Source organism: Podarcis tiliguerta, assembly GCF_965153285.1.
Source record: "Podarcis tiliguerta genome assembly, chromosome: 3".
Lineage (NCBI taxonomy): Eukaryota > Metazoa > Chordata > Lepidosauria > Squamata > Lacertidae > Podarcis > Podarcis tiliguerta.
In genome coordinates, this window is record NC_139536.1 from 45329092 (window position 1) to 45401180 (window position 72089).

Below are 72089 nucleotides of genomic sequence, written 5' to 3' on the forward strand. Positions count from 1 at the left end.
CTTTCCAGTACAGCTATTTGTATAAGATTTTAGTCTCTAGTCCCAGGTTCACAGATTCCAGTGATCTTATCTGCCATTTCAAGTGTATTTGGACAATTCTGTGCTCTGCTTCTTGAATGGGTTGGATGGGGAGAAGTTCACCTAAGCTTTTGTAAATGCCTGCATCTGTGATAGTGATGCATCTGTGGTGTTATGAGTTTGGCTGTCATGATTGACAAGAAAGGGTTTTATCACTCTAGTTTTGCCTGACAAAGTAATGGGAGGTGGAGGTCTAACAAAAGACTTGGATTAATGGGCTGGAAAGCTCTCTTCCAGCCTTTGGAATATAACACCCATCCAAGCTGGCAAAAGGACAAAGACAGCTTATCCACAGCATAGGTGTAAAGTTTACAGAGCTACAATTCCCAGCATTGTTAACGAACGACAGTTCTGAGAATTCTTTGTGGTGGGGAATGTGGTTTAAATGTATTGTGTTGATGTGTCTATCTGTAGACTGGCATTCCGAAAACTGAGAAAAAGCTGAGAGGGTCATGTTTTTGCCGTTGCTGCTTGAATTATCTGGGCTTGGAGCAGTCTTTGGGGGACTTTGTTTAGTCATTTAGTCGTGTCCAACTCTTCGTGACCCCATGGACCAGAGCACACCAGGCACTTCTGTCTTCCACTGCCTTCCGCAGTTTGGTCAAACTCATGTTTGTAGCTTCAAGAACACTGTCCCACCATCTCATCCTCTGTCGTCCCCTTCTCCTTGTGCCCTCCATCTTTCCCAACATCAGGGTCTTTTCCAGGGTTCTCTTCCTGTGAGGTGGCCAAAGTATTGGAGCCTCAGCTTAAGGATCTGTCCTTCCAGTGAGCACTCAGGGCAGATTTCCTTAAGAATGGATAGCTTTGATCTTCTTGCAGTCCATGGGACTCTCAAGGGTCTCCTCCAGCACCATAATTCTGAGAAGCTGATGCAGCAGAATTGTCACCCTGTTGCCTACTTACAGATGCCCTCAGACTGTCAGTATTTTGCAGGAGGGATTCAAGTCTATCAGCGGCTAGTAGGCATAGTGGTCATGTTCTAGCTCTGCTGTCAGAGTCAGCATGCTTCTGAATACTAGTTGCTGGGAATCAGAGGGGGGCAGAGTGCTGTTGCACTTATGTGCCACTTGCAGGCTTCCTATAGGCATCAGGTTCATTTATTTATTGATTATTTAATTTATATACTGCCCTCCACCCGCAGGTCTTAGGGCAGTTTACAAAACAAAATAAAAATATAAAACCACAAAATCCATAATCAAAATAACAACAACCCAATAACTCACCCGCTCCCATTACAGCCATTCTGAGAACAGGATGCTGGACTAGATGGGCCATTGGCCTGGTTGATCCAGCGGGCTCTTCTTATGTCCTTAGGATAAGGAGTGTTTGTGAACAATGGAGACACTTGGAGATTTCAAGCCTGCTGACGTGGCCATCAAGATGACACGAATATAATGGGACAAGGGCAAATCGACCTGACCAGAGGGGGTGAATCATTGAAAAATGAAAGGGCCTTCTCAGTAGTGGTGCCCACCCTGTGGAATGCCCTCCCATCAGATGTCAAAGAAATAAACAACTATCTGACATTTAGAAGACATCTGAAGGCAACCCTGTTTAGGGCAGTTTTTAATGACTGATGTTTTAATGTATTTTTAATCTTTTGTTGGAAGCCATCCAGGGTGGCTGGGGAAGCCCAGCCAGATGGGTGGGGTATAAATAATAACTTATTATTATATTATTATTATATTATGAATATTTATAATGTTATCACCTGATCACCTTTTGCTTCCTATTGACATCTTTTGAATATCAGTGAAAGGAACTCTTGTCACTACATAGGCACATTCCAAGTTAGACCATTAGTGCACCTAGCTCTGGCTGGCAGCAGCTCTCCAGGGTGTCAGGCAAGAGTTCCTCTCAGTCCTATCTGGTGGTGCTGGGGATTGAACATGGGACCTTCTGCATGCAAAGCAGATGCTCTACCACTGAGCCACAGCCCTTCTGCATAGCTCAAGTGGGATAGCACAGTTGGTAGAGCAGGGCATGCTTAATCTCAGGGTCGTGGGTTTGAGTCCCAAGTTGGGCAAAAAGATTCCTGCATTGCGGAGGGTTAGACTAGATGATCCTTGTGGTCCCTTCCAACTCTACAGTTCTGTAATTTCTGCTTACCATCAGCAGAACTGATGACCAATGAAAGTGGCCAGTGTGTGTCCATCAGTTTCCCTGAAAAAAAGGCTGTCGTCTGATGTCCTTCAAGGAAGATCCTATCATGGCGGAGAAAACAGAAGTGGAAATGCAAGAAGTTGTAACAGTAATGCGGTGAGCTGTGTGCTTCTCCGGTGAAAGCTGTTCTGCAACTGCGTTGGTTTTACAAAATTACACAAGCACCCACAAAATTTTGCAATGGGGGCATAATCTACAAACCGAAAAAATTGAATTGCCTGTTCATCTTTGTGGCCTCTCTAAGGTTCTAACACATAGCACAATGGAAGAGAGGGGAAACTGGAGTTACATGGGTGAGGAATTTCACTTCTATGTGTGCTGTATGGTTAAATTCTCATGGCTCCCTTTGCTTTTTATAAGTAGAGTGTTTAAATGCCCAAAGAACTCCCAAGTGCATAGAGCCCTTAATGCCAGAGTTGTGTTAAGGATTGGGAGAGGTGGACCGAGCCACTAGTGGCTCTATATCTTCCAGTACTAGGAGTTACGGCTCAAATAGGGTCTGTTGCTCAGTGGCAGAGCATCTCCTTTGAATGCAGAAGGTCCCAGCTTCAGTCATCAGCATCTCTGGGCAGGGCTGGGAAGTCCCCTTTCTGAAACCCTGGAGAGCCATTGCCAGTCAGTTTAGCTGAGTTGGATGGGCCAAATGGTCGTACTCAATTTAAGGCAGCTTCCTGTGTTCACAATGTAGAATAAAGATGCAGTGCCCTCACATTCTGTTTGATAAATTCTGTCACTCAAGAGTATTTACATTTGGACCACAGCCATACGCTTATGTTGATGACACAGAACAGTTGATTACACAGAAGATTTGCGAAGTTCTTCCTTTGCAGACTCTGGTTCATAATAAGAACAGGGCAATTTCTGATTATAGATAGCTCTTTGATTTAGTATACCATATTATAATTGGACCGAACTGAAGGTCAGCTTCACACACACACACACACACACACACACACACACACCAAACACACCACTTTTTCATGGAAATTAAGGACAAATTAAGAGAGAGTACATATGTCCAGATTTCACAAATTTGTTGGCTTCTGATGACTCATATTATGGTATTCATTTGACCCAGTCACCATATAATTTTGTCTGCTTCTCCAACCTATCCCCATACACGGAAGTGGCTGTTCTTGTTCCACTTGTTCCCATCTGTAAATAAACTGTTTCCTTATCTATATAATAATTCTCCTACAATGAAGCCACACTTTTGCTGGGGGCCCCATTCTACACCATAGTTCTTTAAGGCAAAGTAATGGCTAACCTGGCCCATGTTAACTAGGTTCTCTTCCCCTCCAGTTTAGCCCATGATAACAAAACCTCTTGGAAGTTTAGACATTTGCAGTTACTGAAAATGTCATAGCATGCATGGAAGGCCTAGCTACAGCAATAAGCCTCACTCCTTCATGGGTTTAAAATGCATCAGTTTAGGTGGGCTTAAGGTACATTTCCAAAATGCAAAATTACCTTTCTTACTGGACATGTGGCCTACTAGGAGTGTGGTAGGGCTCCTTTGCTGTTGGAAAACCATTCCACATGCAAGAGAGCTCTGCTTGACACTCCAGCAAGACACCTTCCATTGCAAAATCTAGCAGAGCAGGTAGTGTACAGCAGCCTATAATAACCATGTACACATATCACAGACAAGCACAGATCATTCCATTCCCTCTTTATCAGATCAACCCAATTGTGGGTCTAGGTGGATAATAATAATAATAATAATAATAATAATAATAATAATAATAATGATAATTGTATACCGTGCTTCATCCCAGGGTGGTTCACAACGGAACACACAAAATGAGAATACAAAATACAAAACAAAACAAAAACAAACAAATAACCCCCCTCCCACAAACACATTTAAAATGCCATAGAATGTTCAACAGCCAAAAGCCTGGTTGAAAAGTAATATTTTTTACCAGGCGCCTAAAGATATGTAATGAAGATGCCATGCAAGCCTCCCTGGGGGAGAGCATTCCACAAGTGGGGAGCCACCACAGAAAAGGCCCGTTCTCATGTTGACACCCTCTGGGCCTCTTGTGAGGAAGCTACACAAATAAGGGCCCCAGATGGTGAACAAAAGGTCTAGGGTGGTTCATATGGGGAGAGGTGTTGCAGTCCTGAGCCGCTTAAGGCTTTATAGGTCAAAATCAGCACTTTGAATTGGGCCCAGAAACTAATTGGCAAACAGTGCAGTCGGGCTAGGATTGGTGTAATATGCTCAAACTGTCTTGTCTCTGTGAGCAACCTGACCACCAAATTCTGCACCACTTGAAGTTTCCAAACCATCTTGAGAGGCAGCCGGATGTATAATGCATTGCAGTGATCACAGTTGTCTCTAAGTGGTGTACAGGAGATCCTGCACAATAAGACTGAAAATGAGTTAAAAATAGAAAATTGGAATTCAGTTAAAAAGCCTGCTGAAATAAGAGCCAGCTTCGCTCACAGCTGAACCCAAAGAGAAGTCAAACTAAACAAATGTTTGAGTCCCTGATTCATTCACATAAATCTTCAACTGATCCCTAAAATGCAGTTGCATACCCATGCGACCACAGCTGATAGTTAACACACACACACACACACACACACACACACAGTGTGAACTATAGGAAGGCATATGAGGAAAGAAGCAGCCTTTGCCTTCAAATGAGGTTTTGTTTTCTGGCTCCAGATTCTTCCAATAATAACCCTTCTGATAATAAACTATAGCTGGAGCAATTTGCCCAGGAGTACTGTGGCAACATTGCAGTGCCTGAAGCCACCATATATCTCCCTGAGGAAAGAAAGATGTGGAGTTACCAGACTCTGAATCTGGAACTGGCAGCCCCTTTAAAAGTTCCCTAATTGAGACATTGGGCTTTGGGAGTCATCTCCAGGCCCTACATGGCTATGGACCTTGTTAAACCACCCGCTGCTGGCCCTGGGAACTCTTTCTCCTATGTCCTCTGGTGTCAGAATCTGGCCAGTAGCCTGCAAATTGGCTGTGCTAACTGAGATCTGCTCTCTGCTCCTAACGACCACACCCTGCCAGGGGCGAACGAAGGCGTTGTGACACCCGGGGCAGGGTGGGGCGTCGCTACGTAGGGCACATGTGTGGCATCGCTATGTATGATGCACGCACTGTACATAGTTTGCCAGTGCCACCGCTCCAGCGCTATATGGACGGTGCTGGGATCCTCCGCTTGCGGCTGCAGCCACGAACAGAGGATCCTCCACATGCCGCTGCAGCGGCGCGATGGCTGCTCACACCACTGTGGCAGGGTGAGCCCTGCAGGGTGCCTTCTTGTCACCCCCCCCCAGACATGGCGCCCGGGGCGCACCGCCCCCTCCTGCACCCCCGTTGCAACACAACTGCACCCTGCTACCTGTTGCTGGCCACCTTCTGCTCCAAGTTGGTTCCTGCCCATCTTGGTGGGCTCTCAGCCCAGTCAGAACATGCCAGGATGATAGTAATGTCAATGGGTTGTTAGTGATATATCTCATTTTCTCCCTTTCTCTCATAACAGAGGAATAGAGAAAAGCAGGGCAATTTGTGCTTACCTTTTGGATACTGCAAGTGCTGGGCTTGGGCCTAAGATGCACCACCAACATGGCACATTTTTAAACTGCTTTCAGTGTGTACTGCAGACATGCCTTTAGGATATACTGTAAAGTGAATCAAGAATAAGTTTTATATGAAATTGCTTTGAAAGCTTCTGTTAACTGCAGTGAGAATAACTGAAAACGAAGATTAAAGCTCAGATGTTCTGAAACGCTCTGCCACAAGTCGTTGCATGCCTCTCTTGTGAAAAGAAGAAGATCTGAGCTGCTTCCTCTTCTCCTCACAACGATCTTGTCCTTCACTCCTCCTGGAGGCTCTTTGGCAATCCAGGCGTGGAGATAAAAAGACATGACATTGCAGTATCTTTGGCGGCTCCCTTTACCAAGCAACAGATCCGCAGCAGGAGGGCAGCTCCCTTGTCATTGCACAGCTAACCATACCAAGCACGGAACACTTGGACTGAAACAAAGACACTAAATAGCAGCAATGAATTTGTATGCAGGAGAGTAACAATGTGATTTCGAAAACAGTTTTACAGCGTGGGGGGAAGTCGAGCGGTTTCCAAAGAGCTACTTACTCGTGTGTTGTGTCTCCAGTGACTTTGATAAGATTCAGAATACAATAATAGCAATCAGGAGTGTAGCCACAGAATGCAGTGCACCAGAGAAAATACAGCAAAGGGAATCTGTGTCAGTGGATTTCTTTCTGAGAAGGGCAAGCCCTTCCTCCTTGTCCAGAGATTCTTTGTGCAGCTCTTTGAACTAGGAAAGACCCACAGATTGGGTGCATGTTGCTTATATGCTGTTAAAGAGACAGCCTTCACAAGACGCTAATTCACGTTCTGCATTCAACATGCAAGCCATCTGTATATGGCATACACAAATATGTAATGTGCATTGGTGCCATTTAAGTGCAGCTGCCATGTGGGTGCCTGCCTGCTCTGTGCATCACACTATTCCTTATTTGGTGGTACCGTCTGTCTGGCAACATCTCCTAAGTCAGGCCCACAAAATCATTCACAGCAACCATGAGTCCTTAAGACATGCACTGTAGCAGCTTTCTTAAATCACTATATGCTTCGAGCAGTTTCCGCCGAGGCATCTGGTAGTCAATGGTCAATGAAAAGGTGTGTTGCAATCTTCTCTGCTTTTATCAGAACTGGACATGCAAATGGAAATGTTAAGACTCTGCAATAATAATAAGCTAATTGCTCTGGATAGACAATCTCCTCAAACTCTCTTTTTAAAAATATTTTTATTGGTTTTTGACATACAAAATTATAAAACATACCACACAATTTATCACAAATACATTCTTATTGGACTTCCATCAGCACCTCTGACAATCCGTCTTAATCACTTCTTATGCATTTCCTAATTTAATATTGCCTTTACATTCTTAACATATCACATCTCCTTCTCCAGTTTTGCAATATTTCTAATATTATTCCTCACAGAACTTCTTGCAAGCCTACAAACATTGTCTGGTCATCACAAATACTTTTCAAATAATCCGTAAATTTACTCCAGTCCTCTGTAAACTTCTGGTCCTGCCAGTTTCGGATCCTTCCTGTTAGTTTGTCAAGTTCCACATAGTCCATTAATTTCATCCTCCATTCTTCCATCGTCGGTAACAATCTCCTCAAACTCTCAATCCACAGAGCCCATTCTTGAATTCTTCAATGCTTACATTGCCTCTGTCTTAAAAAGGGGATTTGTGATCAGATTATCATCAAAACTGAGACAAATGGGGGAAAGAATGAGCACTGGAAGCTGCCTTGCGCCAAGCCAGACCACTGCTCCATCTTGCTAAATGCTGCCTACATTGTCTGGCAGCTGCTCCTGTCTGGAGAATTGAACCTGAGACGTGCTCTCCTACTGAGCTAGTCGGATAAGAAGCAGGTGAAAAATTATTGACGTAATCTAGGCTAATGCCTTCTTCTTGTGTGTACTAATGGCCTTGAAATGGCAGAATAGCATGATGTATGTCAGGACATAGCACAATTCCCCCAGCAGGGACCTGGGAATCTAGGAAGCAGGTTGATATGGTCCCATAACAGCTTCATTCAGGTTGCAGCCAGGTGAGCGGATCAAACTCCAGGAACACAGCTCACCAAAAAGTGGGCAAGGAAGGCTATGAGACATCCTTTTTATTGTGCATTCATCATTATATCGTGCTCATGATGATATTGGAGCAGTTATATGCAACTGCACTTTCAATACAACTTGCAGCTGGAAAAGTTTTGGGGTAGTTATACTGCTTCTATTGCAATAAGTGCCTGTCCTGTTGTTTCTTGTTAAAATCTCATAACTTTTTATATGGTAAATGATGTTCTCCCCCCGCCATTTTTAATGCACTATAGTGCAAGAGCTCCTTAGCAAAGTACCAGATTGTAACTGCTTTTTGTGATGTAGCCACTTCCAGATATTTCCTGTTGATGGTGGATACTGGCATTCCTTTGCTTTTTGTGTCTGGAGATGAGTGATGATTTAGCACAGCCATCATATAACCTGGACAGGGAACACTTAAAAAGCACCAAAACGAAAGTCCAGGAGCATGGCATCTTAGCACAACTAACTTACACCAGAAAAAAGGGGTGAATGGGGGAGCGCAGGAACAAAGACCCTTAAAATATGGGGTGGGGAGTTCACGTGTGGATGCAATAATGCAGGAACATTGGAGAGCATTGCAGAACAACTGATAAAGTGGGGTGGTGACTCCAGTATGAATTCAAGTGCACTACCAATGCATCAACAACATGTTGCTGCATACTTCCAAAATAAAATAGCCATCTGAATAGGCCCAGAGCTGAAGAAAGGTTAGGCAAATTGTGACAGAGAAGTCTAACTTGCTGGCTGCAGCCAGGTCTGAGAGCAGCGTGCCTTGGAAGGACTTATAAAGGATTCCCAGGCAGCCAGAAGGTAGTTTTCAAGTTGTTTGTATATCCCATTATATGAAACTGATGTTCCTAAAGTCTGGCCTTAAGTCAGTACAGTCTGATCAAAGGCATTCTAGAATAGGCAAGGAACTGTCTAACAAAATATTAAAGACGTTAGCATTTAACTTTGAGAAGAAGAGGAACACTGAACATTGCCCGATACAGCAAGATATAACTGAAAGCAGAACAGATTCCCATCTGCAGAACTGCTCGTTCCCAGTGCAAAAGGGAATACTACACACCCTGATAAAGAGATTATTGTCCATTCTACCAAGCTTGAGGTGGAGTGATTGAGATGGATACTAAATCTTGAATCTTTCCAGGCATTCTCTTTTGCTCTAGTATGTAATTGACATGCACTGGCTGAAAGTACTGAGCATCCTTTGGGAGGGGGGGCGGAAAGAGGAAGAATATGAGAACAGAAATTGCCTGCTGCTGCTCTCAAACATGCCTGAATTGGTTCTACTGTGGTTAAGGTGTTGGTAAGCGTACATTCAAATGGTAGAGTTGTCTATCAAAAGCCACACAAGAAAACATCTGCTCATGCAGAGGGGCTTCCAAAGCATTTTCTGGGAATGCAGGGCCACTTAGAAGTCTGGGGTGTTGTGCAGGAAGATGCAGCAGGAGCGGGTGAAAATCAGAGGCATAATGGTAGGGAGGAGGGGGCAGGAAACCCCTATTGCCAGAATGGCTTTCTGCTCACATAACTTGGGATGCAACCCATAACCATCATAATTTACACCACTCAGAGAATACTACCGCAGATAGTGCAGTACAGACACAACTAAAAATCACCAAGCCCTTCCTATAAACTTACAATCTCAAATCATAACAACCCATTCCACTTTATGGAATTAAAAATGGTATGTAAGCATGTATGGCATCGTGCTTGGAGCCCTAAGCACAAACTGATGGTTATTTGGAAGTAACCCTCTTTGAAATCAATGAGATCTACTTTCAAACGAATATGTTCAGGACTTTGGTCACAAGCCATTTGTCTGACTGACAACAATGTTTGTTTCATCTCGCCTCTCTAATGGATGCAGTTTTTTGTTTTGTTTTTTAATTCGTGTTGCTTCACGGGAATCCTTACTCTGAAACAGGCTGATTCATACTATCCTTTGAAGGTTTCTTTGTTATGCTTTACTGTATTGTTGCATTTAGGGCTGCTTTCTTGGCCAGCACTAATAATGGTCATTAAGGATAAAGCCGAGGCTTGTTTCTCAAAAAAATAAATAAATAAGGCCATGCCTTCTTGACAGGTATTAAATACATTGATATTTTGGGAAAATCTTGTGCCTTATCCAAAACCTCTATCTCAAAATTATGTTTGTGTCTACTGCACAGGGTCAATAAATGAAGCGTGACTGTAGACCTTAATTATTCAAGGGAGGCGATGGCATTGATTGTTGTTGCAAGTGTACAAAGAGGTCTTTGGCATCAAAAAGAACTACCTACAGTAAATGGAAATTATCTATAGATGTAAAGGGCACTGTTAATTTTTTCTTAAGGGGAAAAAAAAACAGCAGAGTAAATAAATGCCTGACGAAGAAGAAGAAGAAGAAAAAGAAGAAGAAGAAGACGACAAGTGAGCTGCTGGCAGTGAGAGCCAATAGGAGTTTTACAATAATATCTGACCAAGTTCTTCTTCGGTAGGTCATTCAGTCTCCTGCTGATTAAACCTTTCCATTACACTTCCCCCTCATGGCTTCTGTGTTTTGTGTATCTCTGCTATAAACATGAGCCAGCATTTACTGAAGAGGCAACATAAAGGTAATATAGATAAGTAATCCCCAGACTATGATTAAACAAGTTTGTTCATTTTCTGTGGGAGAACCGCTGCAGCTCAGAGGCAGAGAAACTGTTTTGAACGCAGAAGGTTCCTGGTTCAATTCTCCCCTCCCCAAAAATGTATTTGTTAAACATTTCTAAACAATAAATCATTTCCAACCCGACACTATTGCAGTGTGATTTAATGGCAGTGTACACACAAACGCGAAATCTATTTTCCTGTTGCAATGCAACTATCACTAAGCAACACAATCCGCAGGCAAATTCACAGGCAGGTAACCCTTCCTCATTATCCTGAGGTGTGCTGCAGGCAGATGAGGATCTATGAAGTTATTCCTGTAACTGGATCTTATCAGATCTGTCATGTTTTGCAGTGCCTGGTGATACACCAAATGCTCAGAGAGGGCGATGGTCCAAACAGTACTTATCTACCCCTTCCAAGAGGGCCCACTAGCTGACCTCCAACATTTAGCAATTTTTATTCTAACCACTGCCAGAAGTACCACAACCAGTTCTGCATGTTCAGGTTCAGTTCTTAGCATCTTGAGGCAAGGTTGGGAAAGACTCCTGCCTGAAGCCCTGAGTTGTAGCTGTCAGTCAGTGTAGACCAGGAGTTTCCAAACTGTGGTTCACAAGTTCCATTCTGGTGGTCTGTGATGTGCCAGTATTAAATATACATATTGATTTTAAATTGTATTTTTATCACTTCTTTTATTTTTTACATTGCATTTGATTGTATTATCAGTTGCATCCTATGAAATTCAAATTGTAATGCAAGGAAATATATAAGAAATAAAAGGAGCAATAAAAATACAGTTTAAAAGAACACAGCATCTAGCATAGCACATTACCAAGACCCTCAGCAATCTTCAAGGCATCCAGGAGAGAGAGAAAAAATGGGAACTACTGGTGTAAACAATACTGAGCTAGATGCATCAATCATCTGACCTGGCCACAGTCACATACATTAAAAGCAGTATCATACTACTATAAACAGTCATGGTTTCTACAAAGAATTCTGGGAGCCGTTGTTTGTTATGGGTGCTGAAACCTGTTGTTGTTGTTTAGTCGTTCAGTCGTGTCCGACTCTTTGTGACCCCATGGACCAGAGCACGCCAGGCACTCCTGTCTTCCACTGCCACCCGCAGTTTGGTCAGATTCATGTTTGTAGCTTCGAGAACGCTGTCTAACCATCTCGTCCTCTGTCGCCCCCTTCTCCTTGTGCCCTCCATCTTTCCCAACATCAGGGTCTTTTCCAGTGAGTCTTCTCTTCTCATGAGGTGGCCAAAGTATTGGAGCCTCAGCTTCACAATCTGTCCTTCCAGTGAGCACTCAGGGCTGATTTCCTTAAGAATGGATGTGTTTGATCTTCTTGCAGTCCATGGGACTCTCAAGAGTCTCCTCCAACACCATAATTCAAAAGCGTCAATTCTTCGGCGATCAGCCTTCTTTATGGTCCAGCTGTCACTTCCATACATCACTACTGGGAAAACCATAGCTTTTACTATACGGACCTTTGTTGGCAAGGTGATGTCTCTACTTTTTAAAATGCTGTCTAGGTTTGTCATTGCTTTCCTCCCAAGAAGCAGGCGTCTCTTAATTTCGTGGCTGCTGTCACCATCTGCAGTGATCGCTCCATGGACAAAGACAACAGGCTGAAACTTGTTAGGAGACCTCTATTCCCCTCCCAGAGCTACAATTCCCATAGTGGTTTAAGTGCTGAGAGATGTTAGGAGACACTTATTCCCCAGACCTACAGTTCTGAGATTGATTTAACATAGGGAACTATGGGAACTGTAGCTCTGGAAGGGGGAAATTTTCTTCTAAGAAGTCTCAGCAGCTATAACAAACCATGGCTCCCAGAGTTCTTTGAGTTGCTTCAAGTGATATCATGGTGCTTTAAATGTATGGTGTGAATGTGGCCTTGGTATAAGTAAGGCAGCTTCTAATGCTCCTATATTCTCTTCACCATTCCTTTCTGCGCTGACACGTTCCAGCCAAACAAAAGTGCTCAGCAAGGGCATAGGCTGGGGCACGGCCTAAGAAAAGTCCCTGGCATTTGTCCCCCCGCATGTGAGGTTCCCCAGTCCTTTGATAAGAGATAATATATCCTGTTAATTTCTTAGACACTATGACCTCAGACTTTGCCCAGGTATTTAACAACCACATCTGCTGTCTAGAAACCAGAGTTTCAAATTACACTACTGGAGCAAGCCTTGTTATTTTTCCAGGGCTAAGGCAATTTGTGGATGGGGCTGTGTGACAGCAATACGGTTCCTTTAATCATGTGGGTTGTCCGTTTAGCTTTGTAAACAAAACTGTAATAAGAGTAATAAAAAAAGGTTACAGCACAACAGTATTTCAGAGTTTACTGCCAGGTAGAAATGGAAAGAGATGGAAGATCATAAGAACATTTTCTGTTGGCTTTTTTTTTTATTATTGTCTTAAAACTAACAGAACTTTCTTTTTTAACTGAGGCGTTGCAGATCTTGCAGACCTTTCTGTGCAAACACTAGCTTCTATTAAATTAAATTAAATTAAATGGCAAAATGTTGCTTTCTTTTGTGTCTTAGTATCACTTCCAAGAGCAGTAAGTGAAGCGGGTGGGGGAGATGAACTGGCAACAAAACAGAATAAATAAAAATCCCTGTGCAAAGAGTGGGCATGATCCATGCACAGCTAAACATGATTGAATCCCACCCCATTGCTATCAGGGGGACAGATTTAAACATGTCCTGAAATCCAATTATACTTAAAAGTATTTCATGTAGACTGGATCATTTCACGCTCTGCCAGTTCAAACTCCATGGTAAATCCAGCATCTACATTGCTCCTGAAAATGGACCTTTGGCCATGCAATGAAAACAAATGTTTTGAAAGTCACACCCTTTCTGTTTCCCTTTATTTTAACTGCCTTCTTCTGTTTTATCTTTTTTTCTCAATTGCCTTCCTCTTTGATTTCCTTACTGATTTCAGTGGAAACTCGTCCTGTCTCCTGCTGCCGTTGCTGCAAGCTGGTGTTTTTCACCCAGGTGGCATTAAATCTGCAGGCAACGTACCGCTCCCACTGCCAGATTTCTGAGTCCCCATGTAAAATAAAGGCAAAGAACAAAAGAAGAAATGCTTCCATATTCATTTTTATTTTAATGTTAAAATGAATTGTTTCAATGTTAAAACGAACATGGGTGCATTGTTAACATGATTGTACACCCTACCACTGTGTCAAGATTTGATGCCTTACTTGCTTCTCATCCAAAACTCATCCATAAATCAAGAGGCAATAAATTGCAAATAACCTCCAGTCAATGTTTTCCTGTAAAACCCTGACTGCAGTTTGTATTCCGATGTATTTCTTCTGCTCTTAACTAAACAAAGAGATCAAGGCAGGTGGAAATTTGCCATTAGCTTCAAAGAGCAGAGTAAGGTGAAAAAGAAGTATCCGTGTTTACCTGTTATCTTCTCTACTACCTTGGCATTTGTTATCTCAGTGTGAGTCTGTGTGTTTATGCTGTAATTATGACTCATAAAAAGTCCCTCTGGGTTTATTTAGATGTGGAATCTACAAGAGTGTAGTAATGTGTGGGAAGGAAAGCCTGGCAGCCATGTTCAAAGCAGAAAACCGACCTGCCTCTCCCCAAGGAGATAGCCCCACCCTGTTTAAACACCACCTTTTCTTTCTCTTCTGCTTTTAACCCATGAAGAACCACAAAGAGAATGTATAAATGGGCTTTCTGCCTTCCTTCTCTATACTGAATTTATAAGGATGGTGTCTTGGTCAGACACAGTTGGCAAAACAGCTTAAGGTGGTGTAGTGGTTAAGAGCGGTAGTCACGTAATCTGGGTAACCGGGTTCGCGTCTCCGCTCCTCCACATGCAGCTGCTGGGTGACCTTGGGCCAGTCACAGTCTCTCAGCCCCACTCACCTCACAGAGTGTTTGTTGTGGGGGAGGAAGGGAAAGGAGAATGTTAGCCGCTTTGAGACTCCTTAAAGGGAGTGAAAGGCGGGATATCAAATCCAAACTCTTCTTCTTCTTCTTCTATCACCTGTGCATTCAACGGCCGAATCCAAGCGTGCCCCCAAACTGCAGACATTCTGCAAAGAGTATCCTAACAGGAGTTATTATTCCAGGGCCCATCACCTTTTTTTTACTAGGAGCACCTCCACTCAATCAATTGCCTTGATTAAGCTAGTGGTGCAGCAATGAAACTGCTAGCACCTTTGCAAAGCTAAGCAGGGTCCAGTATGGTTTCAAACTGGATGGGGGACCATGTGTTGAGATTCATGCATTGCAGGGAGTTGGACTAGATGACCCTCCAGATCACTTCCAGCTCTATGATTCTATGTATTGATTAGCTTATTTGCCCATTTACAGCACATCAACACTACCAGACACCAACTGAGAACATCATCGTCTAAAGCTGTACTGAAAAGGAACACTACATAGAGTGGAGCTTTATGCCAGCACCTATATAAGACTATGCTGCCTTTGTTGATCCAGGTAGACATCTCCCCAATTGGCTATTTGGCCTTGCAGTGACCAACACAGTCCCCATTGCACATGTGGGTGTTGAGTATGCTGCAGCAGGGTTCCTGCTTCTCAAACTTTGTCTGGATGTGCCCTTTGAAATTATGCATCCCTGTACGAAGAGTCCTTGTGTGTAGTGTGGGCTTGCATAAATCTCACATGAATCTCTGCTCTTTTTTCTTGGAGTTTCAAGAAGATCAGAAAGATCAACTTACGCAGAAGTTTAGCCTTGAACCAAAATTCAAATCAAAGAGAATTTTTAAGGATATGCATATTATGGAAGAACAAGAGGGAAAATCCATAAGTAGCTTTAATATTTCAAGAGATGCGTTAACCATAATTTTATAACTTCTGCGAGACAGCTTTTTAAGTATAAGCAAAGAAAATATTCTTGTTCATTCTCTAGAAATTGGGGTTCTGCATAAAAGAAGAATATCAACTGAAGCACATCAAAAAGCCCTGCAACATGCACAAACAGCCTAAAGCAGGGGCTGGCAATCTCAGGCCCAGGGGCCAGATAGGGCCATCTAAATAGCTTTATACAGCCCTTGGCACTCTTCCCTCAAGCTCCAACCCTTCTCCAGGCCACATCCCTCACCAGCACCAGTCTGGAGTGTGTCCTCAACATGAGATGGTGCCGCTTGCTTGTGTAGAACCTCTGGCTTTTAGATGGATGGAATGTAGCCTACTGATTAAATGGAAGAGTCACCTCTATTGGTCCACTGACTTTTGCCTCTGGCTCTGCCCACCAGTAACAGGAGCTCCTCTTCCAGGAATGTTGACTAGAACAGGATGTGACTAAAAAAGGTTCCTCACTGGACATAAAGGAGTTTTGGGGAATCCCTAGCCTGCAGGTGTAATTGGGTGCTCCAAGCCTCAGAGGTTGGCCCACTCAGACACTTTTGGTGAGACATTCCCACCTTTGCCACTCTTGATGTCAAGGTGCAGGAAAGTTCAAGGTGTGGGGGCTGCAAAGGAATTGTTTGGGTGTTCCTCTTCAACCAAGCCTTGGGCTGATTAATATTCTATAGCCTATTAAATGTGTTTGTGGGAGAGGGGGCTATTTTTTGTTTTTGTTTTTGTTTGAACTATTTATTTGTGTTTTTATCTTGTATTCATCTTTTGATGAAGGGTAGTATATAAATCATCTATCATCTATCTATCTATCTATCTATCTATCTATCTATCTATCTATCATCTATCTATCTATCTATCTATCTATCTATCATCTATCATCTCTATCTATCTATCTATAGCTATCTATCTATCTATCTATCTATATCTATCTATCTATCTATCTATCTATCTATCTATCTATCTATCTATCATCTATCTATCTATCTATCTATCATCTATCTATCTATCTATCTATCATCTATCATCTATCTATCTACTTTATATAAATTCTATAAAACTACAAAGCATTCACAGCATAGATCCAAGGTTTGAAGTATATGAGAGGCCAGAATATTACCCTAGTTATGCAGGAGGACCATGGTTGGCCTGTGTGCCGAAACCATTAATTCCACTTCACTAAGAGCCCAAGTTAACCTCACATGCAGAGGGAAACACATGTTGTGTGGCTTGAGGAGAGAATTATAGTGGGAATGTGGGTGGTGTGGAAAGGGTTAATCACCTGCTCCCCACACCACTTCTCTGCTTCAGTTTGCCCTCTTCCTAAGCAGATTTTCTGTAACAAATGTGGCTGTCAGAGTTATGCTCCACACGGTTCTGTGTAATGTTTCATTATCCCCCAAATATATTCCTAGAAAAGCTAGCTGTCCAGTAATATAATGCCTCCAGCCTTCCTTGGCAGTCTGGGCGTTGATTCATTTCTAAATTGAATTTGTTCCAATTCAGCAAGAGTGAATTTCTTACCCCGTTTGTCTCTATGAAAGTACATACGTAATGTAATCCAACCATCTCCATTATTATCATACGCATAACTTTATTTATTCACAATTAAACACCCTACTTTGCACTTATAATTGTTGCAAAGGGCCAGTGAAATTATAGGTTTGTTTACAAATGTGCTTGATTTGACTTCCATCTTTCATTTGAGTCTCTTAATGGAATTTTGCGTTCTAGTCCTATCCTTTTAATTTTCCGAAAGCTGTAGCAATATACTCCATTCCTGCATCCAGGTCATCTGAAGGTGAATAGTGGTCCCTATGAAATAGCACTTGTGTAAGTGGGTGGTGCTGTGGGTTAAACCACAGAGCCTAGAACTTGCCGATCAGAAGGTCGTCGGTTCGAATCCCCACAACAGGGTGAGCTGCTGTTGTTCGGTCCCTGCTCCTGCCAACCTAGCAGTTCGAAAGCATGTCAAAGTGCAAGTAGATAAATAGGTACTGCTCCAGCGAGAAGGTAAACAGCGTTTCCGAGCACTGCTCTGGTTCGCCAGAAGCAGCTTAGTCATGCTAGCCACATGACCCGGAAGCTGTACGCTGGCTCCCTCGGCCAATAAAGCGAGATGAGCGCCGCAACCTCAGAGTCGGCCATGACTGGACCTAATAGTCCAGTCTTCCCTTTACCTTTTTACCTGAACCCAAACTGTTGAAACCTTATGGGTAGGTTAGAAACCAACTGAGTTTCTGGATGATGGGAAACCTCCTGTTTGAAACCTGTTTGTAAAGGCTAAAGAATAAACCCTACACAAATCTAGAGTGGAGTCCCAAAAATGGTTCGATGGCGCCTTGTACGCCTCCTTCCAGCAACTCCTGTAGCCAAGCTGGTGCCAAACATATTGTTCTGCTTTCTGTTGAACCACACCGGTGAGGCTGAGAGTGGGGTCTTGTCATCTGGGCAGCTCAGGACTGCCATATACACTGCCCAGGCTTGTGCCCCGGGGGGTCACTTCGGTGCTGCTAACACAGCAGTTTGATTTCATTCCTGGAGGTGCACTCTGTTGTCTCTCAAGACAGACGGATGCCAACAAATTATTTTCATACAAAGATGTCTCTATTGATTTTCACTCAGTATAGCCAAGTGGTGTACAACATAATTTAAACAATCAAATATGATTAAAACTACATAAAATATACAACATCATATAGCGGAGAGAAATGAGTGGGCAGGTGATCAATAGTCTGTAAATGCTCGGGTGAATTAAAAAGAAGTCTTCAGTTGCTGGCAGAAACACACCAATAAAGGTTCCTGCTGGATCAGCCAGAGAACATCAGATCATTAAGGAGAGACTGCCCTATAAAATGCTACAAAGAACAACCTTCTCCTGGTTTTGCACCTATTTATTGTATCCCACATTTTTAACCAAGGAGATGAAAGTGGCGTACATGGTTCTTCCGCTCCTTATTTAACCCCCACAACAACCCTGTGAGGTAGGTTAGGCTGAGAGGCAGTAATTGGCTCCAGATCATCCAGTGAGCTACATGGCTAAGGGGATTTGAACTATGGTCTCCCAAGTCCTGGTCCGGCACTCTAACCACTACGCCAGAAGAGCCCAGTAAAATTACTGTAGGGGGAAAATGTACCTACCTATTATTACTATTATTATTGCCATGCATGTAAAGCTGAATGCACATAAGTTAACTGTGTGTAAATTGTGGGCTTGCTGTAATTCTTTGCAGAACATTCAAATTTAATTTGTGTTCAGAAGGAAGGCCCAGATTCTTTTCAACTGAGCTAGCTATTCTGAACTAATTACCCTCAATCTTTATTCTTATGCATTTGGCTTTTCACTCTTAGGACACACTTGATAAGCAAGCATAAGACACTGAGAAGCCTTAAGGGTGGGTTGCTAGTAATGGATTTAGGGTATGGCAAAATGTACAGAAGGGAAAGGAGGAGGTGGGGGTCATAAAGAGAATGATTTAAAAAAACTGCCTGTAGTGCATCCACAGTGTGATTGTAGAAAGCCATGTTCTCAACAGTTTGCTTACGTTTACTTGATTTCAAGATGTGTATGTCCTCCTTTAAGCTTGTAAAGCGCTACACTGCTTACTAGCTCTGCATCTGATCCACAGGGACACCAGTAGTTTCGACACCATTCATCTGAAACTGGCCTATCCTTATTTTTGCTGCAGTTGGGGAAACAAATTAGTAATGCAGGAACTCTTATGCTGGAAAAAGCTCAACGCTTCTGGCAAAGGCCCTGAGAAAGTTTTGTCTTTGGCTTGGAATATTCAAAACTATTTGATAGAAATGTGACCCTTTCTCCAAACTTTCTAAGATCCAGAACAACAGACTTCTAAGTTTGGGTCCTCCAAAGTAGAAAATCTCTCATGATTACAGAAGCTTTAAACATGACTGTTCTAAACTTTTTAAAAAATTAAATGCAATACTGCTGTTATTTTCATTACGCTCTTGAGAAAATAAAAACTTATTTGTTTAATGAAAACTTAATTGAAGAGCTTTGCAAAATGAATGCATCTGCCAAGTGATATTCTTAGCTCCCTGTTTTCCCCTTATTTTGTAATGTGTTTCCTGATAAATTCTTGGCTTGTTCCCATTTTCTGTGAGGCTTTTCTTTTTTGGCCTATTGAACTAACGCGTTTAAAGTCATGAATAGAGCCAGAACTATGTCACATGAGGGTCACAGATTCCATAGCTTCCTGTTTATTTGTAAAAGGGTTGTGGAGGTTATTCCCAGAAACTTAATTAGAAAAAAGAGGCAGCTGGGGGTAAAGTTAACTTATTTTCAGAAGAAGAAATCTAAAACATGAACATGCAGCCCCTTTGTATCCCAAAGTCACAAACACCATTCAGAATGAAGGAATCAGGTTAGATGTGGTTGTGGAACTTGCTTCTCATGAATGGTGTAGAATCTCCTTCCTTTATGACTGCCAAAGAAAAATTGGATTGGCATCTATTGGATATATGTTATCCTATGAATTGAACAGATGACTATGAGTAAACCACTGGAAAGATCTTTTGCACAGGTCTCGTTTCAAAAGAAATCGGAACTATGCAAGTGTATGCTGCTCCCATTCATTTAAATGAGGGGTTTTGCAGGAGAACGTCCAGCTGGACTGTTCCCAAGAGGATCCTTTGCAATCCGGTGACTTGAATTGGTTGACTTAATCAAGTAGTCTAAGCAAAACAGATGGTGTCATCATTACATCTGAATTAGCAATTTCCCCCCACAATCCTTTTGTTCCCTAGCCAAAGCAGCATACCAGATCCTAAAGCCATTTGATAGATTTGTGAAATGCTATCTTTCCTCAAGAAGTTGGTGTGTGTATGTAAAAATACGAAACACAATATTGATTGAATTCAAGTATTTGAAAGAGATTCTGTTGATTTACTACTGAAGGGACCTGTAAATCCTTGTTCCCCATCATTCCCCCTTCCCAAACTAGCTGGGGGATGGGGTCCCTCAGCATTGATGATGGAGCCTCCCAGGCTGCTGGGATTAGATTAGATTCATTCAGTTTACGTATTGCTTCACAAAAAAGGGTCCCCAAAGAGATTTACAGGGACAGGATAAAAACCATTGGGACACAATAAAAATTCATTGGGAAACTTTTAATATTCATGATGTGAGTGCCCTGTCAGAAATTCCTGAGGAATTCATGGCTTCCATTGGTCTCTCCTAAGAAGATGCCCTTAACACTACTCTTTCATCCATACCGTTTGCGCTAGGCACCATGTTATCACCCTGTTTATTTTTAATCAGTCTTTTAATTAGCAGTAAAACACTTTTCTTACTCTCTCTCTATCTATCTCTAATATTAGTAGAACACCACTTAAATGAGTGTTATAGCAGTATAACAGAAAAATGCTAATTTAGAAAATGCTTTTTTAAAAAATCATTTCACACACACATGTATATGCTTCCATACTACCTGCCAATCTATCTGTGTGTGTGTGAGAGAGAGAGAAGTGGCAAAAGTGTTTTGGTGTTAATAAAAAGATCAATGTATACTTCTTGATGCTTCGGTTGAAGAAGATGACCTCACTGAAGAGGTCACTGAAGACCACATATTATTAGTGCTAGGAGCCACCCATCTGGAAGCAACATCAATCTGTTATTGAAATATATATATATATAATATTGTCCAGTAGCACCTTAGAGACCAACTAAGTTTGTTCTTGGTATGAGCTTTCGTGTGCATGCACATTTCTTCAGATACACAGAAGAAGTGTGTATCTGAAGAAGTGTGCATGCACACGAAAGCTCATGCTCGTACCAAGAACAAACTTAGTTGGTCTCCAAGGTGCTACTGAACATATATATATATTTCTACTGCGTCAGACCAACATGGCTACCTGCCTCTGCTATTATTTTTATTTTTGGTGCTCAATAAAACAAAAGTGATCTGGGTGTGGTGGAACTTTCAGTAATTTTGTTGTCATGAAAAGATCACTATCAGGTTCATTTTAGGCTTCTGGAGCACTAAGCCTCTCCAGGGATAGAGTACCAACTAGGATAGTCCCTCCTAATGGACTCATGTATCCAAGTGGTTTCCTGACAAATCTTAGGGATTTCCCTGTCACTTAATTTTGTTGAAGGCCTTTAGAACACAAAAATAGACTGAGGCATTGGCACGATTGCTCCTGACCACCCTCTCTTATGTAGGAGAGCCAAGTAAATTCCCTGGTTCTATGGGGAGCTTGGAGTGATGAAACAAATGGGACAACATATAGAGTGATATTGGAGGAAAGCTCAGGATGAGCCTGATCAAACATGGTCTAGAGTCCATTTAGGGCTCAATCTGTGGCACTGGTAGTGATGAAGACATTTTTGTTCTCCACCACCATTGTCTCTGCACAGAGTTGGGTGGTCAGGGGCCTATTGCACCCAGGCCCACAAGACGGTAATGAGGTCTATTCAATAGCCTGCTAAGGTTACCAGATTTTTTTCAAAGAATCCGGGGATACTTTTTAAAAAAGAAAAGAAAAAGTGTTACTTAAAAAGTTATTTTTTAAAAAAATTAGGAAGTAATATCTTTTCTTCTGTGGTCTCCTCTGTTGCGCAGCCTTCCTCTAGGCTCTGGCCTGATCTCTTGCAGCTCTAGCCACCGTGGAGTAGGCTTGGGTTGGGCCTGGGCTGGCCACGTGTCCTTGCCCGCCCGGTGCTCTCCTACCTCTCCTCCTCAGCGGCGGCAGTGCAGCAAGGTCAGGGCTTCCCCCTTTCTTCTCCTTCCTCTTTCTCTTCCTTCTCCTTCTTCTTCTCCTCCTCCTCCCTGAGTCGGCTCTGGGGTTTTTACTGGCCCCGGAGCACTGCTGGGCAGTGGGCCAGGTGCTCTTGCTCCCAGCTCGATTTGGGTCATGGCGGGGGGGGGGTTAGTGGTTTCCCCAGTTGACGCGCCGGGCATTCCCAGTTCCCCCTCAGCAGTGGCAGCGGCAGTCTCAGCAGCCCGGAGCCAGCCTGGTAGCGCAGTTGGCTCTGGCTGGCTTCAGGAGCTGCTCGCTGCCGTGGCACCCACCATTTTGCTTTGCTGGAAGTCCCCATATGATGTGTATTGTGCCGTTGAACCAATCATGCAACATTCATTCCCTACTAATAAATCTACAACACTCAAAATACAAATCCAGGGACATTAAATGAAACCCGGGGACATTCCGGGGACAGATTTTGTCTGGGGACTGTCCCCGGAAAACGGGGACATCTGGTAACCACATGCTGTGACCAATGTGCAATAAGCCTTTCAGCCAAAATGATCATAGCCATTCTGACTTGGATGCCATAAGAACACAAACCATGGTTATTGCAGATCTAGGTTTCACAGCTTGCTCTTAACTTATCCAGTTGTTATGGATACTTTTCAGTTTGTGGATCTTGAGGATGTGCACAGAACTGTTGGAGAAGTGAGACAGATCCCATGATGTGTATGCCCTTGCCCTTCATGGTATATAAAAGCCATCAAGGGGCAACTGGCTAAGTAGGTAGTGGGGATGGTGAATACCTTTCTGCAAGAAGCAGCTGTTCCACTGGGCCTAAAAGAGATGGTAATAAGGCCCTATTTAAAAAGCTCGTCCCAAACCCCAACATGTTGGATCATTTTCACTCCAGTTACAGTAAAGGAAAAAGTCAGGTATAGATTGCCCCTCTGCAAAATGAAGAGGGAGAGGGAGAGATTATTTTTCCAATTCCAGCTTGAAGCTACAGAATCCTCTGTATTGCAGCCAAATCTTGATCAACTGCTTTGCTAACTGATCCAACTGCTTGAGCAAATTATATCCATTATTTCAGGGGCTATCTTGCTATTTTATTAGAAGGGTTGTTTCATTTCTATAGAACATCATAAAGCGATTCCATAGTCCCCTACAGAAATCATCCTGCCATTTTATACTTCAGCCAAAAGCAAAATCTGAGTTGTTTAGTATGTTTGTCTTTTTCAAGCAGTTGTGCAAGGTCTTTCTTTTTCATTTTTAACAGGCGGATGGTATTACAGCCAACTACCATTAGGTGTCCTCTAGCAATAACAATTCCTAAAGACAGTGGATGCTCGGGTTGCGAACATGATCCGTGCGGGAGGCACGTTCCCAACCTGCAGTGTTCGCAACCTGCAGCGCCGCGTCTGCGCACAAGCGGATCGTGATTTGGTGCTTCTGCGCATGCACAAAGAGCGATTTAGCACTTCTGCGCATGCATGAGCGCCAAAACCCGGAAGTAACCCGTTCCAGTACTTCCGGGTTCAGCGCAGTGTGCAACCCGAAAACGCACAACCTGAAGAGTCTGTAACCCGAGGTATGACTGTACTGTATAGAGCTCCCATGTAACAATGGAAGCCCTGCACGGGTTAAGCTCAAAGGACTTTGATTCAGCTCAGTTTTACAGAGCAAACTCCCCAAACAAAAAAGGACCTTTGTTTGATTCTAGGAATGCATTCGACGCCTTTAAAAGAACAACAATAGTCAGGCTTTGAGGTGAAGAGGAGGACAAGAAGCGTGGAAGCATTTTTGCTGATGTGGACTGTATATTTTTCTACCTTTTCCGTCAAAGCCTACAAGCGTTGTGTCTGATGTTTGTCAATACACTATATTAAAGGAACCCGATGCGTGCCTCCCCGTACACATCTGAAAAAGGTGCCTCTCCCTCCCTGTTTTCGCTAGCAGTTCAGAACCGTCACAATTTTCTCTCCGTGCTCAAACACGCTAGTTCTTGGCTCCTTGCCAGTATAGGCAAACTACACATGCAATTTTCCTTTTACAGAACCTGGAGGCTGAGCAAGAGGGCACAGAGGTACGTGACTAAAACATCCGAACTTCCTCTTTCATAAGCCCATCACATGATGGAAGCAATTACAATTCCAGCCTTGTCTCTGTGAATTGCAGACGCATTGCCTCACCCTAGAAACCCGTCTCCCTCTCCCCTCTGCCTCCCTCTCCCCTCCTCTTTATGTGTAGGCAGCAGTTGCTGCAGCCGGCTTGGAAAGGATCCAATTTCACTCTGGAGAAAGAACGAGGGCAGAGGGTGGAAGACAAAAACAAAGATCTGTTTACTAAAAGTATACAGCTTCTTCGGGTGGGGGGGGGGTGGGAGGAGGAAGGCAGAGAACGCAGCTGACAAAGAATTCGGCAGAACAGAACATAAAAGGCATGGCGGCTTTGGAACTGAAAACAAGCCGCGTTAACTCTTGCCTGTCCAAACAAAAAAATGAAGCGGAGGTGGGGAGGGAGGCGGTGCCGCAGTTGCCATTTCTTTTCAGAGAAATTCCAGACGTTACTGATGGCCGTCCATTGTGAAAAGAAATACATTTCTCAGGGAGATCCCGGCTTCCCTGGTTAAACAGCGCCCGCACAAATGTAAATATTATATAGATGTGCCGATTTCATTTCGTGCACGCACGCACACACACACACACACACAAAATGATCCTGCAAGGCTGTTTTATGAGGTTGGACAACGATCGCATTGTTTGACGGGGCCACGGAGGGGAAGGAGCGGGAGTGGGCGTAGATGACTGGCTCAGAGCTGTGCGGGGAAGCATAACTAGGCGAAGAAGGAAGGGCAATGTTTACGTTTCATCTAGCCTCGCTGGGGAGGCATCAGAGGGCAGGAAACCATTAACCCCTCATTGCACGGGCGGGGCGGGGGATCGAATTTCTCTTAACGTATCACCGGCTGCAGTCTCCTCCAGTTTAACAGGGAAGAGAATTGCTTGTGAGAAGGGGGGGGGCTTTGCACCATCTCTTTTGCACAAGTCGGCGTGTGTTCGGTTCGGGTAGCCTTCAGCAACCCCACTGCACTGGTTTGTGTGCTGATGGGATTGGCTGGCAGCCCTTGAAAAAACGCATCGACAGCATCGACTCTGGAAATCCCCACGGGAGTCCTGCCATATATAAATGATTGTGAAAAACAACACGGAACGTGTTGACTCGGGATTAAATGCCTTCCACGATATTTCGGAACAGGTTTATTAATGTGATCTAACGAGGTCAATAAAACCGAGGGTGGTTTGCTCGGGGTGGGTGGGGTGGGGGGAGCCAAACAAACCCTTCCGCTTCATTAGGAAAAGCTGTTCAAACAGTAACTGCATTTTCAATAGCAACACAGCAGAAGCGTCAGCAAGATTCCTCTCCCCCTCGCTTTGCCAATCCAGTTGTAAAGATAATAATCTACACTCTGCTCTTCCAACTCACAACCAGCTCATTCCAGTTCAAATGAGTTTGGTTTTAAAAAAAATAACCTGCCCGGGGCGTGTTTGCAAAAAAGAAAAAGAAAGGAGGTCGGAAAGTTGACAGCTCATGTAACTGAGTTTGCGGATGGCGGAAGAGTTAATAGTGAAATACTGCAAATTCAGCCTGAAGGCCAGCGCGGGCTGAACTGCAGTTGCTAATCGGCTCACGCGCCAGGAGGGTCTGTAACCGTAAAGCAGGCTTAGGGTACGAAGAACTGCTGTTGTTGTTGCTGCTGCTGCTACTGCAGCAGGGAGAAATCGGTCTTATGGCGGCGGCCGCAGCAACAGCAACAAAAATGTGCAAGCTGGCCAGGTTGTAGCACTCGGATCTGCAATGCCAAATCGTTCTCACACAACCCAGCGAAGTCTGAATGAAAGACGAGCGCTGCGCCTCGATTAAAAAGCGGCAGCAGCAGCAAAGGCGTGCAAGACCTAGGGGAGAAAGGCGCAGCACATTTCGCCATTTTGCACCCGTCCTCCACAGTAGCCTACAAGGAGGTTTTCATACTACCTTAAGTAAAAAGTTAAGCCTGGGAGGAAGGGAGCGCTCATCGCCCAGAAATAGCAGCAGAGAGGGCGGCGCTTAGCGCTGTGACGGCGCAGCGGCGGTGCTGCCTGTAAGTCTTTCTCCGTCCCTGGAATGTGCATTTCGTTAACAAGGCATCAAGTGCCAATGGCATAGAGTCACGTCTCCCGACTGCGGCTGCGCACGCCGAGTGTAGCAGAAGCCCTTGAACAAAATGCGAACGTCAGAGCTCCCTTCTCCCTCCCTTCCCCTTTGTAACCTACATAACTCAGCAACAGCAATACTGTGGGAATGGTGACCTAGACGCAAGAGTTTTAGGGAAACGCTTCCACTTTGTTTACTCGGCACAATCCCATGCGCGCACACAGTGACACTAACATATACACACACAGTAGGATCACGCCTTTTCTGCAGGGGAAACGGGTTTCGTTTGGGGTTTTTATTTTTGGGTTATTATTCGTATGCAAATACCGGATGAGCCGTTCGTGGAAGAAGGAAGAAGAATATCTGAAGGTTGCGCGGGGTGGGAAGGAAGCAATTGTTTGGAAAATGTTACACGAAGAAGTGCGGGTGCACGCGCTCTACCTCTACCATCTGCGCAGCACACACTGCTCCTGTTTCATGGTTAAAAATACCAGGAAAGAAAACGGGATGTCCCCATTTCGGAAAGAAATTGCTTTTTCATTTTTTTAAGAGATGAATTCATAATGAACTTTGCTACCAGCAAGCGTAGCCAAAGCAGTGATGAAGCATAATAGATTTATGAGCTTTGAGAATATTGCCTGCATTGCAATACTAGAAACCGTCGCCCCCTCCCAGGTTTCTCGTGCCTCCCCCCCCCCCCCAGTTGGGTTTCTCTGGCGCAAGGGATTTATTTATTCCTATGCCTTGTTTTGTTACGAAATATAAATATTCCACTTGCTGCTAATTCCAAATAGAACACATGCATCGATCCTCTGCACTTACAGTACTTGGGAACAAGACTCGTTGAAATCAGTGGGACTTTACTTCCGAGTAAACGCATAGGGTTGCGCTGGCAAATTGTACATGGTCAGGTTGCAGTCTTTACCGTAAGGAAGCGACTTTGGAAAAGCATTCATACGTCTTAATTGAAATTACATTTATATGGCAAGTGAATCAAATTATTTCAACGGTTCTCACTGTCAAGTTAGTATACTTGGGATCGTAGCCTCAGGTTGTCTGATTCTATGCGTTCTTGGTGGTACTCTGTAGGCATGCTCGAGCCTACCCTTCTTGGAATTTAGTAGGACTTACTCCCAGGTAAGGCTACCATCATATTCACAATTACCAGAGATGGTAATTGCAGTGGCGCTTACTTCTGAGTAGGTATTTCTAGGATTGCAGTGTAAATATGTTTGCGATCTGAGTGGTGTTGGAAAAAAATTCCCCTTGGATTTACTTCCCAGTAAATCTGCACAAGGCTTTTAAAAAATAAATAAATCCTGATGCAACTGAAGGGAGTGGCTGCTCTCCGAAATATTCACTCATAATCCTCTCACAATATCCCTTCCTGTAGCTCGTGTACTATAATTAAGCCTTTTTACAGGGGGCGGGAGGAGGCAAGAGAAGATCAGGGGTTTGAGCTAAAGGGAGAGCTTTCCAATCTAGAGAATCAGACCCCGAGCGATTTGCCGAAGGTCACACGATGAGAGTCAACGTCGAAGCTCGAATTAGACCAAAGGATCAAATGGTAACCTAGATTCCCAAACGCGGCCATTGCAGTATGCAAAAAACCCGTTTGAAACAACAAGTAGTGCCATAATAATGCGACGCAAAATGTGCATTGGGGGAGGGGGGAGTCCAGCCAACATTACTATCATGGAAGCCTTGCCTAGAAGAAGGCAGGAGAAGAGGAAGGCCCCCAGCTCCCCATTTTGCATCCATTCACATGCGAAAGCCTTGCCGCTCCCTCCTCCTCCCCCCTCCCTCCCTTCCTCCCGTGTGCTGACTAGAAGAGAGCTGGTTATTCTTGCAGCTCTTGTTGTCTTGGCAGAAGTTCAATGAGCAGCAGGAGGAGGAAGGGGGAGAGCCGAGCACGCAGGCGCTCCTGGGCACTGTCGAAGAATCGAGTCACTGGAGCAGAGCGCACCAGCGGCGGCGGCGGCTTCTGGAGTCCCCGCCCCAATGCGAGTGTCTGGGCGGCCGGCAGCCGGCGGGCAGCGCTGTAGTAGCGAGAGCGCGGCGCGGGCAGAGAGAGCTGCGCGCTGTACTGGGGGGGTCGGAGAGCGCCTGGTTTGGGCGATGCGTCTCGCCGCGTCCCGGTGAGCGACTGCAGCCTGCGGGACTAGGAGAGCGGGGCCCGGGAAGAAGCTTTTCGCCCTCGCCCCGTCTTGGAGCGGCGCTTGTCGGCGGCAGGAGGCGGCCGTCGGTGCAAGAGACTGCAGCGGCTGCAGAGCGCAGAGCCTCCCCGGTGGCTCGCAGAGCAGCAGTGGGAAGAGGAGGCAGGGGAGGAGACGCGGGGCGCTCGCTGCCCCTGGACTCGGCCATGTCGTCGGCGGCGGTGGCGGTGGCGGCTGCCTCGCGCAGGCAGTCGTGCTACTTGTGCGACCTGCCCCGCATGCCCTGGGCCATGATCTGGGATTTCACCGAGCCCGTCTGCAGGGGCTGCGTCAACTACGAAGGCGCCGACCGGGTGGAGTTCGTCATCGACACGGCTCGGCAGCTCAAGCGGGCGCACAGCTTCCAGGAAGGCCGGGCTGCGCCGCCGCCGCACGCCAAGCAGCAGCCGCCGCCGCTCAGCGCCAAGGAGATGCACTCGGCCGCCGTGGCTGCAGCCGAGGCGGCCGCCCGCGCTCCGCCGCAGCCCCACGAGCGCTACTCTCTGGCGGCCGCCGCGCCTTCCGAGCGGCCGCCGCGCCTGGGACCCGAGTACGGAGCGGGCAGCCGGCAGGTCAACGGCATCCTGGTGCCCAACGGCTTCTCCAAGCCCGAGGAGCCGCCGGAGCTCAACCGCCAGAGCCCCAACCCGCGGCGGACGCACGCCGTGGCGCCCACCTTGGTGCCCCTCATGAACGGAGCTTCACTGCCCGCCGCCATCAACATTAACAGCCGTGCTGCGGCGGCCGCGGCGGCCTCCTTGGCCGCCATCTCCGGAGCGCCCACCCCGCTGCAGGTGTCGGTCTCGCAAGCGCAGCAGAGCCAGCAGCAGTCCGGTGAAGTGGGGGGGCACAAGCGGCCCGGCTCGGTGTCCTCGTCGTCGTCCAGTAGCGGCGGCGGCGGCAGCGGAGCCAGCGACTTGGAGGGCAAGGACAAGGGCCAGCAGCAGCAGCAGCAGCAGGCGCGGGGCTCGGCGGACAACTTGGAGCAGCTCGGCGCGGAGAGCAAAAGCCGCGCGGCGGCGGCGGCGGCAGCAGCTAGCGCCGAGCAGGAGTGGATGGGCAAGCCCAAGACCGTGCGAGACACCCTGCTGGCCTTGCAGCACGGCGGCCACGCGGTGCCCTACGAGAGCAAGTTCAAGAAGGAGCCCGGCATGGCGGGCGGGAGGCTGCTGGGCTACGACAGCAACGGCGCGGTGGCTAAGTCAGGTGAGCTGCGCTGAGGGGCAACTGGGGGGCGCGGGCGCGCTCTTGGCCTGAGCAGGGGGAGGGGCTGGCGGTGGGTTTCTGAGGGAGAAGGAAGGGAAGCACTCCCCCCCCCCCCGCGCTCCGTTCCCTCATGGAAAAGACGAGCCAGGGTCGCCATTTCGGCCCAACTTCCTGGTGCTGAAACCCCAGCGGCGTGCTTGGTGTAACATGGATGAGTCAGGGCTCTTTGCTGACAGACACTGACAGAGGGTTTCCCCTCCCTTGCCCTGGCCGCATTCTTTCGCGAAGGGAGCTGAGGCACGCAGGGCTGCTCCGAGCAACAGCAGACATTTTCCTGAGCCAGGCGCCATATGTTCCGCATATGCTCCGAGGCGCTCGCTTTGGGCGTGCAAATAAGGAGGATGCAGGAGTTATCTGGGCTCGGCAGATCCCGCGCCCCCCTCACGGCTGCAGCTCGGCTGGGGCATAGATTTGCCTTGAGCCTGAATGGGCTCGGAGCGAGTGGAAGATTACCAAGCTGCGAGCGGCTCCCTTGGCCGGCAGCCAGCGTGGGAGGGTGGTACAGTGTGGGCACATTTGAATGCATGCAGCATGTACTGTAGTGTAAGCGCTGGCACGGCGTGTTCACATGCCGACCCACAGCCCCAGATAAGCTGAATTTACTGGGGGTTTAAGCTGGTTTGATCCGTTAGAATTCAGCGAGCAACTTGGCCCGAATCCCAAGTGCTTGGCTTGGGTGGCATCTTGACCCTGCCGCTTTGCACACGTTTTCTGTGGCTGTGCTGCTGCGACACTATATCTCCTCTCCTGCTTTGCTCCGCAGGGGCCCGGGCTGCGAGGAAGAGAAAGCCTTCTCCAGAGCCTGAAGGTGAAGCTGGACCTCCCAAAATCAATGGCGAGGCGCAGTCATGGCTACCAACCTCCTCAGAAGGGATGAAGATCTCCATGGCAGCTGCGTCCTTCATGTCCCCACCGCCGCCAACCGCTTCGCCTCATTCCAACCGGACCACGCCACCCGAGGCAGTCCAGAACGGCCAGTCCCCGATGGCAGCGCTCATTTTAGTTGCAGACAATGCTGGGGGGAACCATGCCTCCAAAGATGCCAACCAGGTCCACTCCACCACCAGGAGGAATAGCAGTAGCCCGCCCTCGCCATCCCCTATGAACCAAAGAAGGCCAACCCGGGAGGTGCAGAGCCAAGGGGCAAATGCCGGGGGGATGGAGCCTGTGCACCCCGCCAGCCTCCCAGACTCTTCGCTGGCAGCTAGCGTCCCCCTGTGCTGCACCCTGTGTCATGAGCGCCTGGAAGACACCCACTTTGTGCAGTGCCCCTCCGTCCCATCCCACAAATTTTGCTTCCCTTGCTCCAGACAGAGCATCAAACAGCAAGGAGCTAGTGGGGAGGTCTATTGTCCCAGTGGGGAGAAGTGCCCTCTGGTGGGCTCCAATGTCCCTTGGGCCTTCATGCAGGGCGAGATTGCAACCATTCTTGCAGGAGATGTGAAAGTGAAAAAGGAGAGGGACTCTTGACTTTCCCAGTTTCTCAATGCAACGTCAACCTTAACATAAAACTGCTTGAATTGTATATATCTATAAATACCTATAAATATCTATATATATATTATATATATATATATATATATCTCCAAGACAAGGGAAATGTAGACTTCATAAAACATGGCTGTATAATTTTGATTTCTCTTTTTGAATACATTGTGTTTCTATATTTTTTTGAAGACGAAAGGTATGTACTTAATGTACTTTTTCCCCTTCTTTTTTTTTTTGTTATAGCAATTATTTGTTGTGCTTCCTTGGTGAGTTACTGTTTTCAGTGTAGGCTGTGACTTGCGCTGCTTTTTTTAGAGAGCACTTGGCAAACCAGAAATGCTTCTAGCTGTGTTTGTATGCACTTGTTTTTTCTTCTTCTTCTTCCTCCTCCTCTCCTTTTTTTTGTGTTCTTTTTTTAAATGCCAAATACATCTGACATTGTAAAGAACGCCTTACTGTTGGTGGTTCCTTATTTTTTGCCCTCACTAATACATGCTGGAGGCATGCAGGTTTTAGAGATAACATGGCATTAAAGGTGTTCATAGGATTAAAGTGGGAATGCCACTCAGTCCAGTCCAAAGACAGGTGAGAAAGCACAAGGGGTTTCATTTGGAAACATCATTCCCTTGCTGCTGCTACTGCTGCAAAAATGGCCAGATTCTTCAAGTAGTTTTGTTTCCATAAGGAAGTTGCCTTCAGAGCATTATGCTAAGTGAGGCGCTGTTGCATTAGGAATTGGGGAGTTTGTTTTTTTTTCTTAAAGGCAGAGTTGACCACAGTTCAAGAGGTTGGTTGTAAGATTGCAAAACTGCATTTATTCAATTACGTAATGTTCCTGCAGAATTTTTGTGATAAGTTAGTTTATTGTCTAACTGTGCATTGGTGCAGACAGAATAGCACTGCCATTTTTTTAAAAAAACAAATCCATACCTTTTCAGCACCATTTAACATCACCACTTCCTCCATGTTCATGTGGAAAACTCTGAAGCATATTTCTTTATTTTTTATTTACTTAATATAGTGCAGGTGGGCTTTGATCTTGCTTATCAAGTATGATAATGTTGTCATTGTTACTATTGCTGACATGTTGCCAGGTTGTGGCAGATAACAGTATGGTAATAACAGCAGCATATGAGGCTTTTACCTGGCTTGCCTATTACGGCAGCATAGAGATTAGTGAAAAATTCTACCTGAAATTTCATAATACTTGTGTTGGAGAGAGCTAATTCTCATCTAAATGGAACAGCTTGGGATTTAAATCAACTCCAGTTTCTTGCCTTTTAGACTACTTTCAAGAATTCTTTTGTAAAATTATTATTTTGATCACACTTTTTTTTTTTGCATCAGACAGCAACATTTTTAATCAATAAATCATCAGTTACTAGAAATAGTTAAGCCTTACTGTAGTGATTCTGTGCTGTTTACAGTTGTGTTAGCAACACTGCTGTGCAAGCCCTTGTGCTAAGTGTTTATAATATGTCACATAGACTTGTTTGAAGCAGAAAGATGGTTATACGGTCCCCATCTCTGTGGCAAATAACACTATACATTTTGATGTTGAGAGAATCTGTTCAACTAGGTTTAACAGTTTTTGATGCTGTTGGGTCAGACTGTTCTTATGTGTTAATGTTCAGACTGCTATTGAATGCAGAATAGATTTTGGTAGGCTTCTTTTTTTTAATGGTCATGACATTTGGAAAATCCAAACTGCACATGCACAGTAACCTTTCTTTTTTGAAGTGTTTTAAGTACACCCACTAGCATTGTGTTCCATATTACAGGTCAGTGTAAATTAAATAACAAGATTTGCATGATAAACCAATTCAATGCTCTTTAAAATGATAGAAATACATATAGTGCAGACTGGTGTCTTATGTAAACACATGTTTAGACAGTTCGAGAGGAAAAAAAACGCACATATATACAACTGTAAAGGATTCTTTGGAACCACTATAGTCTGTGGAAATATGTATTTAGGCACTTTATTAAAAATTGGATTTTGAATTGATAGATGGTAACAAGTTCTTAAGAATCTCTTTGACATGATACCTCATGTATTATACCAATTTGTATGGAGAAACTGCATTCTAGGTAAGAGAATATCCATACCAAAATTTTCCTGGAAAGTTTGTTGTGATGTCTTGGCATGTAGTTCAGATTTGAGCTTCTTAACTTGAAGTGGGGATGATAGTAACTTTTTTCTTGCTAAGACTATTCAGGCATGTCAAGGTATTGAAAGGCATTTGATCTAGATCTCCAACAAAAGCTCTTTTACTACACTTATATCCTGAATAAGTGTCTTCATATATTGTAGCCCAGTAATATCACTGTATGTTCTTTAAAGTAGTTTAAATAGTGGGAAAGTTTAGGCCTCGTCATACCACATGATGACAGCTGGAACACATTTCAAAGCTCTCCACCTGTTCAGTCAACTCCTTCCAAACCTGTTAAGGTGACCGGTTCTAACATGCATTATAAATTCATAATACAGAAACGTCATAAACTAGTACATGCTTTTTGGATCAATTGGGCCTATTGTAATTTTAGTTTGTTTCCTGACAAGTTTATGACATCACCACAGTGGATCACATTATATTTACTATATGTTTTCTTGGCTACAACGTTTTTTTTTAAGTGCTTTAGCTGCAACAGTACTACCATTAATCTCTGATAATAATGCAAACCTTGATTCCATTGCAGCTAATGTGAACCGAGTCATTAATTTCAATGGAGTTAGGGTTTGCACCCTTACTTTTTTGAAGTTTTTAATGGTGATAATTTGTATAGCAATAAAGCAAAATGTTGTTTTAATGGAGAGTGTGATTGTCAAAATCTCACCTTCATTTACACTTTTAAGTTACTTTTATTGAAATATCACCTGCACTATGCTTTCATTGTTTATAGTTACTAAACTAACACATTACTATTTTTTCCTATTATTTTTTATCTTTTGCATTGAATAAAATGAAACTAGGAGCTTTAAACACTTTCTGCGAGTTTTTGTTACCCTTTTCATTTTTAAAAAAATACTGCAGCTACTGAGGTGCATAGTAGCCAAATCAAATGGATTTTTAAGAGATTGCTCTCTTTTGCTAGACATAAAAACAGAACCTAGGCTAAGAGCAGAACAGCAGCGAAACTGAAAATGTACTATTTTTTTTTTTCCAGGAGGGCTGACCATCCTCCTGACATAAAAGTAGAAAGAAGCCCAGCAATTGTATGGTGGTCTATAAAGCCTTGAGCTATGTATCTTGTGAAATCACATTTAGGAAGAGGTTTATTTGGGAGGGTTCTCCCAATGGCTTTTTATGGTAACAGGATCCTGGGAAATTTTCTCTGTACTAGGGCCAAAGCCTTCTCACCTTACTACCAAGAAGAACAGACACAGTGTTCTGCTGACATGAGAGAGTCATTGAGGGCAGGTGATTTCACTGTCTACCTTACAGCTTTGCAAAAGGTTCTTTTAGCTAGAGGTGTTAAACCCTAATATAAATAACAAACAAGGCTGGTGGCAAACAGCTATCCTAAGTATATGCAAGTGGAAGAATCTTTCCTTGAATTCAGTCCAAATAAATAAGTTTAGCACTGAAATGCTGGCTAAATATATATAGCATTGGGGTACTTGACTTTCTCCTTGCAATAATGTGGTATGGAGAAACATGAACTACTATGCGCAGATGCAGCCTAGATGCTCCCAATCAAAACAAGTACCAAGTAGAAAAACTATTTGAAACGTTACTGGTTATGCGCAATATTGGGAAAGGCTAAGGTATGATTATGATATATGATTCTTAGTTTTATAAGAACTGGATATTTTAATATATAGTTTAATTATTTAAATAGGAATTCTGCATGAGCACCAAATACAACACTCTGCAGAGGTATAAGGGGTTGGAAGTTGCTTAACACTAAAAGTTGCACTGTTAAAGTGCGGAAATGAGTTCAGCTAAAGATAGTTTACACAAATAGCCCAGTCAAAATGTGTTTTTAAGTCAATGACTTCAGTGGGACTAAATTTGTTTTTAAAATTCAAGGGCTCCTGCACTTCAGACTGAATTGAAAAGTTCCAGTTTACAGTTACATGATATTCTTTGGCTGATGGTGTATATGCAATGCTATAAATAATTAAATGGTAAAAAGTGATACAGGTATAAGCCGATGATTTTTTTTTTTTAAACTTTAACCAATTGCATTTATGTGGAAAGATTGGCCCATTAATTTCAATGGGGTTGCTTCTGTGGTGCGACTATTTAGGACTGCATGCATGGAAAGATTTGAAAAGTAGTTTATTTAAAGCTTGCTCCTGCCAAAGACTGCAACTCTAGTTTTTGTTAGTTTTTTTAAAAGACATTAGCAGATGAGAGTTCTAATACAAAGCTAGGAAGTGTATGAAAGCAGTGGGGTGAATTGAATGGCCCATTATTACCCACTCTTAGTAGACCTACCTGTATCTGAGATTACAAAATAAAGGCTGTAAAAGAAACTCTTCTTACCGTTACATATAAAAGTGCCCTTGATTTTTATCAAATCTACTGTTACAGGTTACTGGCCAGGCAAGTCAGATGTTTTTCAAACTCTTCTTGCTAATGGACAAGGTTATTTAGAGATAGAGAAAAAATCCTGCAGGCAGCTTATAAAATAGTTTTACTTGGTAAAGGGTAATAGGTTTCTCTTCCTAATTCTTGAGTGTAGATGTGTAATCATTCAGAAAACGTTCGCTGCATCTAGGCCACACGAAATCCTGAGTCACCCTCATTTGCTTGCCTTTGTTCAAGAACTGCAGATTGAGAGGACACGCCTTTCCTCAGTCATAGACCAAGGTCAGGCTATTCTAACAGATGAATGGAATACATATTTATCCGTTTCATCATTCCAGACTGGAGCTGGGACACTTGGACTATTAACTCATTGACTGCCTTTGGTTAAGCTGTTGTCATCAGAAATCCTGATAAAGCATTTGTTTTTATCATGATAGTTTTATCTTGAACAAATTCCTAACCTATAAGCGACACTTTAATATCATGCAACAAGCTGAACGAGTAATGTGTTTTAATATATATATTTCTCCTCGTTTTAAATTACCACAATGCTTATACAGTTTTACTGCACTTGGGGGGACCATAAATAATCAGTGTCACATTTATAAATTTATAAATACTTTTCTAAGGCTTTCGCACAATTTAAAATCCAATACTTCACCCACTTAAAGTTCTATCTTATGCACATTTCTGCAGAAGCAAGTCTTGCTGGATTCAGTGCAGCTATTACTACAGAAACTGGAAATGGTTTGGGACCTGCAGCATGGCACCCCAATCCTGAAAACAATTTGTCAGAAAAAAGCCCTCTGTCCAATTGAATTTACAAGCTCATATGGCAGATTTGATAGTGGTGCAGATTACTTCAGAAAGGCATATTCCTACCTCCCCCACCCATGTGGTGATATGCTAATTGGAGTGTAAAGCAAAGTGTATGCTAAGCATATTCTTGGCTTAACAATTTCAGTTACGCACCTTGTGACTGCAAATCCAATTTATCTTAGAATCCCTGGGCTGCAAATTATACATAGAAATACGTCCTTTTGAAAACTGGAATTTACTTGTGTACATTTAGGGTAAGATTGCCAACACAAAGAGAATCTGGGCTTCCCCAACCACCCAGTCCTAGACACATTTATGCGGCATGAAGTTCAAATGCTTTCAATTAAAACTACTTCAAGGACTGCAATCTGCTTGTGCTATGGAAAGTTAAGAGAGTGGCATAAAACTGAGGATTTGTCTAGTCTATTCCTTAAGCACAGTGGTGGGGGAAGCCATCCTTCTTTAAGGAGATGCATCTGAAATAGAGACAAGAAACAAGAGGGAAGCTTTCCTAATCCCACAGTGCTGCTGACAATCAGCAATTATGAATTTTGCAGGTTGGGAGGTAGTGGGAATAACAGGGTGTAGGGACTCTGCCTAGTAATTCAACAACAACCAGCTATGTTTTTTTGTTTGAAAAATAAGCAACTCAGATGAATCCGCCTTGGAGTGAGTCAGATCATTAGTACATCTAACTCAGCATTATTTACTCTCTGCTGGCTGCAGCTCTCCAGGGTCTCAGGCAGCAGATCTTCCCCATTGTCTGCTACCTGACCATTTAACTGGAGCCACAAGACATTGAATCTAGAACTTTTTATAGCAGGGATGGGGAATCCTATTAATCTCAAGGGCAGCATCCCCATGGCAAGCAGAGCCATAGGCAGAAGTTGCTGGGGCAACCAATTTTACCTTTGTACAGCAGGCTAGATTCTACACACTTTCCACACTGCCCTCTGTATCCTTCATCAGAGAAGCAAAGAAGAATTATCAGATACCAAAGATGTATTCCGGCTGGGCAAAAGCATACAAGGAGGATGCAGAGTATCCTCACTTATGTACTGAAAATTTTAAAAAGGATCTACGATTATACTATTAGTCCCATTACATGGATTAAGATCTGAGGCTGAAAAATTACACATATACAACAGTATAATTACACATATACAACAGACTGATCTAAAACAAAAATACTTGGATTTCTGTTCTAAGTGAAGACAATGGGCTTGACGCCACAATCTTAACCATATTACAAGCCACACTGAAAATGAATGGGATTTACTTACATCTGACATGATTAGGACTGGGGTATGATCTAGTGTAAATACAAGTACTTCAGTTTAACTGGGTTGTAGACTGAGGTGCAAGGGCTACTCTGCCTATTACTTGTGTGGGGAAGACTTGTGTTGGGAAAAATGGGTGTGCCATACAGGGGCACAATTGGGGAACCATGATTGGCTGCCATTTCTCACCCTTTTACGCATCTTAAAAACCTATCCCTTTTAATGTGTGAAGCCCTTAGTTAATGAAAAATCGATGTTAAAATCTTGGCACTTCCAAAAGCCAGAGCTCCAGTCACTGGAAAACATGCTAACATTGCATTAGCGTTCCTAGAACCAACTCCCACCATCAGAGGTGCTTTACCGAACTGCAGTCTTGTGATTTTTAAACCCTTACCTTTGAAAATAAAGAGATTGTGTAGGTTAGTAAATGATTAATTTCCTTAGCAAGCACCTGAGCTGTAATCTAGCCATGTGTTCTCTGTGATTAAGGTTTGTTCAAGGTGCTCACTGTGCCAGACAAAGTCCTAAGTTCAAACAGTAATGTTTACACAACCAAGTTCACCTTCTCCTTACAGGTCTGCCATCCCAAGCGTTATTCCACGCAGCTGCTAGTTTCCCTCTCTGCCCCACAACCACAGCACTCCACAATGGGGTAGTTAAATCTGCCTCTACGAAGAACAACCTGTCCAATCGCGATGTGAAAAAACCATACAGATTCTATTGGGACAAACCAGGCCAAATAGTCTAGATGACTGTATCTGATCAAAATTCTGAAAACAGGCTGTGAACTCAGATTGTGTAGGGCTCATCTAACATGTTTTATACTTTATGTGCCACAGTGACGTCTGCTGAGTCATCATAGAATCATAGAATTGTTTATGTTGGGAGTAACCAAGGGTCATCTAGTCCAACCCCCTGCAATGCCCAATGTGGAGCAGAAACCCACAAGCCTGAGAGTCTCATGCTCTACCGACAGAGCTATCCAGCTGTGCCTCTGATCACTTGCAGCTGTTTCAGCATGCACAGAGATCAAAACTTGTGGTTTTAATTCACCATTTTGATACTTTCTGTCAAGCGCTTTACAAATTTGCTAGATAATAATAACAACTCAGCTAAGGTGGCTACTCTCTTTCAGAAAGGAGACCTCGCAAGTGTTGCATTACAGGTAAAAAGGCAGTGAATATCCATGTCAGGAAAAGTCGAATTTTATTAGATTTCTGCCTGCTAAACAGTAACCAGAAAAAAAATAGTAGCTCAAATCACTGGAAAGCTACCAGTCAGCTTACGTGAGCAGATCGATATGCTTCTGCGTGAGGTGCCTGCAGCAATGCCCAAGTGAGACTGCAATTCTGAACACATTGACGAGGAAGCTTGACTTCCAACAGCTTGACCTCACCCCCAAAGGCGCACTCATCCATTGTTTCCCCGAGACAGAGAGATGCCAACTAGGAAGCCAGCCCAGTGAATGCAGTAGGACTTACTTCTGAGTAACATGCCTGGGATTTGCTGCAGTTATGTGCCATATGCCATATAGATCCACATATAAGGCCTTCTGATTTTGTAAGCCCTGTTGTAGTTACAGTGGTACCTCGGGTTACAGACGCTTCGGGTTACAGACTCCGCTAACCCTCGGGTTAAGAACTTTGCTTCAGGATGAGAACAGAAATTGCATGGTGGTGGTGCGGTGACAGCAGGAGGCCCCATTAGCTAAAGTGGTGCTTCAGGTTAAGAACAGTTTCAGGTTAAGAACGGACCTCCAGAACAAATTAAGTTTTTAACCCGAAGTACCACTGTACTTGCAAGTGTATGCCTAAACCTATTCATTTTTTGAGTTGTGCAACTTTCTTCTTTACATCACATACAGACCTTTTTGTTTCAAAATAAAATGTCCCCCCCCCCCCATTTCATTTTTAAAAGGTAGTTCTGGGAATACATTTTGCGGGGGGGGGGGGAGCCAAAGCACATAACCTTCAGAAGAGGCCCAGGTACACACCCACTCCAAGCAACTTTTTGTACTTATGTCACAACAACAGAGGGTTGGATCAGATGACCCCCGTGATCCCTTCCGATTCTCAGTTGGGTTAGACTAGCGTAGTGCTGATAATGCCAAGGTTGCAGGTTCGATCCTGGTATGGGACAGCTGCATATTCCTGTCTTAATAGGCGGCCCCACCCTCAGAAATCCCGTCGCGGGAACGCGGGTGCGCTTGGCAGAGCCACCTGAGAAGAAAGACCCCGGCATTTCCACGGGGCGTCGGGGGGGGGGGTCACTCATGCAGAGGCTTGGATCTCTATTAAGACTTTCACTCGGATCAGTCCATAGCCACCCCAAATAAGCTGGACCACCCTGGAGCAAAGCAGCGTGGCCGCGATCCTGACGAGGGAGGCGCCACCCCGGAAGCCTCCCCTGGCAGCTCCCGCCAGCCCCTCCCGGGCCGGGAAACTGCACCAGCTGCGCCCGCTATAATTAGAGCGAGGGAGTGAGCGGCGCAGGCGTGGCGGCGGCCCCTCCTCCTCCTCCGGGGCCCCGGCGGGAGAGCAGCTCCCTCGCTCGGCCCCTCGGGCCTGCCGGAGAAGGACCAAGAAAGGAATCGTGCCGACCGGCTCCGCTCTTGATCTGGACGGGTCACCTGGTGGTGAACCAAATATAGCCAAGCGGCCCAAGCAGCTCCTGGCAAGCAGCCGCTTTGCAAAAGCGAGAGTCGCGCGGCCTTGCACAACCCGGGGGAAAGGGCAAAGGCGTGACGTGGCGCGCCGCCACAGGCTAGGCCTGCAAAGGGCCAAGGGGTGGATTTGGGGCTTTGGGGTGTCTCTCCCCCCCCCCCCCGCGCGCTTTTGCCTGCCTGACTCATCGCAGTAATAGAGCCGCAGGCGTCAGCAAGGGTTACCCGGGAAGGACTGGTTTGGAGATTGCTACACCAGCAAGCTTGGCCTGGGAAGAAGCATGCAAGTGTCCGCAGTCTTCGGAGAGTCCGGGAAACTGCCTGGTTCCCAAATTCCCAGGATCACTTAGTAATGTTTGTGCCCCTTGTAGCAATCGTAAAGTGCTGTGCTAGACGCTGCCTGCTTTTGGATTCTATTTTTACAGGCAAAGCACTTGAATGAAGCTCCCGGACCAGAGTTTGGGAACACCTGCCCTATATTTATTTATAGTTATTCATTTCGGAGCAGGACTGTAAACTGATATTCTCAGATGCTTTTGCGCGTCCTGGTCTCTAGAGCAGAGAATAATCCTGGGTGTCATAGACTGGTGTTGCCAACCTAACTGTAGAATTTCCTTTTAAAGGTCCAGTGGCAGTTCCTACTGTAGCTATTAACTTTTTGAAAGCGGGTGTTAAAATAACCTCTCTGCTTAAAAGAAGAAGATATAAAACTTACGCAATGTTAATATTTCTTGTTGTCACTGTTTGTTACCCACTTTTCACCACTGGCTCTGCAAAGCAATTAACAAATGTTCAGCTTAATAAACTTCCATCTTACCCATCAAATAGAATTTTACCAAGCAGGGCAGTTTACATACAACAAAAACATATGAAAGGTTCAACTGCAGCTTTTTTTAAAAAAATGGAATTCATATGAGGGTCTGTTTTAGCAGGGAGTTCTAGACATTTTGCAAGCATATGATAAGGAACTATTTAATAAAATGTAGCTCTTTAATTTCATCAAATGAAGCCTATGGGGCAATTTCCCGTTTCCAACAATTACCTTATTGATCAAAGGAAGATATTCTGTGCCAGGGCACCCAGTCTTTTTACTGCCATCACCCTTTTCTAATCTGAATTCAACTTCAACATGTTTTAACTCAGCTACAGCCTCCAGACACTTGAATCAGCACTGAGGCAGCAGCTCCCAGCTGCTTAGTTACCAAAACAGAGAGCTGTGTGTCATAGGCATATGGATGGCATGCAACTGCAAAGCTCTGGAGGATCTCATCCAGCAGCTTCGTAGAGATATTAGTGCTGTTGCCAATACTGACCCCTAAATAACAGACCTTGAGGGGCTGATCTTCCCTCTCTCATCATCTCATCAGGCATCTTCATTATACAGCCTCCAGCATATGCTGAAAACACACCTCTTTACCCTGGCTTGTGGTGTCTTTTTTTAGGACCCACCTTGTTTTTTTTGGGGGGGGGGGGATTATATGTTGTTTTGAACAGTTTTCAGTTGTTGTGTTTTAATATTGTAACCAGTCCTAGGATCTTAGGCAGGTAATTATAAGAATCCCTCTTTGAGTGAGTCTCTCTAAATACAGTGGTACCTCAGGTTACATACGCTTCAGGTTACATACGCTTCAGGTTACAGACTCCACTAGCCCAGAAATAGTGCTTCAGGTTAAGAACTTTGCTTCAGGATGAGAACAGAAATTGTGCTCCGGCGGCGCAGCAGCAGCAGGAGGCCCCATTAGCTAAAGTGGTGCTTCAGGTTAAGTACGGACCTCCGGAACGAATTAAGTACTTAACCTGAGGTACCACTGTAAAGGTATTCTAATAATCCTCCAGTAAATTCTACCCCATAGGTAGGCAAACTAAGGCCTGGGGGCTGGATCCGGCCCAGTCACCTTCTGAATCCGGCCTGTGGACGGTCCGTGAATCAGCGTGTTTCTACCTGAGTAGAATGTGTGCTTTTATTTAAAATGCATCTCTGAGTTATATGTGGGGAATAGGAATTTGTTCATATTTTTTCTTCAAAATATAGTCCAGCCCCTCCCCAAGGTCTGAGGGACAGTGGACTGGCCCCCTGCTGAAAAAGTTTGCTGACCCCTGTTCTAGCCATTGTAAACAAGAAGTCCACCGTGTTGGATGCAACTTAGGAGGTCTAGAAGTCCCATCAGAGAATTATTCCTTTTATGGATCTCAAGAAATACACCTAGTAGGCCTCCTTTGAATGTCTGCTGTCTCCTCCCACATTCCACTTTAAGTTTAACTTCTGACTCCATCCGTGGCATCAGCATTGGCTAACTTTTTATAACCTGTCAGTTTAGATGGTTTTGGTTACTGTCTAGACTGATGAAGAGTTCCGGAGAACTCTAAAGCTCACACACTTTTGCAATATTTTGTCTGACCTAATAAAGGTATTGCCCCAATGTGGATATTGGAATGTTTCTTATGGGATAACATGGTTTTCTTTCTTTCTTTCTTTCTTTCTTTCTTTCTTTCTTTCTTTCTTTCTTTCTTATACAGATCCAATGCCTACTAAAGCTGTCTCATTAACATAGCCAGGAAAGAAGCCTAACTGAAAGGGGCTCTGGGCCCTAGACTTTCACTAGTCCACAAGTACTTAGCTCACAAGTAACTTAGCTCACAAGTACTGGTAATTACCTTCAAGGTAAGCAGGCTGAAGTCATCCAAGCACTGGAGATTGTGGATGCTTCTGATACTGCTCTGGTGGCACCTGAGATGGATCAGAGCTGAGCAGTTTCATCAACCATGAAAATTATCACCATGAGTTCTGTATACCAACGGACTTTGGGCCAGGAGAGGGAGTAATAAAGTGCAGTTCCTTCAATTTCTGTCGTTTCTTCTTTTTCTATTAGAATGTTTTGCAAATTGACAATATTGCTTTACATAATGTTACTTTAAAATGCCATGGCCATATTACAGAAAGGCAGGATATAAATATTTTAATAAATAAACGATCTTATTTTGTTGGATTATAATTCCCATCATCCTTGCCATCTGCCATTTTGACTTGGGCTGATGGGAGTTGTGGTCCAGCAACACATGGACAGGTTCCCCATCCCTGTTGGGCAATCTCCCTCAGAGCATTCCAGAACCCAACTGATCCTTAAATCTCCTTAAACAAGTCATCCTGATGCCCTCCCCTCCCAAATCTGGGGATTTCCTACAGTTTCTGTCTAATCTGACAGTGCTGCTAGTGATCATAACCAAAGCCTAATCTCCTTGTCTCCAAATAATCATGGAGTATCATTCGCTGATACAAAACAGTCATTACAAAGTGTCTCTTGCTAATGGTTGTAAGCACCATCGGGTTACATACACTTCAGGTTACATATGCTTCGGGTTGCAGACTCCGCTAACCCAGAAATAGTGCTTCACGTTAAGAACTTTGCTTCAGGATGAGAACAGAAATTATGCTCCGGCGGCGCAGCAGCAGCAGGAGGCCCCATTAGCTAAAGTGGTGCTTCAGGTTAAGAACAGTTTCAGGTTAAGTACGGACCTCCGGAACGAATTAAGTACTTAACCCGAGGTACCACTGTACAACATTCCATCTGCATCAGACCCAGAGTTGCCATGGACCCATGTAACCAATGGAGCCAAAAAGGTATGCGAAAGCTGTGTAAGCGCAAGATACTATTTTGTACTTAATGACTATGCATGCTTTCAGTAAAATAATACTGTGCACATGTGTGCCATTTTTTAATCACAGAATCTTCTTGTGATTCACAAGCATTTAATTAATTCTCATACTACCCACATAAAGCAGGCATATGTCATTAGGGCCTTTTTCCAGATGCGGAAACAGAAACGCAGAAAGGTTTTGTAAATTGACTGAGGTCAAAGAGCAAGTCATCGGCAGGGCCAAATAGAAAATGGAAAACTTTTTCTCTTAGCGTCTTACTAGTGCACTGCTAGCCGTACAAGGAAGGGGGCTGGGATACATCTGCTAGCAGAAAGTGTTGCTGCGTTGAGAGGAATATACCACTCGGAAAAGATGAGTGCACAGTTTCTGGGGGTGGAAAAGGGAGGAGAAGTTTATAATATCAATAATAAAAATCAAATTAAACATAATAATCAAAATCCCACCAGTCTAATGACCTTGAAGTGATGTGACATGCACAAACCAATAGTTTGTGCATGGGAATATATTTGCAGTTTTTCTTCAACAGGACTTGCTCCCAGATAGGTGTGAATAGAATTGCTGCCTTGCATTTTCTTTTTATTCCTTTTTGGCATTGTTTGGACAACCTGCAAAATCTGTTTGCAGCACAGAACAGGTGACTGACAGTGAGTCCAAAGAACTGTGTGAACACATCTCACTTGCACCCATCTCTTGCCATAAAGTAACAACTGTGTCATTTGCTAATTATTTCTCCTGTTGGCAGTTGAAGGGGTTATTTTAAATATCACCATCACTATAAACTTATTTGGATTACAGTGGATTTACCATATTGAACACAAAGTTGTCTGGCTGCCATTCACTGTTGTCAAGCCAATATAAATAATAACTAATCCAGCAGACGGCTCTCGCTTTGATCTTGTCTTTCTTCTTTATGGGGAAAAAAAAGGACATGTCATAATAGCAACAAGATCTTCCAGGCAGAGTATTTCTGGGAATTATTGCACTTGAATTGGTGGTTAGTACTTTGGCCTCCCGCCACTTCTCTGAAAGTACGAAGAGTAATGGATTTGGGGTTTTAAAAACATTTTGTGTGTGATCTCAGTGCACATGAAAGGTGCCAGAGAGGCAGTTCAGAAGACAGAAGTTGAATGAATGAATGAATAAGTTTATTACGGTCATAGACCAGAAGAAAAGAAAAAAGCATAAAAACAACAGTAGTTTACGAGGGAATGATGGTGTCAATTAAAAGTTGTAAAATTATACATAAAAACAATACACATATGCACACACACCCACACACACGCACATATATACTCATATATGCGCTACAATATATGTGTAGACTTTAAAAAAGGGGGGGGGCTTGTCCAAGGGTCAGATCTTTTACTTTTTTACAACTAATGCCCTCCGCTTGATCGCGGCCGCAGAAAACTTGGCCACTTTCAGTGTTACTTCTGGGTTTTTATCTCCTAGTAGGATTTTCAGCCGCTGAGATTCAGATCGACCTGGGAATTTCTGAACGATAGGGGAGATAAACAGTGACCTGATATCCCCGTAGAGGTCGCAGTGTAACAACACATGTGAAGCCGTTTCCGCCTCCTTCAGACCACATGGGCAAACTCGTTCGGCATAGGGTGTGCCCTCGTATCTGCCCTTTAGTAAGGCAGATGGCAGTACATCAAATCTGGTAAGGGTAAACGCCCGCCTATATTTTGCGATTTGTAGATCCAGCAGATATGGGGTTAGATTAAACCCTTTTCCATAATCTTGGAAAGCTGGATATTTATCTATCTTGCTCATATGGTCCTGAAGCTCTATATCTCCTATTCGCTGGCTCACCATCATTTTAGCCTTTTCAAAACCTGCGGCTATAAGTTCCTGTGGGGAAAGCCCCAGGCCCTTCAATTTTTCATAAAGCGACAATCTCCATTTAGACTGGAACGGGTCTAGTAAAGTCAATGGAGCCACTCCCACTGGGAAAAATATGAGTTTTAGCCAGAAGTGAATCTTCAGGATCCATATCCTGGCATTAATAGGGAGTTGACCTACCTCCAGCCTAATGGCAGTGTTGGAGACACAGGTAGGTAACCCTAGTAGGGAGCGGTAAAATTTAGTTTGTACAGATTCCAGGGACTTGAGTTTTTGGCAATTAAATATCTGGGTGCCATACATCAGTTGTGGAAGTATTTTTGCAACAAAGACCTGGGAGGCGGCAGGAACATATTGACCTCCTTTTCTGTAAAAGAATCTTATGATAGCTCTAAAAGATCTTTGCGCATTTACAATGGAATTCTTAATCTGATGGCACCAAGATCCCTTCTCATCAAAAATTATTCCAAGATATCTAAAAGATGTTACTTGCTCAATAGGTTGGTTATTAATTTTCCATTTATGTCGGAGTTTTCTCTTGGGGAACACCATAATTTTTGATTTAGTGTAATTTATTATTAGGTGTTCAGCTTCGCAGTACTCTGTAAGAGCTCGTAAAAGTTTTCTTAGACCCACACAAGAGAAGGAAATAAGTGCCGCATCATCTGCGTACAAAAGGACTGGGATTGGTATATTGTTTAGGTTTGGGGAATGAGTACTTGCTTCCTCCATCTTTCCGACTAAGGAGTTTATATAGAAGTTGAATAGAATAGGGGCAAGAACACAGCCTTGCTTGACACCATGGAAACTTTGGATTTCCTTTGATAGGTTCCCATAACGGTCGCATCTAACACGGATCCGAGTATTTTCATGTAGTCTACGGATAAGAAGCAGAAGACGTCTATCGATGTTTGTGGCATTTAATTTTTCCCAAAGTCTGTGCCGGGGTATCGAATCGAAAGCTGATTTGAAATCTATAAAGGCTACATAGAGAGAGCCTCCTTTCTTTGAGGTGTATTTCTCCACTAGATGTTGCAATACCAGTCCTTGGTCTAGAGTTGATCTATGTGCCCTGAAACCAGCCTGGGCTTCCTTTAAGACGTGCTCCTGTTCCAGCCAGTCCGCAAACTTTTCACGTAAGTGAGTTGCATAAAGTTTGCTGATGATGCTTAAGAGACTGATTGGTCTGTAATTGGCTGGATCAAGTTTACAGCCTTTCTTAAATATGGGAACGATGATTGCCAATCCCCAGTCCTCTGGTATTATTGCTGTTTGATCTATGCTGGTGAAAAGGGTGGCAAGGACTGGGGCCCACCAGTCAATATTGGCTTTGAGAAGCTCAGGAGAGATATTATCTGCTCCCGGGGCTTTTCTATGTTTGAGTGCCTGAATAAGCCTCCTAATCTCCGCAACCGACACCGGGGGCCACTCATCACCTGCCGCACACTGTATTAGTGGCTGTGTCAAAGGCAGAGCTGGATATAAAGATTGGAAAAATGCCTCCCAAGTCCCTGCAGGTATAGTATACTCCACTTCTGAGGAAGTAGATCGCACTCCATTTGCTACCAGTCTCCAGAAGGTGGCCGAATCTCTCTCTCTGGATGCATCTATTAGGCATTTCCATTCTCTTTTCTGTGCCAGGAGTTTTTTGTTTTTGATCAGAATTTTATAGTTTCGTTTATCTTCAAACCAGCCCGTGGGGAGTTGGGGTAAATTGGCAGATCTATAATTCTTGTATTTTTTCAGTAAGTTTAGCTTCATGTCCTGACATTCTTGATCAAACCAGGGTTTGGAGTTTTTATATACTGAAGATTGCCTACTTGGCCTGTTCCTTTTTTCCTTCAGGGAATCTTGAAGGAGTGAAATTAACTCCTGAAATAAATTTATCTTTAGTTCATGGCTAGAGGAAGTTATGAGGTTTTCTCTCTTAGTGAGGAATTCCTTTGAGCATAGCCTACTTGAAATTTCCTTATGCAGTTCATCTGTCCATCTGATACGCGAATATCTGAGCTCCAAAGCTGTAGGGCTCGAGAAGACAGAAGTTGTCTGTTTGGCTACAAGCTAAGACAGGATTAACCGGCATTGTTTTCTTCACTTCCACAGATACACCTTGACCTTAAATGTGATGAAACCCGCAGGCCTATTCAGTTTGTCTGAGGACAGCAAGAAAAATGGAGGAATGGAGGGCTTTCCCTCCCTTTCTCCTGAGGCAGTGGTTTTTGAGCACAAGGCTAGTCTGAGACATTTGGCACATGATGTGGAACCCCCACATAGGGCAAAAATATACATTTTGAAAATGTAATAATAAATGTAAATATATGTTTACATTATTATATTACATATACATTGAGAGTCCCATGGACTGCAAGAAGATCAAACCTATGCATTCTTAAGGAAATCAAACCTGAGTGCCCACTGGAAGGACAGATCCTGAAGCTGAGGTTCCATTACTTTGGCCACCTCATGAGAAGAGAAGACTCCCTGGAAAAGACCCTGATGTTGGGGAAGATGGAGGGCACAAGGAGAAGGGGATGACAGAGGATGAGATGGTTGGACAGTGTTCTTGAAGCCACCAGCATGAGTTTGACCAAACTGTGGGAGGCAGTGGAAGACAGAAGTGCCTGGTGTCTCTGGTCCATGGGGTCACGAAGAGTCAGACACCACTAAATGACTAAACAACAACAACATATTTACTACCCTTCAATAGCACCCGAAATTTGTTGCCACAGGAGAAAGCTTGTATGGTTTAAGTGTTTTACTGAAACCTTCTGCAGATGACTCCCCAAGTTGGCATGCAATTGGTGTTGTGTGAGGGAGAGAGCAGGGATGGAGTCCCACCTGCTCCATCATATTCTTGTCACTGGCCTGCAGTGGGGAACTGCCAGTGTGATTTGGAAACCTGGAAGGTCACAAGTGGGGAACAACGACTGCCCAAGGAGGATAGGCTCCCCATGGCAGCTGTTCAGCCTCCAACATAGGCAGAAGGGAAGGTGAAAAAGGTTCTTCACCCTGACTTCTGTCAATGCCAAGAGTAGCCACAGCAGCAAGCAGGGCCAGTGAAAAGATGGCAACCTTTACGATGAGGGAGAAAATGCTTCTTACAGGCAGAGAAATTAATAATAATAATAATAATAATACATCCACTCTGGGCGATTCCCAATAGAATATTAAAAACACAATAAAACATCAAACATTAAAAACTTCCCTAAACAGGGCTGCCTTCAGAAGGCTAATAAGTATCTGCAGGCTGAAAATCCTCACATTTGTATCTGCAGGATTGGGACCTAGAGGAGCGGCACCAATTGTATTTTCTATTCCTCAGTCTGTCCTTTCCCAATCATCTTTTTTTTAATGGAAAATGTTATTATATGTAATAATTTTTTGAGATAGGAATTATAGTTTATTACAAAGAGCATTATTATCATTTATTCATCATTTAAATTAGAGCAGATTTATATTTCAGCATTTTCATTAATATGTAATGTAAATTATTTAGAGTAAATTGTGTCACTTGTAGTGCTTGGGAAATGACAATTAAAGTTTCTTGTTGTTTTGATAGAGAAGGATGAGGTGGCAGGAGTTGCCATCGGCTAACTTCATATCCTAATGAGTATCTGAGTAATAGACAAAATACTGAAAGAAGAAGAAGAAATATTATGGATGTGTTTGACTGCAGAAGGATAATAAATGGCAGAGGGGAATGATTTGAATTTACCAGTTGAGAACTGATTAATGATTCCTATTAACTTGCTAAGGGGGACTTCACATGATAGTGCAAAAATTCTTATCTGTATCCCAGAAGACTGCTAATATCCCAGAAGACTGCATTCCTGCAGACTCTGGTTAGAACCAAAGCAGTTAAAATTCTAAAAGACAATGTAACAGTGGTCTACTCACATCTTGTATTGCAATACCTCACATCCAGGTACAACTATAATTCAAATTTCCCTCAATTTCTGCTTTTATTCTATCCCCCAAATCAGTGGTGCAGCTAGGGTACGCTTAGACCCTGGATGCAATTATCTTAGTCCATGCCCCTTCTGCAGCCGTGTGAAAAGATTCTGTGCATGTGCAGTTTCATATTTTAAAGTCACTAACATCTTAGCACCATAATCACTGCTGGGGTTCTGATTGCCCACTGAACCTCAACTTGTTCACCTTTGCATTAGAAATCACCCCAGAACTGGCCCTACTAAACATCTTCCAAGACAACAATGCCCATTTACATCACAAATAACTCATAACCCACCTACTTTCAGCAGCCAGAAACACCATAACCAGACACTGGAGAGACCTGTCAGGAGTAAGCATGGACCAATGGTACCAAATAGTATGGGAAGCAGCCCTACTAGAAAAATTAACTAATAAACTGAAACTGACACGGGGACAAACAGAAGAAGACGCCTTCACCCCGGTATGGCTCCCCTTTATCACATACACAGCCCAACAAGACAATGACAATAATCCACCAACAGCATACAAATCAATATGGCTAACCTGATCCAAAACACCCACCCACCCCACTCACTCATGAAAACAAAGATCACCACAGCCAATCACAAACAAACAAGGCCAACCCCAACCTCTCTCACCACCAAAGAAACACAAGTGAACAGCAGAGAAGATGCACAAGCAACGCTGACACCAAACCCTACATATATTAAGTAAAATAGAAACATTGCCACCCGACCCCACTCCCACCCATCTTCCACCCCTCTCCCCCTTTTCTTCCTAATGTCTCAACAAATGAAACTGATTTGTAAAAATGTTACATGGAAAAAATACAAGAGAGAGACATAACACATACTTCTGTAAATCAAGAAAATCTTTAATAAAAATAAAAATAAAAAAAACTTGTTCACCTTTGCTGTAGAAGATAGACCTTTTGTCCTAGCTGCTCTTGAGAAAGGATGAAGAATTTAAAATGAAACTTTCCTATCCTCTTCCACAGCACACGTCAACACAGCATATGTTGCATATGTTAAGACAGCATATGTTGTATATGTCACCATCATATATAACAACAGGGCTGCATGTTAATTCATATACCAAAGTGTTTCTTGTGCAGCAGTTTTGTTAAGTTTGAAGCACCCCGGTTTATTTTGACTCGTTTCTACAGAAGATGTGCATTTTTATCCAAGATGTGTTCTTGTTTACAATCATTTTAGCTGCAAAAAATAATGTCTACATAGCATAGTAGGGTCTCCCAGTGTGACACTTAGACTCTCTTAATATCCTCTCTCAGTGGTAGGCTCTTAGCTTAGATTCTGTGTGGCAAGTAATGATGACATGCTTATACAGCACAGCACAGGAGTACCAGTGATGAATTACCATTGCAATTGCTCAAGAGTAAATCTGATGTAGCCAGTCACTTCTCTCTTGGCATCAGCAAAAAGTAGAAAAAGGACAGCCCATTTTTGTGCAAAGCTGGGGAAACTTGACGTCAATGGGTTTGGATGCACCACACAGTACAACCCTGTTCTTGTTTATTTGGGAAGAAGCCCTACTGTGCTCAATGGGGCTTACTTCCTGGAAAGCGTGTTTAGAATGGCAGCCTTTGGGTTTATGAAATAGGCTTTTGCCTAGGGGATCCAGGATCCTTTGTTTCTAGCATAGCTCCGACCCCAAAGAAGCATAATCGAGCAATGATTCTGAGGTCTTCTTCAAGCTTTTATCATTCCACAGAGAAAAGGGAAATAGGTTGTTAAACAACACGATCTGTTTAATCAGTCCAGTGCACAGCACTAAAAAGATGCTGTTCGTTTTCTGGAGAGTTCCCCAGTGGGGCTGAATATAGAAACACTAGATAAGAATCAGCTACATGATGGCCCTCAAGTACAGCCTGTGAGGGTAAAAAGCAGGCAGTAGCAATTGTGGTCATCTCTCTCTCTCTCTCTCTCTCTCTCTCTCTCTCTCTCTCACACACACACACACACACACCTGCTTTTCTTTTGTTAGGCCTGAATTTGCTGGAGTTTATTCCAGATGAATGGCTGGTGCTAGTATTGTTTTATTTACTTGTTTGTTGAAAAGATAAGATATCTTTTCAACAATACAGGGAGGGAAACTGAAATATACTCGGAGTCCTGCAGTGATTTCATGCTCTTTATTGCAGCTTGTAAAACAGTGATTGCATTTCCCCAAAAATCTCAGGCCTTTATATACATTATTTACACAATGAGTCCCGTCTGATTGGCTGATTCTGCTTCCCTCCTGGAGCCTGATTGGTCTTCTCCTGCAGGCCAATCAGTTGTTGCATTCTAGGATCCTACTGGCCTAATAGCCTGATTAACTTCCTCCTGGAGCCTGTTGGTCCTCTCCTGCAAGGCAATAAATGCAAGCCAATGCATTCTAGGATCCTACCTGCCTACTGTTCTAGGAGCCAAGTTTAGTACATAACAGAAACCATTTGAAAAGTCAAAGAGGATCACACATTTATTTTCTAATGTCAGGTAATTACAACTGATGGCACCTGTCTCTTGAGAAGCTTTGTCAGAGCAAGAACTAAATAGCAGTTCTTGTGGCTGTTGCGTTTTCAGAAAGGAATCACGGGGGAATCATCCATTATGTCTTTTCTCCTCCCCAAGATGCCTGGGTGCAACCCAAAACCCGCAAAGCACCTGAAAGGGTCTCATCTGAATGGCCCTCATGTGAACCACCCTGACACCTCCGGATATAGGGCGCTATAGAAATTCAATAAGTAAAAAATAAATCTCTCCTACCTTCTCCACTCTGCCTAAAGATGCCTATCAGATGCACGTTCTGATGTTTATCAGATCTCTCGTTATGGGAATTGAATCTTGCTAGAAATTTGTGACTTACTATTGCACAAACCATATCTGAGATCGCTAATAGATGCAAGGTTTTATCTAGGGATTAAAAGAGGTTCTATATACTGAGAGGGCCAGCAAGTCAGAGCCTGGTTTAGAGGAGAGTCTTCCCTTGGAATGTGAGAGAACTGCCCAGTCATTATACTAGAGCTACTGGTATAATTTGTAACATGAGCATTTGGACTTTGATTACAGATTCTAATTTTGTCAGAGCAATTAGAGTATGTACACACACACGCTCTTAGCAGTTCTATTACTGAGTCCTTCATTCGGCACTGATAGCAGAATAACTGGTTAGATGAAATGGATAGGATGGGAACCCTACTGAATTGGAGAGCGTCTAGCATAGAGAGACTGTTTGCCTGTGTGTGTGGTGTGTGAATAGGTCTGCGTAGACAGGGATGCCATTAGTTAAAAAGGCCCTTGTACTGCAAGGCAATTGCTGTAAGGGAAAGGATGGCTTTTATTCTGTTTTAAAGGACTACATGTGCAATCAGGCAAAACAGCAGGGGAAGTGCTCTGCCTGAAAAGAATAAAAACCAAAAACAAAACCTTTGAAATACAGAAGATTGCACAGGGCAGGGCAAGGGATCATGTGCCTTTTTTCCATTAGTGATATCATAGGCACTAGTAGTCAATAGGAGTCTATGACAGCTGCATCATCATCTCACTCACAGCAATCTCATCTTGCACACAGCACAGGCTAGCGGAAAGATAATTGTTGCCAGGACAATTTTCATCCAATGGTGGGAGCAGCGTTCAAATTCTGCCTCTGGTTGCCTTGGTTCTGCTCTGCATGTCCTGGCTGTGAACCTGGAAGTGGGGGGGGGGGGGAGTCAGAAGAGTTTACCCAGCAGTCTGGGCAAGGCAGAGGTTACTCATGTGGCGCACTGGCCTGCTTGAGGTCAGGAGTGCTAGCTTGGCTCTGTGACTGTGGGTGCCCAGGCCGTTGGTGCCATGCAGTGTGCATGGCCCTGGCACTGAAATCTGTGGGTGCCCGGCCCCTTCATGGGGAATTTTGTGGGTGCTCGGGCACCCAGGGGCCCAGGTAGTTAGCGCCTATGCTTGAGGTCTTCCTCTGGTGGCATCGACGAATCCTCTGATACTTTGCCCCTCAGAGACTACTTGAAAATTGCGGAGGGTGTTGGTGAATGACTTAATATTCATTTCTGCCTGTTGTAACAGTTGTAGGGCGCTGTATGGTTTTTTAAATTCAACTTATTGCTTCTTTTATTTCTTATATTGTATTTTATTGTATTACAATTTGAATTCTATACAATGCTATACAATTCAAATTGTAGTGTTTTTCACCGGTGCCCTGTAGATCCCCTGAATGGTGCTGGGGAGGGGAATAATTCACTCTCGACACCACAATAATGATCTCGATGCGGGGTGGGGTGGGAGCTCCTGCAACAATTTATTATTATTGTTGTTGTTATTGTTAGAAATGGGAGAGCAATAATGCATTTCCCATCTTGTCTAGTTTGATGCACAGCATAAAGAAACAGCATTAGAGGAATAAGACTGCTGCCAAATAGGAAAGCACCACATTTCTCTCACACAGATTGGCTTGTGCATAGAGGACACCAAGGTAGCCACAGTGTATAGGATGTTTAGCATGTCTCTCTGCTTTTGGGCTATATCATGAAAGTTCCCACAAGTGTCAAAGAGAATTTTTAAGGTACTGGAGAGAAGAGGTTTATGCTGAAGGAAGGGGATACGACCTGTCAAGCTGGTGATGGATCTAGGCAGCTTTGGAAGATCTTATCTGCTGGATTTGGAACAGACTGAAGTTGACTGATTTAATAGAAAGCTTGACAAGACTATACGTGGAAGATTTTTGCTGATGAAGTGTGGCCTTATTTCATAAGGCAAGCTCAGCCTAGAGTGAACATATCTTTTTGCCTTTAAAATGGGAAGCTGTAAAAAGAGTATGATATTTTGTTCCTGTTGTAAGAGAGAGCCCTGCTCCCAGGAGCATTTCAGGTGAGTTGTCTACCAGTTTACTGAGATGGAGGTATTTGCATGAGTTTCCTGAGACTTAGCTATGACAGAGTCCAGCTGATTTTAATAGGAGTCATAGTGTCATCCTGTGTCTGATGGGACTCATATCCTAGTCAGTGTACAACGTCAGTGACATTGGCTGGATTAGGCTCAAAGCACCTAAATTACAAAAAGTCAGCAATGATCATAGCCTAATAGAGGTGACTCTTTGGCCTTATTCAGTTAAGAATTAGGGTTCCTAGGCTCTCCCATCCCTTTCCAGCCAAGCTGCATGGAGGATATCCTCCTTTTTTTGAACTAACCATTGTTTACTGTTACTTCAGAATCTGGAAAAGCTGGATTAGGGAAACAAATAAACCGCAGCTTATGATTCTAGTTTGTTTCCCTGCACCGTAGTTAAGATTAACCAGTTTCGGATGAAACAATAAGCCACGGCTAATTGAAAATGGAAGTGAAAGCACCTACCTCCCTGTCCTCTGGACTGCTTTCCAGACATACTTGAGTGGAAATGCTGTAAGCTGAGTGGTAGAGGACATGCTTTCATACAAAAGCTTCCAGGTTCCATTCCTATCACCTCCAAGGCAGGCTAGGAAATATCACTGCCTGAGACTCCAGAAAGACACCACCAGTCAGTGTAGGCAATAATGTCCTAGATAGACAAAGGGTCTGATTCAGTTCAGTAGCATCAGCTTTCTATATTTCTATCCCAGAAAGTATTTTTGTCCCCTATGGGTTGAAGGCATGTGTGTGTGTGTGCGCGCGCATGCACTCACGCACACGCACACACATATCTGAGAGAGATAAGCAGGTCTGGATCAGGTAAGTGCCTGGATGGGAGGCTTCCTGAGAACCACATACATGCCACCTTGCATTCCAATGTTAGAATTCCTGCTCCATGATTGCAGTCATGGGATTTTTGTCTATCACATGACAGTATATGTTTTGACTCCACAGAGTGGAAAGTGATGGAGACAGGATGTTTGTGTTACTGTGTTCCGTGTTCTTTTTCTCTTTGCTAGAGAGAGAGGGAGCCATGTTGCAGTGCTCTGTGTGTGTTTATATGTAAATAAAGTAGATTAGCCAAAATGCTGAGTTGCTGAGGTCTGTCACGCAAGCTGCGAAGACTCTGCGGATCCCTAAGTGTGCCGATGTCTGTTGGCATCAGTCGCTGTGATGTTCGGGCAGAAGAAAGCTTTTGAAGCTTCCGAACGATTGACCAGGAGGGAGAGAACATGCCAGTCGGGCATGTGTCTCTGCCTGAGTCCTACTCAAGTGTAGGCTGCACTCTTGACATCCATGATGGAAAAAAGGTGTGATATAAATGAATGAAAATGACATTAAACTAAATATATCTAAGGCAATGCATTGGGGATATCAGGGTCCCTGAAACACTTGTAGAAGATATGAGGAGACACAGCTGTGTTATGGTGTTGCCTTTTTTTTTTTTTTTTTAAAATTTTTGCAATGCTAATGTTGCAGGGTTTAGAAAAGCACCATTAGCAAACTGTGCCAAAGGGCTCAAATATTGTTTCCTCTTAGTGCCAAAAGCAAGGGCAGTTGCTGCCTCTTAGAGACAACAAATGGGAAGCAACAGCAGGTGCTGTTGTACAGGCATGGTGCTCTGGCTGCAGTGACAATAGGAACTGGTTTTGTGGAGTAGAGGTGTTTGGGTTTGTTAAAAACAAAACGTGGGAGACCGTTTAGAATGGAAATTAAGTTTTCCATTTTTAGTATAGACTCAGCGGTAATCCAGATAAAATTAAAAATGTTGGCAAATGGAACATGGAGATTCAGTGGCAAACCATACATTACCTGCCACAGATCAGGTAATTCATTCAGTCTTGAGCAGGCTCTTTCTCTCCTTCAATATACGTGAGATCAGGAGTTAATAGCTCTGTTTTTATGGAAAGCCGTGTTGAAACCTAGTAAACTCAATCATGAAATGGAAATAATAGGCCTGAATTCTGTCCTACACTTAGCTACTGTGGTGTTATTTTAAGGTATTATTTAAGACATTTCAACCTTTTAAAAAATAATGACTAGCTATTGATGAATCCTAGCACCAGTTCAACGTGTTTCATGGGTTGTTTCTACCTGCAGAGTCCCCTGGGCAGTTTTTAGGCATCTGGAAAGTGCAACCTATCTCTGACTGAGGATGGCAAAGAAAGAAAAAGTTATTTGTGTGAGAACCAGCAACATTGGAAAGGGGGGGGGGACTGGACCTGGTTAAAGTTTTGGCCAGGGCATAATTTCAGATTTTGGTCAGGGAGGGCAATGAGATCAGGGTTGGGCAGAATTATATTGCATTATGAACAACTGATTGAAAATATATATATATTAATCAAAATGGCATGCAAAAATGTGTTTATTAGAAGAAATTCACACTAAAATTGTTGATGGGTTTTCATCCATCAAATAGAATTTGAAAACTGATGTGGAAATGATGTGAAGAATTGAGCAATTCTGGGTGCATTCAGATGTAGGGATTATTGTGTTAGTTTTCCTGATTATAACGCTAGTGCTTCTGTCCTGAATCCTATCATTCTTTTTCCCTATTGTGTTATGGTGGAGATAACTGTATGCCAGAATATTGACTCAAATTTTGTCAAATGAAATTACAATGCAAAAGTCTTTCAATTTTCCAGGATAGCAGGGTTGCAAACAGATTTTTTTTTTCCTGGAAGCAAATAACATGGAAACGAGTGCTAATCTTCTGCTAGATTTTGCTGGTTTTCCTGAAGTGGTTATATCAGGCAAGGAAACATTGTGAAAACTGAATAAATTGCTGTCTGACTGCAGCTGAAGAGAAACCAAAAGTGACCTATTTGCCCCATCCTTAGTTGTAGCCAATGAATTTTTTTTGCCCATGCAAGGACCTTCCACTCCCTCGCCACCCCCTGTGCACTTTGATGCACGTTGTTGTTGCTTAGTCGTGTCCGACTCTTCGTAACCCCATGGACCAGAGCACGCCAGGCACTCCTGTCTTCCACTGCCTCCTGCAGTTTGGTCAAACTCATGCTGGTAGCTTTGAGAACACTATCCAACCATCTCGTCCTCTGTCATCCCCTTCTTCTTGTGCCCTCCATCTTTCCCAACATCAGGGTCTTTCCCAGGGAGTCTTCTCTTCTCATGAGGTGGCCAAAGTATTGGAGCCTCAGCTTCAGGATCTGTCCTTCCAGTGAGCACTCAGGGCTGATTTCCTTAAGAATGGATAGGTTTGATCTTCTTGCAGTCCATGGGACTCTCAAGAGTCTCCTCCAGCACCATAATTTATACCCCCCCCCCAAAAAAAACACCTGTGCTGAGGAACAAATCTTCCAGAGAAGAAGTAGAATTCCTTGCACAAACAGGACAGCGCAATATAACCTCCACATGAGCTTTGTTCAAGGAAAAAATCAGGATGAGTGCTCAATAACCTGGTCATCTGGAGGAGCCCATATTTAACTTTCCATGGATATATGTGTCATTGCCCAAAAGGAGACTTCATCCATTGTCCGATCCCTTAACTCCATTTCTAGCCCAGCTTGGAAATGAGATCTTCTTACAGCTATCAATCTGCTAGCATCAGGGCTCTGGCAGAAGCTATATAGGATATTTCTTTTTCCTTTTTATTTTATTTAAAACATTATTAATCTGGCCTTTATCACAATGTGATACCCAGGGCAGGGGTACAAGCATATAAATTTTAAAACAAACCCATACAATCATAAACATAAAAAATAAAATAAAAGGAGGAGATAAAAATCACAGCAAGGGCAGCAATAACAAGAATAATCAAAATGGAAGAGATGAGAGAGATGAAAGATGGGCAAATGGAAACAAAAGCAAAAATGGCTTTTTTTAGAAGTATGAAGAAGGCAGAGGGAGAGGAATACAAAAGTAGCACTAAAATAATTTGTTCTGCTGATTATTTCATGGAGCTTGGAGATTAAACAATTTCTCATTTGTAATGAACTGTATTTGTCCTGGGTGGCAATAAAAATATCAAAAGTAATATTTAGAACTCGTATGCATCATAAATACTAACTCATTAATACTATTTCCACATAGCTACTATATCTAAAGTATGAACTTATTTTTTTTAGCTCTTCAACATCTAATATTAATCAAATACTTAGCAAACAGATATGACAAATACAGGCCCAAGATGATAAAAATGAATTCCTGTGGAATTTTAATTTGCAAAATAGATGCCACTACATTAATAAGGCTTAATTATGTCATCAAATATTTAACAATTGATTTTGGAATCAGTTGTGTTTTTGTTTCCCAGTTTTCTTAAATTATCCACATAAAATAACCCATAGGACCTGATCCTGCAGCCTGCAGAATATTCATATTGCCATCTGTTAGCTACAAGGATTAGGCTTAGTGCAGCCAGTTTTTGTGTGAAGATCTATTAAAAGAGTCACAATACTTTGAAAAAAAATGCTCTTCTGATAACACTAACACACATCTCTTAGCTACATGCAGGAACCTTGCTGTTAATTACCGGATAATTTCTTCCAGTAACACTTTGGCTTTTTAATTGTCGTGCAAGAAATTTAAAAAGCTTTAGACGGCTTATTGCAACATACCGTATATTATTGCAATGTACATGTTCTCTGAGGAGTAAGTTCAATGCCATCAGTTATAAATTTACTGGAAGACTGTGTCTCTAATTTATAGTCTAGTGCAATGCTAACCTGCTGGTTATAATTGTTTCACTGGCACAGTGGACTGATTATTAACCAGCACATCAGCAACATAAACTCTGCACACAAGCAAAAATAGGAAGAGGAAGCATCCTTTCCTGTTTCTGGCACTTCCAAACCATTGTGCACATTATATGGTCTTTCTCTTCTGAATGCTGAGGAAGCTTTCACTATTTTACTATTTCCCAAAAAGAGAAAACTTACTACTGCTCTCTTGTTTTGGGAGCCTGGCACAGACAGCAATACAGATTTATCTGCTCTATGGCAGTTCTCTCTATGACACGGTTGCCTCTCTGCACCCAGACTCAAGTGGCTTATAAACAGTACACATGAACCCTCACTTGTTCCCTCTCTGAGGCATCGGCAGCAGTGCTGACTCCAGACACTCCAACCTGGATGCAGTTCCTCTAAGGCAGCGGTAGGCAACCTAAGGCCCAGGGGCCGGATGCGGCCCAATCACCTTCTCAATCCGGCCCGTGGACAGTCCAGGAATTAGCATGTTTTTACATGTGTAGAATGTTTCCTTTTATTTAAAATGCATCTTCACAAGAATTACCAACTGTGGAAGAATGGCAGATGAAGATGATGGACTTTATGGAGCTGGCTGATCTCACTGGGAGAATCCGTGACCAGAAAGAAGAGGAATATCAAAAAGATTAGAAGAAATTTAAAGATTATTTGAATAAATATTGTAATATTAAAGATTAGTAGTTACTTGAAAGTACTAAATAGGCCTAGGATTAAATTAGGATAAATTAAATAAATGAGATATAGAATGTTAAGAAAAGTTAAGAAATTTGATTATAATCGGAATTTTGTTTTTTGAATAATGATATTGGAAAACTGCTACATTCAGTTACAAGGAAATTCAGAGGGAAGAGATTAGAGGAAATCAAGTAATATGTTTATGAAGTTGGAAGTTTAATTAATTAATTAATTTTTACTGTTTATCTGTTTGTGGTTATATTGTTGGTTATTATTTGTTATATTTCTTTTTTCTTTTTCTTTTCTTTTTGTTTTATTGGTTTCACAGTATGTGTTGTATTTGTTTAAAACTTAATAAATATTATTGGGGGGAAAATGCATCTCTGGGTTATTTGTGGAGCATAGGAATTCGTTCACCCCCCCCATATAGTCTGGCCCACCACATGGTCTGAGGGACGGTGGACCGGCCGACAGCTGAAAAGGTTGCTGACCCCTGCTCTAAGGCTACCACCAGCCCTATACCTCACTTTCCTGCTTCAGAACAGGGAGAATCTGCCACAACTGGTATGGATTTGCCAGCTCCAAGAATCACAGAGTATATTGTCTCAGCCTGCACTCTGTAAAGCTGACAAAACATGCAAGGACAATGTTAGAAATGATAAGGGACTGGAGATGAGCAAAGATATTTACACAACAAGGCTGTGCATTTTCTAACATAAATCCAAGTTTAATTATATATTATGGTCTAGCTACAAGCCTGAGTCTGTTTCCAATCAGTTTCCAGAACAAAACACTGAAAAGTTATTTTTTTAGCATCATGTATACAATTTGTGCCATCGGCTAATTAATGTGACATAGGCCCCCTCCAAACAACCTGCTTACTGAGAAATCCAAATTAGCTTGCACAAAGCTTATGTGGAGGTTAGATTATATCTCATCTTTATTGAGCATTCATTCTGATTTTTCCCCCCTGGAGCCATTATATGACAATGAAGCATTCATCCTGCACTCAGTCTGATTTGCTTGTGGGTTGTTTACATGTCTTCCTGTCAGTCATTAGTTCATCTCACACTTTTCAGTGCATTGCCCCATCACCTTACAAAAGGTGTTGTTGCTTCCTTTTTTCAAAAAAAAAAAAAAAAAAAGAAGAAGAAAAGAAGAAAAGAAAAGAAAGAAAAAGGATTTGTTGTGCTAGAGCAACAGATTTCTTTGATCCACTTCAAATTTGGAAAGCTATGCCCTCAAATCTCTCCTGCAAAATAGTGACGGTCTGAAGGCACCCACTGAAGAGAAAAAGGATGCAGTGAAAGCAGTTTTTACATTTGTGTTAAAGATTTCTTTAATGAATATTGTTTACTTCACGTGTGTGAAAACATGAAAAAAATTCTACTACTGAAATAAGATATATAAGCTACTTGTTTATATTTATTTTAAAATATAGTCTGCTTAATCAGAATTTTTTATTACAAATTCAGCACAACTTTAAAAAACGAGCACACATTAAATATGTCTGGGTTGGCTTGCTGAAATAAAACAAGTTTCAGCAGGTGTCTAATAGTGAAGGCACCTTCTTAATGACAATAGGCAGGGAGTTCCAACACAGGTGCTGTCCCACTAATAGACTCCCCCAAGTGCAGAATGAACATTATATGGATGGCACTAGTATAAGTGCATCAGTGGATTCCTCACCCGCTGCCAAGAGCATCTCTCTTTCTCCAGGAAAGCTTTATCCCTTTGCTTTCTTGACTGATACATTCCTTTTCGCTCTGTACTCTGTCAAATACCTGATCTGCTATCCTTTCTCCAGACAACGTGACTACTGCACTTGCACAGCAAGAACCAAAAACTGACTGGAAGGTCTCTGGTAGGGGAGAAGCAGCAAAACGTGTTACATGACAAAAGTGATGGAATAATCCCTTGGATTTGTGTGAGGTACTTGCCAGGCCCTTTTTGTAGTTATAGGAGGAAATGTCTGCATGACAACCAAGGAGATGCTTTGGGGTGAATAGTCTATAGCAGTGGCCCCCAGTTTTTCAGGAACCTTGCTTCCCGTGACTGGGCCATGTCATTTGTCCAGCCTGACTTTCCTCTACTGATTCTGTGCCATATGCACTGAGGCCTTCTTGTGTGCCAGTCACCAACAGTGGGTGAAGTATTTAATGCTGGCTGCTGTTTTCCTTGCGACCATTGCTCATTCTGTTGTTGTTGTTTTCAAATGGCTTCTTTTCCTCATCAAAGCATGTATTGCTATGATTTCCTTGGCAATGCTCAGTTATGGAATATTCTTTCTCTCTCTTGGGCTGAGAGTCTCCAAGAGTCTTCCTTGCTCTCTAATTCAGAGATGGGGCCCCTTGTGTATTTTATGCCGTTTTTTGTTCATCAATTAAGTGTTTTAAATCTGTTGTTAGCCGCCCTGAGCCTGGTTTTCTGAACCGGGAAGGGTGGGGTATAAATAAAAATTTATTATTATTAAATTATTATTATTGTGGACCAGGTTTGAAAGGTAGTCAGGGCTGCTCACCTGTCAGTCACCTGATGTGACAAAGATGTCAGGTAAGGATTTTCAGGACTTCAAAGCACCACACAGGGCTTGCAGTGTGTGTTCTTTTATCATTAAGGGGCTGAAGCACCTCATCCCCAGGACACATTCTCAGTGGAGCAGAAGCAGCCTGCACCTTCATATGTGCATGTGAAAATGACAGGGCCATCCTTACCCAGGGGTGCAAGGGGTGCAGGGCACCTGGGCGCCGAATTCTGGGGGGTGTCAGGCAGCCGCCGCTGGGAGGAGCAAATGCGAAAACTGCAAAGGTAACCCTTGGGGGGCAGCACAAGAGAATGCAATGTTGCTGCCACGGGGTCTCGACAAGACAAGCCCCACCAGGTTCCTGATGCAACGAAATTTGGCCTCCCCCTTGAAGGGGAAACGCGGGAGGTCACTGCCTTTCACTGCTGGTGGATGGAGCAGGAAGGCACTTCCCTCAGGCCCGGGGCCCGGCGGTGGAGTACAGTGACCTCAGGGCCACCGGCGCATGGGGGGGGGGCACTGGGCGGATATTTGCACCCTGGTGGCGCATATGCTAAAGACGGCCCTGGAAAATGACATTGATCCATATAGCAGCAACCTTGCAATAGGGTCTCCAATGTTACGTTCAGCTAGCTCTGCTATTGGAAGTAAAGAAAAAGGAGGCCAGATATTACTACTTAATCTTAAACTGGGAGGCTTGATAGCAGAGTCTTCAAAAGTGAAAGAGTTTATATGCAGTGCAGAGAATCACATGCACACCCCTTTCCGATCATTGTGTGTATACGTGTGTGTGTGTGTTCAGAAAGGTGATTTTTGTGCTCACCGTTCATGAATAACTGAATACAGCAGAACAAAGCTTTGCACCCATTCAGGAAAAAAGGTGTTTGCCATCTTATATGCAACGAGGAATTTTTGCCCATATGTCTTTTGGAGGAGACAAACATGATTCTACTCCAACTTGATTGCAAGCCTTTGGAAGCTATTTTTCAGGAAGCTAATTATTTATGGTAATTTGAATCCTCTGTGAATTGGGGATTTCAGCTCTTGCTTGGCTCTGGAGAAGGGCTTCAACAACAGTGACAGCTACTGTATTCTCTAGCTGAGCATGACATGCACTAATCATTATTCTGGTGTGGTGAGCAGACTCAAAGTTTCTCAGTCACAAGAAACATGTTCCTTTGGGCTTCATCCTTCTAACTTTTATTGCTGGCGCTGTGACTTGAATAGCAATTCAGGTCTCTCAAGTGCAGCAGCGGGACGCTACGTGCCGGCACTGCAATGCAAAGCAAACAAGACCAAACCATTTTCTCTACACCGCTCACTTAGAAGCTACTCCCCTCTGTACCCTCCCTTTATAGAGCGTAGTGGGACGTGTCACAGATTATTTAGTTTCTTGTTAATCTTCCTTCACCTATATCTGTAAGAGCAAAGGATTGATCTGAGCACATTTTTAAGGACAAATTCCCCTTTGTTTACGCAGTGCTCTATGCACCTAAGTCTTTTCAAAATGTCCTTAATAGCTTTGCTTACTATTCACAGCGAGCTTTCCTTCCTTGCAGCATCATAGACCAACCCACTATGGGCAGAGCTGTGGCCAAGCTGCCGTGGTACATCCTCAGTTGTGGACCGATCCACCTTTCTACTCCCCTCCCCCAATTGCTTAACAGCGGGAAGGTGTTTTGTTTCGTTGGCTTACTTACCTCTCCAATTTGTTGTTGACATACTGACAGGTTGCCTAGAATGATGGCTTCATTTCATCCATAGCTGCGTCCAGAACATGTCTTGAAAGGCAGGCCTATGTAAAATGCTAGTCGTTGAGAGTGTACTTAAGCATGAGCACATTAACCATCACTGTTCCCAAACATCTGGGATTAGGGGGCAGAGATTGTATGCGAAAGGAAGCAGAGTACAAGCTAAGTGCTAATTAGAAGTAAACAGCCTGCATTGAAGGTCAACAAGCAGGCATCTCATCCATAAGAGATGAATGTGGTCTATTTCTAAGCGTTAGGGCATATCTATTTAAGACTGCAGCTAAATCAGTTTTGATCTCCCGCCCGTTCCTAAAGATGTAGAAAATTATTCACATCTCATAGTAGCAGGAAAATAAATCATTGTTACTTCCTGACAGCATTATGATCATTGGCATTGCATAGCATTTCTCGTTCTGGATGACGAATTCTGATTAGCATAGTTGTAGTAAACATCCCTTAGCTGCTGATTGCAGAAAACGTCCAATATTCTGCTAAATTCACTTTACTGCAGACTTTATAATTCACCAATATAACTTGCACATCCTCATTTAACTCCCCGTAGCATAAATCACAAGGTGTTATACCCTGGGTGCAAATGATGAATGCAGCTAATCTCTTTCTTTATCATTCCTTATAAGTGGCCTTAAAAATATTATGTTCCCTTTCATTTCTAGCCTTTGCCTGCTTGCCTGTGTGGGTGCTTTTACGCCTGTTTCCATAGCAACCGGCTCTATTGTATTTAAGACAGTAGAAGAAAAGGATTCATGCGGATCTGACACCTTGCGGCAGCTCGTATGGTGCATTGTCCTCTTATTTCCTGCTCTAATTTCTCCCATCCCTGCCTGCTCTGAAGCCGCCCCTCCTGCACAGTGTCTTAAATCTGGGTAGGTTGGGGGTGGGTGGAGGATCATGAATTTAATTATAATTCCTAATCTTTCTTTAGCTTCTTCATGGGTGGAAAATAATGCCACAAAGCCAATTAAAGTGCGTGTTAAAGACGGGTGCCCTTAAATAATTATATCTGAGGACTTAAAAGTGATTAACAGTGTGTGGCATCCATTTAAAAGCCAGCTAGGAATTTGGAAAGTAAACTTTTTATAGGAAAACATCCCACATTAATAGATGCTGCTGTCTTACCATTGGCCTGATTCAACGGTAGCTTTTAGACACCCACACACAGCAAGCGGCCACATGTTGTGTGTCATCTTCATCCTTTGAACCTGCCTTTAGGAGAAGGTAGGGACAAAGATCCCATGTCAGAAGAATAAGAGTTGCGCACAGACTAGAAACAGTGGTACATCGGGTTACAGATGCTTCAGGTCACAGACGCTTCAGGTTACAGACTCCGCTAACCCAGAAATAGTACCTCGGGTTAAGAACTTTGCTTCAGGATGAGAACAGAAATCGCACGGCGGCGGTGCGGCAGCAGCGGGAGGCCCCATTAGCTAAAGTGGTGCTTCAGGTTAAGAACGGACCTCCAGAACGAATTAAGTTCTTAACCGAGGTACCACTGTACCACGTCAGACCATCTAGTTCAACATCATCTGCACAGACTGACAGAAACTCTCCAGATTTTCAGACAGAGGAACATCCCTAGCCTTACCTGCAGATGCTGGAGATTGACCCAGGAACCTTCTGCAAGCAAAGCAGAGACTCTGTCACTGAGCTATGGCCCTCGACTATTCCCAAGCTCATGTGCTGTTGCCATGCATCTCAATGAAGCTTGTGCTGGAGGACTTCCTAGGAGATTGTGCCAGTTCTTTATGGCTCTCTGCAGTTCCTCGTACGAGTCCTGTATCTGCAGAGAACCAACTCATGGCACATGCTAGGGAAGAATGTTGGGCAAGCTGGTGCTGCTGCCTCTCTCATCGAGAGATCTGGGATCCTCTATGCATGCCTGAGTGCGATCTTGCTCAGTTCTCTTTCGACCACCATGACAGCAATCAAGGAAGCAACTCAAAGGAATTGCTCCTGTGTTTAAAAAAAGAAACAAACACGACCTGCACGAAGCTTTAAGCTGCCATTAGTCTCTGCTGTTTTCACTGCAGCAGACTAGCATGGATACTGCTAAGGGTAACAGACCTGCAAGCTTCCTTGCTTGTTTTCATTTAACATGGCTGTCTTTTTTGGAAATTGAATTGAAACCTGAGTATAGGCCGTAATCAGATGGGATGAAGCCTGTGTTTGTTTTGCAGTTGCCGACAGGTTCTTGCTGTATGCAGTGCTTTTTTTCTAAAAAAATATATGTTTGAGGGTACTCTCGACTCAAGAAAACCACCATTTTATAGTTCAAATGGGGGAAAATAAATACAGTAAATACAACGAAACTGACCAATCACCATGCAAGATTCCAAGTTCTACTTCACACATTAAATGCACGCTTTCCACTGAGACTCAGGAAACACCGTGACAGGAAATGAGGCAGCCATCGGGGGTAGCAACAGACAGTGGCGTCACAACGGGGGGTGGGGTGTGTGTGCCCAGGGGGCCATGTCTGGGGGGTGACAAGAAGGCACCCTGTGGGGGCTCGTGGCAGCGCGAGCAGCCATCGCGCCACCACAGCCGCATGTGGAGGATCCTCCATTCGAGGCTGCAGCCACGAGCAGAGGATCCCGGCGCCAAAGCGCATGTGCTACATTGCATGCATGCGCTGTACATAACAACACCGCACATGCGCTGTACATAGCGGTTTGCCGCCGGCACCACTCAAGCGCCATACGGAAGGTGGTGGGATCCCTCCGTCACTGCTAGAGCTGCATGTAGAGGATCCTCCGTTCGCGGCTGTAGTGGTGATAGACGGATCCCGGCAACATCCATATGGCACTGGAGAGGTGGTGGCGGCAAACCGCTATGTACAGTGCATGTGCAGCGTCGCTACGTACTGCACATGCATCGTAAATAGTGCCGCCGCACATGTGCCCTACATAGCAATGCCCTGCCCCGGGTGTCATAACGCCTTCGTTTGCCCCTGGCAACAGAGCTGACAATTCACCATGCTTGAGAAGAAACTAAAATTTTTAGTTTCTTCTCCCGTTAGATTCACAAAATGTTTAAAGATCTGTGTACCCCTATGTCCCCCCAGAAAAAAAGCACTGGCTTTATGTAAGCAGTCAAACTCATAAGCCATGCTCCATGCACAGAACCAACAAGGGTCTGGGACATGTTGGCACAGCTGCCCCTCCCTGAGAGATCTGTGATTCTCTGCAACATAAAGTAACACAGCTGCAGTGTTACATGTACAGTGGTGCCTCGCAAGACGAAATTAATTCGTTCCGTGAGTTTTTTCGTAGAGCGAGTTTTTTCGTCTTGCGAAGCACCACGGCGGGGAGGGCTGGGGAGAAGCAGGGCAGCTGCCGCAGCCGGTCCTTGGACTCACCCACGCCTTGTGGACACCGCGCGATGAGGCTGCTGGAGGGCGGCAGGGCTCAGGAGCGCGACTCCAGCTGCAACGCTGGCTGCTGGCGGCAACGGCTCCTGAGGGGAGCGTGCGAGGGCGGTGGGCAGCGGCGCGAGGCAACTGGAAGGTCGGAAGGTCGGCCAGAAGGTGGGAGGGAGCCAGAGGAGCCATCAGCAGGAAGGTGGGAGGGAGCCGGAGGAGCGGGGAAGCGAGCGTGCGTGCGTGCAGTGACCGTCGCCATGACAGGAGAGGCAGGGCTGTTTCGTCTAGTGAAGCAAGCCCTTAGAAAAATCCGTCTTGCGAAGCACCTCAGAAAATGAAAAACCCTTTCATCTAGCGGGTTTTTGGTCTTCCGAGGCATTCGTCTTGCGGGAACCACTGTACTTTGGTCCTTAACATTTCCCATCTACAAGAAACTACTGGTATTTCAGTAATTATGCACGATACAGTCTTATTCACTTTTGCTTTGATAGGTCTGCAGTAGCACTGAAGTAAATGTACTCAGTCCAGTTGCACAACTAATAGCAGCAGTAAAGAATTTTACTGAAAATTTATGAGACTAAAAAAAACGAACGAATGAACGGTTCCAGTTCTGCAACTCTCCCCAATGTATCATTCTTATAAAAATGACCAATCTCAGTCTATCCGTCGCACTTGCCTGTTTTTAAGGCCTATGCTTTAGATCTCTTCCCCACCCTTGAGTTTAAAATGCCTCATGCCTCATTTACTGTGCTGCAACTCATCCCATCAGCACAAACAGTATGTTCTTGCCATGGAGCATTATATGTGGGGAAAACCATGTTATTAATTTGTACAGGTAACATTTAAAATGACAAAACAAAACAAAGACAAATCCAGCACAGAAGCATTATTCATAGGACTTGCTGATAACATGCTGCTACTCTAACCAAAGTTGTGGTTTGTACAAATCCACTCACAGAAAGCCATGATCAACGAGGGAACAGAGCCTTTTTTGGAGGCACTTGTTCCCCTCTCGCTCATTATTATAGCAAATGGCTTTACTGATGCAGATGCATTTAAAGTGCCAGACTGCGAAGTTGTAGTTTTATAAATGTATATTTTAATTTGGGTATAAAAGAGCTCGATAAATCAACTCAGTTGCCTTTGGTGGAATTGTGCCATCTTCCAACAGGGTAGAGTCTGGCCTAGGCGAAACAGTATTCCTTTGTCAAAAGCCCTTTATTCTTATTTTCACAGACATGGCAGCCAATGGCCTCTTATAGAAGCTTCTCTGTATATGTGTTCAACATAACATTGTCTAGCTAAACCCAGGCATGGGAGGAGACTGATTTTTGTTACTGATTCTAATTGACTTGGCAATAATGCCTCTCTATTTATTTTTTTATATAGCAAAGGAATTGCTCTTGAATGTCACTCCTGCATATCAGTTTTATATTTCTTTCTTTTTAAAAAAAAAAGCAGCCCAAAAACAATAAAAATGAAGCCGCATACCAGAAATTCAGAATCCTTACAAAGCCTCAGCTGTACCAATTCTCTTTTTTGTCTGACTCACTAGGGCTTTGGCAGCACTCCAAGATTTAGGAGATTGGCCAGGAGGTGGGGGCGGGGGGGACAGCATCCTGAGCATACCAAATGCCTAATTTTGATCTGTGATTCTGAGCACTCATTTCCACTTCACAGGCTCGACTGAGCCATGCCACAGAGAGACAAATCCCAGAAGTGGTGAGAGGAAAGATGAAAGCCGAAAAGAGCTGCATTTATTAAGCTGTTTTTCTTTCGCTGAAAAGAAGCATTTATCAGTGATTTCATATATCATGTGAGAGGTGGCTCCCTGCCAGTTTCCAGGGTTCCAAACAATCCGCTGACATCACATGCTAACTATAGAGTGGCAGCAACAGTAGCAGCAGAAGCAGCTTTTGCTTAGGTGAATAAATAATGCAGCTGTGGTGACACACACACACAGGACTTCCGTGACATGGTCTTTATTTAGGCTGTGTGCGCGCCATACATTTAAAGAACATGGCTTTCCTCAAAGAATCCTGGGAACTTTCGTTTTCTTCCCAGAGCAACAATTCCTGGCACCCTTAACTACATTTCCCAGAACTGTTGGGGGAAAGTCACACACTTTAAATGTCTTGGGTGTAGACAACCTACGACTGGGCCTTGAAGAATCTGAAGAATCTCGCCTAATTGCAACAGTGAATGACAGTTTCAAAGGATGCCGATATAATAATCTACCAGGAAGTTCTCCTACTACAACAAGCCTCTTTGCAATGAGCGTGAGCAACGGATTAACATGGCAGCAGTACTCTAGAAGTGCACACCTGCTTTACTTGCCTTGTGCAGAAGAAAAGCCAGTTGCGTCTCTGTAAATGATGTTGCCACAGTGGTTAGGCAGTTGACCTGGTTACTCTGCACCCAGGGCGCTCCCTCTCCTGGTTTGGGAAGTGGCGTGTATACAGTGCTAGACACAATCTAGAGATCTACCCTATCAATTCCTTTGAAATATTGCATTTTTATGTCTTTTTCTCCAATGTAGCTTTGTTGAAAAATCAGAAAAAGGGCAGCCTCACTGTGTTTTAAGCTGGTAATATGTGCACAGTCAATGCTGCAACCAGCACCGGATTTATGTATAAGCTAAACAAGCTATAGTTTAGGGCCCCACTCTCTTGGGGGCCCCCCAAAAAATTAAAGGAAAAAGAAACTGGATGTACATTTCCAAAATATAAAATAAAAAAACAAATAAAATTAAACCTACATACAGCAACAGTATTTTGTGTTGTGTAGGCTCCTATTTTGTTACGTGCAAATGGCTTTAGATACCTACTAGGTCCATAAATTACCATAAAGCATATATTCAACACAAAAAACAGTTACGATTGGCTGGACATATAAAGGGCCCTATTACCTTCAGTAGCTTAGGGCCTCATCAAACCTAAATCCGGCCCCGGCTGCAGCTAAGGGTAGGCTTCTGTATGCATTTTCACAAACACTGTTTGGAGAACTGCATTGCAAAATTCAGATACGTGCCAATTTTTCAAGTATGCATTTCAGTTCTCATGTTATTTCAGATAGTGCAGATTTGATAGCTGTGCCTTTAAATGAGAACTGAATTGAATTTCTCCGCCTTCCCTAGTGGCAGCCACTGTAGTGGGACAATTACAACAATTTCTCCAAGCGCATACATTTATTATGATGAGATCGCCAGGAATGCATCCTGCTTTGTGCTTCGTTAGAGCAAAATGGAGATTTTCTCGCAGATGGAAACTGTAGAACGCCACTCCCCAATGCATAACTTTTCAAAACAACAACAAACTTATTCATCTTAAAAAGTATGTAATACAGTAAATAATGACACCCATTTACATGAGACCTTGTTTTGTCTACAGATTCTCTTGTAGTTCCTCTGCCCTCAGAAGTTCAGGGAGGGGGCCTTCTCTGTGGCAGTCTCTAAGTTGGGAAGGAAACCCCACACAGAGGTGTGTCTGCATGTTGTTCGTTGAAAGAAAATTATATGAAAATGATGTATCATTGGTACCTAACACTGAGTAAAATTGCGAAAATGTAGAAAACAAGTTCAAATCTGTGTTGGAAATGTAAAGGAAAGGAGGGTACTTTTTACCATATGTGGTGGATATGTACAATGGTAAAAGCTTTCTGGGAAATGATATATAATGAATTAAAGAAACTAAGTTGTATCTTTTTAGGACCCGCCTTATTTCTGTGATTGTAAGTTGTTTTAAACTCTTTGTAACATTGCGTTTTGATACTGTAACTTATCCTGGAACTTTAGGGTGAAGGGCAGTTACTAAATAAATATTCACAAATCGCATTTTGTACCATTTTCATTGTTTTGAGAGGTCCTGTGATCTTTGTCTGCTGTTTGTTATGCTCACATAATAATTATTCTTTTCCGTATAAGCCACCTAGTAGGCCGTGTCGATAGCCACAGCCTGGGGGACCCTGTGGCACAGACTCTGGATTGCATTGTCCCAGTTCTTAGATCCCCCAGAGAGGTGGTTTTTGATTTCCCTGGCTATCTGATCTGACTCAAGGGTTCTGACTCAGTAGCTTGAACATTATACAAGCTACTTATGCAGAGCCCTCTTTGGATTATGCTTAGAGAGTTTCTGAAGTTGTTTAAAG

General features: G+C 43.6%; 1 protein-coding gene and 2 long non-coding RNA genes across 5 annotated transcripts; 2 read left to right on the forward strand and 1 right to left on the reverse strand.

Moving 5' to 3' along the window:
• Positions 1-28256: 28256 nt before the first annotated feature.
• IRF2BP2 (interferon regulatory factor 2 binding protein 2) lies at positions 28257-33259 on the forward strand. Its single transcript, XM_083433906.1, has 2 exons — positions 28257-29703; positions 30527-33259. The coding sequence occupies exons 1-2, from the start codon at positions 28665-28667 to the stop codon at positions 31231-31233; spliced, it is 1746 nt and encodes a 581-aa protein (XP_083290032.1). The 5' UTR covers positions 28257-28664; the 3' UTR covers positions 31234-33259.
• On the reverse strand, positions 32581-42538 carry LOC310674594. Of its 2 annotated transcripts, XR_014509669.1 has the most exons (3): positions 41593-42453; positions 41266-41320; positions 32581-37084 (listed from the first exon to the last, which is right to left on the reverse strand). It is a non-coding gene; the product is annotated as an uncharacterized lncRNA (long non-coding RNA). The 2 variants fall into 2 exon arrangements; XR_014509668.1 differs by having other exon boundaries at positions 32581-41320; positions 41593-42538.
• Positions 40313-43392, forward strand: LOC310674592. Of its 2 annotated transcripts, none has more exons than XR_014509665.1 (2): positions 40313-40904; positions 43068-43392. It is a non-coding gene; the product is annotated as an uncharacterized lncRNA (long non-coding RNA). The 2 variants fall into 2 exon arrangements; XR_014509666.1 differs by having other exon boundaries at positions 40313-40561.
• The last annotated feature ends 28697 nt before the right edge of the window (positions 43393-72089 follow it).

What these genes read in the sequence shown, in the direction of transcription:
- IRF2BP2 (XM_083433906.1), top strand. Translation starts at nt 28,665, where the DNA reads ATGTCGTCGGCGGCGGTGGCGGTGGCGGCTGCCTCGCGCAGGCAGTCG. An exon ending in CGGCGCGGTGGCTAAGTCAG is followed by an intron (nt 29,704 to 30,526) that starts GTGAGCTGCGCT and finishes TTTGCTCCGCAG; the next exon opens with GGGCCCGGGCTGCGAGGAAG.